This window comes from Mirounga leonina, unplaced genomic scaffold (assembly GCF_011800145.1).
Source record: "Mirounga leonina isolate KUSES-001 unplaced genomic scaffold, KU_Mleo_1.0 Mir_100873, whole genome shotgun sequence".
NCBI classification, from domain to species: Eukaryota; Metazoa; Chordata; class Mammalia; order Carnivora; family Phocidae; genus Mirounga; species Mirounga leonina.
In genome coordinates this window covers 482,966-555,054 of record NW_023270030.1, presented here as the reverse complement: position 1 = coordinate 555,054, position 72,089 = coordinate 482,966, and the positions used below count along the sequence as shown (strand labels likewise).

The 72,089-nt window shown below is 38.1% G+C and overlaps 1 protein-coding gene across 1 annotated transcript; it reads right to left on the bottom strand.

The window, feature by feature from the left end:
- Window positions 1-33,814: 33,814 nt before the first annotated feature.
- Window positions 33,815-35,320, bottom strand: LOC118007882 (germ cell-less protein-like 1). The gene has a single exon (XM_035001142.1). The coding sequence runs from the start codon at window positions 35,318-35,320 to the stop codon at window positions 33,815-33,817; it is 1,506 nt and encodes a 501-aa protein (XP_034857033.1).
- Window positions 35,321-72,089: the final 36,769 nt, after the last annotated feature.

Below are 72,089 nucleotides of genomic sequence, written 5' to 3'. Positions count from 1 at the left end.
ACATAAGGAATAGCATAGAGGACAGTAGGAGAAGGAAGGGAAAAATGAAGGCAGGGGGAATTGGAGGGAGAGATGAACCATGAGAGACTATGGACTCTGAGAAACAAACTGAGGGTTTTAGAGGGGAGGGGGGGGGATTGGTTAGCCCAGTGATGTGTATTAAGGAGGGCATGTACTGCATGGAGCCCTGGGTGTTATATGAAAACAATGGATCGTGGATCACCACATCAAAAACTAATGATGTATTGTATGGTGACTAACAAAAATAATAAAATTTTTAAAATTTAAAAAAATAGAAGAGGTATATACAGTGGAATATTATTCAGTCATAAAAAGAATAAAATTTTGCCATTTAAAATAATATGGATGAACCTATGAGGTATAATGCTAAACGAAATAATTCAGAGAAAGACAAATGCCATGTCATTTCACTCATATGTGGAAGTTAAGAAATAAAAGAAAGGAGAAAAGGGAAAAATAATAGAGAGGAAGAGAAAATTAAGAAATAGACTCTTAGTTATAGAGAACAACCTGTTGGCTACCACAGGGGAGGTGGTTGGGTGGATTGGTTAAATAAGTGATGTTGACTAAAGAGTGGCCCTGTTGAATGCAAACTGGTGGAGCCACTCTGGAAAACAGTATGGAGGTTCCTCAAAAAGTTGAAAATAGAGCTTCCCTATGACCCAGCAATTGCACTACTGGATATTTACCCCGAAGATATAAATGTAGTGATCCAAAGGGGTATGTACACCCAATGTTTATAGCAGCAATGTCCTCAATAACCAAACTATGGAAAACTATGGAAAAAAATAAGATGTCCATCAACACATGAATGGATAAAGAAGATGTCTTTATCTATATCTATATCTATATATATATACACACACACACACACACACACACACAATGGAATATTATGCAGCCATCAAAAAACAAAATCTTCCCAGTTGCAACAACGTGGGTGGACCTAGAGGGTATTATACTAAGCGAAATTATTCAATCAGAGAAAGACAAGTATCATATGATCTCACTGGTATGAGGAATTCTTAATCTGAGGAGACAAACTGAGGGATGCTAGATTGGTGGGGGTGGGAGGCATGGGGTGGCTGGGTGATGGACATTGGGGAGGGTATATGCTATGTTGAGGGGTGTGAATGGTGTAAGACTGATGAATCACAGACCTGTACCTATGAAACAAATAATACATTATATGTTAAAAAAAATAAAAGAAGGTAGTAGGAAGGGAAAAATCAAGAGGGGGAACTCAGAAGGGGAGACAACCATGAGAGACTATGGACACAAACAAAACGAAGGTTTTGAAGGGGAAGGGGAAGGGGGATGGGTTAATCCAGGTATGGGTACTAAGGAGGGCATGTATTCAATGGAGCACTGGGTGTTATACGCAAACAAGGAATCATGGAACAATACATCAAAAACTAATGATGTAATGTATGGTGACTAATGTAACATAATAAAATTAAATTTAAAAAAAAAAGTGTCCCTGTTGTGACTAGCATTAGGTGATGTATGGAATTGTTGAATCACTATAAACTAATACTGAAACTAATGTCACAGTGTATGTTAATTAACTGGAATTAAAATAAAAACTTTTTTTTAAATTTTATTTTATTTTACTATGTTATGTTAGTCACCATACAATACATCATTAGTTTTTGATGTAGTGATCCATGATTCATTGTTTTCATATAACACCCAGTACTCTATGCAGTATGTGTCCTCCTTAATGCCAATCACTGGGCAAACACATCCCCACAACCCCCTCCCCTATAAAATAATGTTTGATTCTCAGAGTCCACAGTCTCTCACGGTTCGTCTCCCCCTCTGATTTCCACCCCTTCCTTCTCCTGATGTCCTCCATGCTATTTTTTATGTTCCACAAATAAGTGAAGCCACATGATAATTGATTTTCTCTGCTTGACTTATTTCACATAGCATAATCTCCTCCAATCCCATCCATGTTGATGTAAAAGTTGGGCATTCATCCTTTCTGATGGCTGACTAATATCCCATTGTATATATGGACCACATCTTCATTTTCCATCCATCTGTGGAAGGGCATCTTGGTTCCTTCCACAGTTTGGCTATTGTGGACATTGCTGCTACGAACATTGGGGTGCATATGGCTCTTCTTTCCACTACATCTTTGTCATTGCAGTAAATACCCAGGAATGCAATTGCTGGGTCATAGGGTAGCTCTATTTTTAATTTTTTGAGGAAACTCCACACTGTTTTCCTAAGTGGCTGTACCAACTTGCATTCCCACCAATAGTGTAAGAGGGTTCCCCTTTCTCCACAACCTCTCCAACATTTGTTGTTTCTATCCCTGTCCATTTTTGCCATTCTAACTTGTATGAGGTGGTATCTCAATTTGGTTTTAATTTGAATTTCCCTGATGGCTAATGATGATGAACATTTTTCATGTGTCAGTTAGTCACTTGTATATCATCTTTGGAGAACTGTCCATGTCTTCTCATTTTTTTCCTTGATTATTTGTTTTTTGGGTGTTGAGTTTGAGAAGTTCTCTATAGATCTTGGAAATCAGCACTTGGTCTGTAGTGTCATATGCACAACTCTTCTCCCATTCTGTGGGTTGCCTCTTTGATTTGTTGACTGTTTCCTTTACTGTGCAGAAGCTTTTTATCTTGATGAAGTCCCAAAAGTTCATTTTTGCTTTTCTTTCACTAGGCTTTGGAGATATATCTTGAAAGAAGTTGTGTGGCCGATGTCAAAGAGGTTACTGCCTATGTTCTCCTCTAGGATTTTGATAGATTCCTGTCTCACACTGAGGTCTTTCATCCACTTTGAGTTTATCTTTGTGTATGGTGTTAGAGAACAGTCGAGTTTCATTCTTCTGCATGTTGCTGTCCAATTTTCCCAGCACCATTTATTGAAGAGCCTGTCTTTTTTTCCGTTACATGTTTTTTCCTGCTTTGTCGAATATTATTTGACCATAGAGTTGAGGGCCCATATCTGGGTTCTCTATTCTGTTCCTTTGGTCTATATGTCTGTTTTTGTGCCAATACCATGCTGTCTTGGTGATCACAGCTTTGTAATATAGCTTGAAATCAGTCAAAGTGATGCCTCCAGCTTTGTTTTTCTTTTTCAACATTTCCTTGGTGATTCAGGGTCTTTTCAGATTCCATAAAAATATTAGGATTGTTTGTTCCAGCACTTTGAAAAATATCATTGGAACTTTGATCGGGATAGCTTTGAAGGTATAGATTTAATCATGAAAGGATGCTGTATTTTGTCAAATGCTTATCTGTATCATTGAGAGGACAATATGGTTCTTCTCTCTCCTCTTATTAATGTGTTCTATCACATTTATTGATTTGTGAATGTTGAACCATTGGTGCCTCCCAGGGATAAATCCCACTTGGTAATAGCGGATGATCATTTTAATGTATTGTTGGATCCTATTAGCTAGGATTTTGTTGAGAATTTTGGAATCTGTATCCATCAGGAATATGCATCTGAAATTCTCCTTTTTGATGGGGTCTTTGCCTGGTTTGGGGATTAAGGAAATGGTGGTCTCACAGAATGATTCTGGAAGCATTCCTTCTGTTTCTATTTTTTGAAACAGTTTCAGAACAATAGGTATTATTTCTCCTTTGAATGTTTGGTAGAATTTCCCAGGGAATCCATCAGGCCCTGGACTCTTGTTCTTTGGGAGGTTTTGGATCAATGCTTCAATCTCATTTCTAGTTATTGGCCAATTCAGGTTGTCAATTTCTTCCTGTTTCAGTCTTGGCACTTTATAGGTTTCCAGGAAGGCATCTATGTCTTCCAGGTTGCTTAATTTATTGCCATATAATTGTTGATAATAATTTCTAATAATGGTTTCTATTTCCTTGGTGTTAGTCGTGATCTCTCCCCTTTCGTTCATAATTCTATTAATTTGGGTCCTTTCTCTTCTCTTGTGGATAATTCTAGCCAGTGGTTTATCGATCTTATTAGTTCTTTCAAAGAACCATCTTCTAGTTTTGTTGATCTGTTCTATTGTTTTTCTCATTTATAATTCATTGATCTCTGCTCAAATCTTAATTACATCTATTCTAACGCTTGGCTTGGACATCTTTTGTTGCTCTTTCTCTAGTTCCTTAAGGTGTAAAGATAGTTGGTGAATTTTGGATTTCTCTATTTTTTTTGAGTGAGGCTAGCATGGCTATGTATTTCTCCCTTAGGACTGCCTTTGCATTATCCAATAGGTTTTGGAGTGATGTGTTTTCATTCTCATTGATTTCCATGAATTTTTTAAGTTCTTCTTTGCTTTCCTGGTTTACCCAAAAATTCTTGAGCAGGATGGTCTTTAGCTTCCAAGTGTTTGAATTTCTTACAAATTTGTCTTGGGTCTTAGTTCCAGTTTTAAAGCATTATGGTCTGAGAGAATGTAGGGAATAATCTCAATCTTTTGGTACCAGCTGAAACCTGATATGAGACCCAGTATGTGTTCTATTCTGGAGAAAGTTCCATGTGCTTGGGAAGAATAAGTTTTCTTTTGTTTTAGGTCCATCTATGAGGACCATCTGGTTCAGTGTGTCATTCAAAGCTCTTGTTTCTATGTTGATTTTCTGCTTAGATGATCTGTCTGTTGCTGAGAGTGCAGTATTGAGGTCTCCTACAATTACAATTGTTACCAATATGACTCTTTATTTTGGTGAACAGTTGGATTAAGTAGATGGCTGCTCCCATGTTGGGGGCAGAGATATTAAAGGGTGTAGACCCTTTAAGAATGATAAATTGTCCTTCTGTGTCTCTAACTACAATCTTTAGCTTAAACTCTAATTTGTCTGATGTAAGAATTGCTACCCCAGCTTTCTTTTGAGATCCGTTGGCATGGAAGATGGATCTCCATCCCTTCACTTTCAGTCTGGATGTACTTTTAGGTTCAAAATGAGTCTACCCCGTGCCGTTTTATGGAAGCATTTAGGCCATTCACGTTGGGAGTGATTATTGAAAGATATGAATTAATTGTCATCATGTTGCCTGTGAAATCCTTGTTTCTATAGATTGTCCCTGTAAATTTCTGTTGTATATCCCTCTTGGGGTCTTTCTCCTTTTATAGAACCCCCCTTAATATTTCTTGCACACCCTGCTTAGTGGTCACATAATGTTTCATTTTCTGTGTTGCTTGGAAACTCTGCATCTCTCCATCCATTCTAAATGACAGCCTTGCCAGATAAAGTATTCTTCGCTGCATGTTCTTCTCATTGAATACCCTGAATATGTCCTGCCAGCCCTTTCTGGCTTGCCAGGTCTCTGTGGATAGGTCTGACATAATTCTGATGTTCCTCCTTCTGTACATAAGGAATGTCTTCTCCCTATGTGCCCTTAAGATGGTTTCCTTGGTTCTAAGATTTGCGAGTTTTGCTATTACATACTGGGGCATTGGCCTGTTTTCCTTGATCTTGGGAGGGGTCCTCCCTGCCTCTAGGACACGAATGTTTGTTTCATTCCCCAGATTAGGGAAGTTCTCAGCTATGATTTGTTCAAATATATCTTCTAGTCCTCTCTCTACCTCCACCCCCTCAGGGATCCCAATAATTCTGACATTGGAGCGCTTCATGGTGTCACTTATTTCTCTGACTCTGTTTTCATGGATTTTGTATTGTTTCTCCCTGACCTCATTTTTTTCCTTCTTTTCTATCAATTTGCTTCTAGATCACTAATTTGTTCTTCTTCCTCACATACCCTAGCTGTTAGATTATCTAGATTAGATTGAATCTCATCGATAGCATTTTTTTGAAACAGAAAATTTCTTTAATTTATCAGATAACCAAACACCTACAGAAAGCATTTTCTTAATTAAAAATAGTAGAGTCTATAGAGAAATGCCAATTAAAGCTGATGAACATTCCAAATATATTAATCACAAGGAAAACTTTGAAGATAATTGCAGACATTTTTATGAGAAAAAAAATAAGATCACATTGAAAAATAAATTCTGATAATATCAGAAAAATCTTTAGAAAAATACCAGGCACCTGGTAGAAAAGACAAGTACTATTAAGAAACTGATGAATATTTGGGCACCTTGCTGGATCAGTCAGTAGAGCATGCGACTCAATCTCAGGGTTGTGAGTTCAAACCCCACAGTGGGTTTGGAGCTACTATTACTACTACTACTACTACTACTACTACTACTACTACTACTACTAATAATAATAATAATAATAATAATAATGTTAGCATATACAAAGAATAATTTTAAAAATTTTGTTATAATGTACTTGAATATTTTTTAAAGAATTTTACTTTTGAGAATAAACATTAATTGAATGCTTTCTCATGTGTTATACAATAAAACCAAATTGAGCTGACAAACATTTTAAATTATACAACTCCAATGACTTTTATTACTTCCTTTTACTCTCAAAGTTTTCCTTTTTTAGAGAATGTATTATGTGGTCACCCTAGTGGGTGAGAACCAATGACGTTCATCAGCTCAGATAACATGGGACCTGAATTGACTACCCTTTCAGATACTTGACTTCCTCTTTCTTATCATTTCAGTATCTCTCTTTTTTTTATTTTATTATGTTATGTTAGTCACCATACAATACATCATTAGTTTTTGATGTTGTGATCCATGATCCATTATTTTCATATAACACCCAGGGCTCCATGCAGTACATGCACTCCTTAATACCCATCACCGGGCTAAACAATCCCCCTCCCCCTCCCCGCTAAAACCCTGTTTGTTTGTTTCTTTTTTTTTTTTTTTAAAGATTTTTAATTTATTTATTTGAGAGAGAGACAGAATAAGAGACAGAGAGCATGAGAGGGAGGAGGGTCAGAGGGAGAAGCAGACTCCTTGCCAAGCAGGGAGCCCGATGCGGGACTCGATCCCGGGACTCCAGGATCATGACCTGAGCCGAAGGCAGTCACTTAACCAACTGAGCCACCCAGGCGCCCACCCTGGGTTTGTTTCTGAGAGTCCATAGTATCTCATGGTTCATCTCTCCTTCCAATTACCCCCCCCCTTCATTTTTCCCTTCCTTCTCCTAATGTCCTCCATGCTATTCCTTATGTTCCACAAATAAGTGAAACCATATCATAATTGACTTTCTTTGCTTGACTTATTTCACTTAGAAAAATTTCCTCCAGTCCCTTCCATGTTGATGTAAAAGTTGGGTATTCATCCATTCTGATGGCTGAGTAATATTCCATTGTATATATGGACCACATCTTCTTTAACCATTCATCTGTTGAAGGGCATCTCGGCTCTTTCCACAGTTTGGCTATTGCAGACATGGCTGCTATGAACATTGGGGTGCATGTGGCCCTTCTTTTCACTACATCTGTGTCTTTGGGGTAAATACCCAGGAGTGCAATTGCTGGGTCATACGGTAGCTGTATTTTTTAATTTTTGAGGAACCTCCACACTGTTTTCCAAAGTGGCTGTACCAACTTGCATTACCACCAACAGTGTAAGAAGGTTTCCCTTTCTCCACATCCTCTCCAACATTTGTTGTTTCTTGCCCTGTCCATTTTTGCCATTCTAACTGGTGTAAGGTGGTATCTCAATGTGGTTTTCATTTGAAATTCCCTGATGGCTAATGATGATGCACATTTTTTTCATGTGTCTGTTAGCCATTTGTATGTCTTCTTTAGAGAAGTGTCTTTTCATATCTTCTGCCCACTTTTTGACTTGATTATTTGTTTTTTTTGGGCGTTGAGTTTGAGAAGTTCTTTATAGATCTTGGATACCAAACCTTGATCTGTAGTGTAATATGCATAACTCTTCTCCCATTCTGTGTGTTGCTTATTTGTTTTGTTGACTGTTGCCTTTGCTGTGCGGAAGTTTTGATCTTGATGAAGTCCCAAAAATTCATTTTTGCTTTTGTTTTGCTAGCTTTTGGAGATGTATCTTGAAAGAAGTTGCTATGGGTGATGTCCAAGAGGTTACTGCCTATGTTCTCCTCTAGGATTTGGATGGATTCCTGTCTCACATTGAGGTCTTTCATCCACTTTGTGTTTATCTTTGTGAATGGTGTTAGAGATTGGTCGAGTTTCATTCTTTTGCATGTGGCTGTCCAATTTTCCCAGCACCATTTATTGAAGAGACTGTCTTTTTTCCATTGCATGTTTTTTCCTGCTTTGTCAAAGATTATTTGACCATAGAGTTGAGGATCCATATCTGGGTTCTCTATTCTATTCCATTGGTCTATATGTCTGTTTTTGTGCCAGTACCATGCTGTCTTGTTGATCACACCTTTGTAATATAGCTTGAAATCGGGCAACGTGATGCCCCCAGCTCTGTTTTTCTTTTTCAACATTTCCTTGGCGATTTGGGGTCTTTTCTGATTCCATACAAATTTTAGGATTGTTTGTTCCTGCAATTAGAAAAATGTCATTGGAATTTTGTTCAGGATGGCATCGAAAGTATAGATTGCTCTGGGTAGCATAGACATTTTAACAATGTTTATTCTTCTGATCCATGAGCATGGAATATTTTTCCATCTTTTTGTGTCTTCTTCAATTTTTTCATGAGTGCTCTGTAGTTCCTAGAGTATAGATCCTTTACTTCTTTGGTTAGGTTGATTCCGAGGTATCTTATGTTTTATGCTGCTATTGTAAATGGAATCGTTTCTCTAATTTCTCTTTCTACAGCTGCGTTGTTACTGTAAAGAAAGCAACTGATTTCTGTGCACTGATTTTGTATCCTGCCACATTACTGAATTGCTGTATGAGTTCTAGTATTTTCGGGGTGCAGTCTTTTGGGTTTTCCACATAAAGTATCATGTCGTCTGTGAAAAGAGAATTTGACTTCTTCTTTGCCAATTTTAATCCCTTTTATTTTTTTGTTGTTGTTGTCTGATTGCTATTGCTAAGACTTCTAGTACTATGTTGAACAATAGTGGTGAGACTTGGCATCCTTGACGTGTTCCTGATCTTAAGGGAAAGGTTCTCAGTTTTTCCACATTGAGGATGATATTCATTGTGGGTTTCTCATAGATGGATTTTATGAACTTGGGGAATGTTCCCTCTATCCCTATACTCTGGAGAGTTTTAATCAGGAAAGGATGTTGTATTTTGTCAAATGCTTTTTCTGCATCAATTGAGAGGACCATATGGTTCTTCTCCCTCCTCTTCTTAATGTGTTCTATCACACTGATTGATTTGCAAATGTTAAACCACCCTTGCATCCCGGGGATAAACCCCACTTGGTTGTGGTGGATAATCCTTTTAATGTATTGTTGGATCCTATTAGCTAAGATTTTATTGAGGATTTTGGAATCCATATTCATCAGGGATATGGGTCTAAAATTCTCCTTTTTGATGGGGTCTTTGCCTGGTTTGGGGATGAAGGTAATGCTGGCCTCATAGAATGAGTTTGGAAGTTTTCCTTCTGTTCCTATTTTTTGAAACAGCTTCAGTAGAATAGGTATTATTTCTTCTTTGAATGTCTTGTAGAATTTCCCAGGGAATCCATCAGGCCCTGGACTCTTGTTTTTTGGGAGGTTTTTGATCACTGCTTCAATCTCCTTACTGGTTACTGGCCTATTCAGGTTGTCAATTTTTTCCTGTCAGTCTTGGCAGCTTATAGGTTTCCAGGAAGGCCTCTATTTCATCCAGATTGTTTAGTTTATTGGCATATAGTTGTTGATGACAATTTCTAATATCCTTTTTTCTATTTCCTTGTTGTTAGTCATGATCTCTCCCCTTTCATTCATAATTTTATTAATTTGGGTCCTTTCTCTCTTCTTTTGGATAAGTCTGGCCATTGGTTTTTCGATTTTATTAGTTCTTTCATAGAACCAACTTCTAGTTTTGTTGATCTGATCTACTGTGTTTCTGGTTTCTAATTCATTGGTCTCTGCTCTAATTTTACTTATTTCTCTTGTAATGCTTGGCTTAGGCATCGTTTGTTGCTTTCTCTCTAGTTCTTTAATGTGTAGAGTTTGTTGGTGAATTCGGGATTTTTCTCTTTTTTTGAGTGAAGCTTAGATAGCTGTGTATTTCCCCCTTAGGACCGGCTTTGCAGTATCCCATAGGTTTTGGACCAATGTGTTTTCATTCTCATTGATTTCCATGAATTGTTTAAGTTCTTCTTTCATTTCCTGTTTGACCCAAACATTCTTGAGCAGACTGGTCTTTAGCTTCCAAGTGTTTGAATTTCTGCCAAATTTTTTCTTGTGATTGAGTTCCAGTTTTAAAGCATTGTGGTCTGAGAATATGCTGGGAATAATCTCAGTCTTTTGGTATCAGTTGAGACCTGATTTGTGACCCAGTATGTGGTCTATTCTGGAGAAAGTTCCATGTGCACCGAGAAGAATGAGTATTGTGTTGTTTTAGGGTGGAATGTTCTGTACATATCTATGAGGTCCATCTGGTCTAGTGTATCATTCAAAGCTCTTGTTTCCTTGTTGATTTTCTGCTTAGATGATCTGTCCATTGCTGAGAGTGGAGTATTGAGGTCTCCTACAATTAACATATTGTTATCAATATGACTCTTTATTTTGGTGAACAGTTGGCTTCTGTAGAAGATTGCTCCCATGTTGGGGGCATAGATATTTACAATTTTTAGATCTTCTTGTTGGATAGACCCTTTAGGAATGATATAGTGTCCTTCTGTGTCTCTAATTACAGACTTTAGTTTAAAATCTAATTTGTCTGATATAAGAATGGCTACCCCAGCTTTCTTTTGAGGTCCGCTGCCATGGAAGATGGATCTCCATCCCTTCACTTTCAGTCTGGATGTATCTTTAGGTTCAAAATGAGTCTCTTGTAGACAGCATGTGGATGGGCCCTGTCTTTTTATCCAATCTGCAACCCTGTGCCATTTTATGGGAGCGTTTAGGCCATTCACGTTGAGAGTGATTATTGAAAGATATGAATTAATTGTCATCATGTTGCCTGTGAAGACATTGTTTTTATAGATTGTCCCTGTAAATTTCTATTGTATATCACTTTTGGGGTCTTTCTCCTCTTATAGAACCCTCCTTAATATTTCTTGCAGGGCTGGCTTAGTGGTCACATATTCTTTCAGTTTCTGCCGGTCGTGGAAGCTATGCATCTCTCCATCCATTCTAAATGACAGCCTTGCCAGATAAAGTATTCTTGGCTGCATGTTCTTTTTGTTTAGTACCCTGAATATGTCTTGCCAGGCCTTTCTGGCTTGCCAGGTCTCTGTGGATAGGTCTGACATTATTTGGTTGGTCCTCCTTCAGAACGTAAGGAATCTCTTCCCCCTAACTGCTCTTAAGATGGTTTCTTTTGTTCTAATATTTGCAAGTTTTACTATTACATGCCAAGGTTTTGGCCTGTTTTCCTTGATTGGGAGGGGTCCTCTCTGCCTGAAATACATGAATATTTGTTTTATTCTCCTGATTAGGGAAATTCTCAGCTACGATTTGCTCAAATACATCTTCTAGTCCTCTCTCTTTCTCCACTCCATCTGGGATTCCAATTATTCTGACATTGGAACACTTCATGGTGTCACTTACTTCTCTGATTTTATTTTCATGGATTCTAAGTTGTTTTCCCCTGCCTCTTCTTTTCCCTTTTTATCTATTAATTTGTCTTCCAGGTCGCTTATTCGTTTTTCTGCCTCAGTTACCCTAGCTATTAGATTATCTAGGTTGGATTTGATCTCATTAATAGCATTTTTAAGTTCTGTCAATTAAGCTTTTATTTCTGCCCTTAGAGACTCTATGTTGCCATTAATTGATTTCTCCATTCTAGCCATTGTCTTCACAACTGCTAGCCTGAATTCCATCTCCGACATCTTGGTTATATCTGCATCCATTTGTAACTCTGCTGCAAAAGTTGTAATCTCTGAGTCTTTTCTATTTTGGGGTTCCTTCTCCTAGTCATTCTGTGGATGGGTGTTTGAGGGAATGTATAGAGTCCAAATTATTGACCAGAACCCAAGCAAGATGCACCTGTTTTCTTGGGACCTTAGGGTTGCTGGCCTCTGGTTTTCCTAGCCTGTCTTCTGGGGGAGGGACCTGCCGTGCTGTTACTCAGGCAACCCTGTTTTGGCGGAGTTGCCCTGCCCCCCTGTAGCAGGGGATGGACTCAGTGAGAATCAGTTTTGGGGGTTTTTGTTCTCTGGTGGCTTTCCCTGGTGGCTTTCCGCATCTCTTCTGTGAATCAGAGCAGAAGAGAATTTCCAACCCTCTGCCTCAGAGCAGAGAGACCACAGTCTGTTCTTCAGTGAGCTCTCCAGGCCACACCGTCTCTGTTTCTGTCTGCAGTGCTATAAACTGCAGCATCCTAGGTTATGCGCCCCTCCACAGTGCTCCCAGTCCTGCCTCCAGATCAGGGCACGTCTCTGCCCTTTGTGCTTCTAAAACCGCCAGCCGCTCCCAGTTCGTACGCACAACCCCCCGCTCTGGGTTTCCGCCCCAGGGGCTGCCCTAAACTCCTTTCCTCACCACTACCAGTCTGCGAGTCTGTGCCCCGTCCCCAGTGTTTGAGGCTGTCGTTCACCAGCAGTGTAGGATCCCCACGGACCGGCTCCCCCTTGCTACCGTTTATCCTCCAATATCTGCCCCAGGAATCATGGCTCCCCGCTTCGTACCTCAAAACCAACTGCCTGCGATATTCTGTTTCTAAAGATCCAGATCTTCTTACATCTCAGGCTGGTTTCATGGGTGCTCAGAGTGGTCTGGTAGATAACCATCTCAATTCTGGGGACTGGTTGGTATAGGGTCCCCTACTCCTCCACCATCTTTTCCTCTTCCCGAATCAAAATAGAAACTTAAAAAAAATTTAAACTGTGCAGTAGGCATGAATAGACATATTTCCCAGGAAGGCATAGAGATACACTATAAAGAATGGGTAGTATCAAAGAGACAAGAAATAAAAGTGTTAGCAAGGATGTGAAGAAAAGGAACCCTCGTGCAGTGTTGGAGGGACTGGAAATTGGTTCTGTCACTATGGAAAACAATATAGAGTTTCCTCAAAAACTAAATATGAACTACCAGTTTGCATTCTGACCAACTGTGCAAGAGTGTTCCCTTTTCTCTACATCCTTAACACCTGTAGTTTTTTGTGTTTTTTAATCCATTCTGACAGCTGTGAGGTGATAACATATTGTAGTTTTGTTTTTTATTTTCCTGATGACTAATCATGTGCCTGTTGCCTATCTGGATGTCTTCTGGTTATTTTTTGATTGGATTATTCATTCTTGAAAGGTTTTGAGTTTTATAAGTTCTTTATATATTTTGGATACTGGCCCTTATTCAGATATGCCTCATGCAAATATCTTCTCCCATTGTGTGGGTTTCCTTTTAGATTTGTTGATTTTTTCTTCCCCTGTGCAGAAGCGTTTTCTTTTTCTTTTCTTTCTTTCTTTCTTTCTTTCTTTCTTTCTTTCTTTCTTTCTTTCTTTCTTTCTTTCTTTCTTTTTTTTTTTTTATAATGTTCTGTTTATTTTTGCTTTAGTATCCCTTGCCTCGGGAGACTTATGGAGTAAGATTTTGCTATAGCTGATGTCAAAGAGGTTAATGCCTGTGTTTTTCTCTAGGATTTTAATGGTTTTCTGTCTCACATTTAGATCTTTAATCCATTTTGTATTTATTTTTGTGTGTAATTTAAGAAAGTGGCCAGATTCATACTTTTTCATGTTGCTGTCCAATTTCCTCAAAACCATTTGTTGAAGAGGCTTCCTTGTGACCATTGGGTATCCATTCCTGTTTCTCAAAGATTAACTAAGCATACAGTTCATTTCTGGGTTTTGTATTCTATTACATTGGTCTATGTGTCTATTTTTATGTCAGTACAATACCATTTTGATGAGTTCAGATTTGTAATAAAACTTAAAGTCCAGAATTGTGATGAAAACTTGTGTAACCACTTGGGAAAACTGTATGGAGCTTCCCAAAAAGTGAAAAATAGAACTAACTTAAGATCCAGTAATTATACTACTAGGTATTTACCCAAACAATACAAAAATACTAATTTGAAGGAATACATGCATCTCGATGTTTATAGCAGCATTATCTACAATGTCCAAATTATGGAAGCAGTCTAAGTATCCATCAACCAATGAATGGAGGAAGGAGACATGATAAATATACAATGGAATATTATTCAGCCATAAAACAAAAGAAATCTTGCCATTTGCAACTACATAGATGTTGCTAGAGAGTATTATACTAAGCAAAATAAGTCAGTCAAAGACAAATACCATATGATTTCACTCATATGTGGAATTTAAGAAAGAAAACAATGAGCAAAGAGGAAAAAAGGGAGACAGAGACAACCAGGAAACAGACTCTTAACTATAGACAACAGATTAATGTTTACCAGAGGGGAGGTGGGTAGAAGAATGGGTAAAATAAGTGATGGTGATTAAGGAGTGCAGTTCTTATGACAAGCACTGGGTGTTGTATGTAAGTGTTGAATCAGTAAATTGTACATCTGAAACTGATATTATACTGAATGTTAACTAACTGGGATTTAAATAAAAACGTAAAAATAAAATTAAATAAATAAATAAAAGTAAAAATAAATGGATGAAGCTTATTTTATTTAGCTATACCTCAAACAAGTAATATTTTTTAAAATACAACACATACAAAATAAAAACAGGAGCTTTCAATAGAGGTACTGGAAAATAATCTTCAAGAGGTACCCAAACAATACAAAAATACTATTAGATACTGGTTATTAGAAATGTCTTATTAACAAATATTGTTTCTTTTTAATACATCTTCAAGGTTGTTGTTGTTTTTTTTTTTAAGTATAAAGGAGATTTAGGAGGAAAGATGACAGAAGAGTAGGGGACCTTGTTTCATCTGCTCCCTTGAATTTAGCTGGATAACTATCAAACCATTCTGAACACCCATGAATTCAACCTGAGATGTAAGGAAACATCTGGAACTCTACAAGTAAAAAAGTGCTTTTTGCAAGGTAGAAGGGGTGGAGTCATGAATCTGGAGGGAGATATTGGAAGATAAATGGAGGGGGAGGGAGCGTCCATAAGCTGGTTGATGGAAAGTGGTTTAACACCAGAGTGCAAAATCAGAAACCTTAGAAATCTGCTCCAGTGAGAGACATTCCTTTCTAAAAGGGGCTTAGGGGATGAAAAGGGAAGAATTCTAGGTGGGTCATTGGGGTCTCAGGATCCCAGGAGACACAGAACAATCAGAGGTGCCTGAACTGGTAGAGTGCCCAAGCAAGCAGTGGAGTGGGGAAACTGGTTATGGTCAGCAAGCCCAGGAAGGGACTCACAGCTTGTGTCACCATAAACCACAAGCTGGGCTGGTTGGGTGACGAATCTTTGCCTGAGTACCCTGAAAAGGACTGGAATATGTGGGTCATTTACCATTCCCTGGGAGGGGAGAAAAGTCGCTGTGCCCACCACCAAGAAACAGCTCTCAGGGCAGCAGTGGCCCCAAAAAAGGGCAACAGCGCAACACCAAGCCATGGCCTGGGAGCAGTAGAGCCGGGTACATGCAGGAGACCACAACCACCCACAATCCTAAGGCACAAAAAGGGCAGTGATTCTCACGGGTCCCTTGGACTCCCCCCAGGAGGATTACAGTGGGCACGCACCACAAGAGTCTGAGGAGCTTGGCACACACAAAAGTGAAAACCATTTGTCCCAGAGGGTATACTGAAGAGGGGCGACCATGATCTTTCAGCTCTGTGCCAGCGATATGGGAACAGCCATTTTTACTCTGATCCTCTAAAGAGGCACAGAAAGCCTCCAGAGAACAAAAGCCACACCGAGGACCAGCTGCCAATTAACCCAGGATGCTGGAAAGGGGTGGGACTACTCCGCCCAAGCAAAGACACTTGACAAGCAGCACAGAAAGCCACTCCCCCAGAAGACAGCCTGGAAGAAGAGGTGGACAACAAATTTATTGATACCACAAGACTGCAAAATTCTGGTGCAGGGGGAAAATAGTATACTGAGCTCTAGGTGTTTTCTTGTGATTCTTTTATCTTTCAGTCTAAAATTTACTTTTTTTTCTTTTACTTTTTTCCTGTTTCAACTAGATTCTTATTTTACTAACTTATGTTTTTAAGTCGCTTTTTAACTTTTATTTTTACATCTATGTTTTATACATGTATGTTTCATTTTCTTTTTTTCACTTTATTCAATTACACACACACACACACACACACACACACATATATATATATATATATATATATATATATATATATATATATATATAAATTTTTGCATTCTTTGCAATTTTGGTATGTAATGTCTTCTAACACACAGATCAAATTCAATCAGGAACAAATGGAGCACCCAGCTTTGTCCATTCTGTGAAGTTATAGTCACTTTAACCCCTCCTTTTTTTTTTTTCTGTTTGCTTTGTTTGGGTTTTGTTTGCTTTTCTGTTCTAGTTTCTGACCACTATGGATTTGTCTAGGGTATTTTGCTTGGGTCATGGTTGATATTTTGGACTCTCCTCTCTCGTTCACCCATCCTTCTCTGGGAAAAATGACTAGAAGGAGGAATTCACAAAATAAACAACCAGAATCAATATTCTCTGCCACAGAGATAATTGATATGGAGATAAGTAAGATGTCAGAGATAGAATTCAAGATAGCAATTATAAAGTTAATAGCTAGGCTATAAATGACAATATGGAATCTCTAAGGGTGGAAATGAGATCTAATCAGGATGAAATGAAAAATGTTATGAATGAAATACAGCCGAAATTGGATGCTCTAACAGCCGGGATAAATGAGGCAGAATAGAGAATAAGTGATCTAGAAGAGAGGAAGATGGAAAGGAAAAAAGTTGAGGAAAAAAGAAGAAGACAAATCAGAGCCCATGAGGAAAGACTTCGAGAATTTAATGATGCCCTAAAAAGAAAAAAGAAAAAAACATCAGAATTATTGGGATACCTCAGGGGCTTGGAGAGACAGAGAGTCCCTGAAAGTATATTTAAGCAAATCATAGCTGAGAACAATCTTAATCAGGGGAAGGAAATAAGTATTCATGTCAAAGGGGCAGAGAGGAACCCTCCCAAAATAAATAAAAATAAATCAACACCCCGACATATAATACTGAAGGTTGCAAATTTTAGAAAAAAAAAAAGATATCATGAGAGGAGCTTGAGAGAGGAGATTCCTTACATATAGAGGGTGGAACATCAGACTAACATCAGACCTATTGACAGAAACCTGGCAGGCCAGAAAGGGAGGGCATGATATATTCAGAGTAATAAATGAGAAGAACATGCAGCCAAGAATACTTTATCTAGCAAGGCTGTCATTCAGAATGGAAGGAGAGATAAAGAGATTCCAGGACAGAGAGAAACTGAAAGAATATGTGACCACCAAGCCAGCCCTGCAAGAAATATTAAGGGGAATACTGTAAACGAAGAGAGAGCCCAAAAGTAACAAAGAGGAGAAAGAAACAGAAACAATCTGCAGAAACAGGGACTTCACAAGCAATACAATGGCACTAAATGCATATCTTTCAAGTTACTCTGAATAGACATGGGCTGAATGAGTCAGTGAAAAGACACAGGGTATCAGATTTTATAAAAGAGCAAGAACCATCCATATGTTATCTATGAGACATTAATTTTAGAACTAATGACACCACCAGACTGAAAGAGAAGGACTGGAGAACTATATACCACACTAATGGACCTCAAAAGAAAGCTGGGGTAGCAATCCACATTTCTGATAAATTAGATTTTAAAACAAAGACTGTAGTAAAAGATGAATTAAAGCGTCTATCCAACAAGAAGTTCTAATAATTGTAAATATTTATGCCCCACATATGGGAGCAGCCAATTATGTAAACCAATTAATAATCAAAGTAAAGAAACACCTTGATAATAATACCTTAATAGTAGGGGACTTCAAAACTCCACTCACAACAATGAACAGATCATCTAAGCAGAAGATCAACAAAGAAACAAGGGATTTGAATGACACACTGGACCAGATGGAATGTGTAGATATATACAGAACATTCCACCCTAAAACAGAATACAGAATACACATTCTTCTCGAATGCACAAGGAACTTTCTCCCAAGTAGACCTCATATGAGTCACAAATCAGGTCTCAACTGATACCAAAAGATTGAGATTATTCCCTGCATTATATCAGACCACAATGCTTTGAAATTGGAACTCAATCACAAGAAAAAAAAAATTGGAAAGAATTAAAATACTTGGAAGTTAAAGAACACCCTGCTAAAGAATGAATGGATCAACCAGGAAATTAAAGAAGAACTTAAACAATTCATGGAACCTAATCAGAATGAAAAAAAATTCAGTCCAAAACTTATTCAGTCCAAACTTACAAAGGCAGGACTAAGAGGGAAATACATAACCATCCAAGCCTCTCACAGAAAAATTAGAAAAACCCTAAATGCAGAAGCTAACCTTATACCTCAAGGAGCAGGAGAAAGAACTGCAAATAAAACCTAACCAATCAGGAGAAGAGAAATAAAGTTTAGAGCAGAGATCAATGACATAGAAACCAGAAAAAACAGTAGCACAGATCACTGAACCAAGAAGCTCTTTCTTTGAAAGAATTAATAAGATCGAAAATCCACTGGCCAAATTTATCCAAAAGAAAATAGGAAGGACCCAAATTAATAAAATCATGAATGAAAAGGGAGAGATCACAACAAACATCAAGGAAATAGAAAAAATTATTAGAAATTATTACCAGCAACTATATGCCAACAAATTAAGCAACCTGGAAGAAATGGATGCCTTCCTGGAAACTTACAAACTACCAAGACTGAAATAGGAAAAAATAGATAATCTGAACAGACCAATAACCAATAACTAAATTGTAGCAGTAATAAAAAAACTCCCCCAAAACAGAAGTCCAGGGCCATATCGTTTCCCAGGGGAATGCTACCAAACATTTAAAGAGGAAATAATACCTATTCTCCTGAAGATGTTCCAAAAAACAGAAACAGAAGAAAAATTTTCAAACTCATTCTATGAGGCCAGCATTACCCTGATCCCGAAACCAGGCAAACACCCCATCAGAAAGAATTACAGAACAATATCCTTGATGAACATGGATGCCAAAATACTCAATAATATCCTAGCTAATAGCAACCAACAGTACATTAAAAGGATTATTCACAACGACCAAGGAGGTTTTATGCCTGGGCTTCAAGGGTGGTTCATCATTCTCAAATCAATTAACGTGATAGAGCACATCAATAAAAAAGGATAAGAACCAGATGATCTTCTCAATTGATGCAGAAAAAGCATTTGACAAAATACAACATCTGTTCCTGATTAAAACTCTTCAGAGTATAGGGATAGAGGGAACATTCCTCAATATCATAAAAACCATCTATGAAAAGCCCACAGTGAATATCATTCTCAATGCGGAAAAGATAAGAACTTTCCCCTTAAGGTCAGGAACACGACAGGGATGACCACGCTCACCACAGTTGTTCAACATAATGCTACAAGTCCTTGCCTCAGCAATCAGACCACAAGAAGAAATAAAAGGCATCCAAATTGGCAAAGAAGAAGTCAAACTTTCTCTCTTTGCAGATGACATGGTATTTTATGTGGAAAACCGAAAAGATTCCACCCCCAAATTAGTAGAACTCATACAGCAATTCAGTAATGTGGCAGGATACAAAATCAATGCACAGAAATTCGTTGTTTTTCTATATTCTAACAACGCAACTGTAGAAAGAGAAATTAAGGAAATGATTCCACTCACAATAGCACCAAAAACCATAAGATACCTCAGAATACACCTAACCAAAGAGGTAAAAGATCTATACTCTAGAAATTACAGAACACGTACAAAGGAAATTGAGGAAGACACAAAAGGATAGAAAAACATTCCATGCTCATGGATTGGAAGAATAAACATTGTTAAAATGTCTATGCTACCCAGAGCAATTTATACTTTCAATGCCATCCTTATTAAAATAACATTGTTTTTTTTCAAAGAGCTGGAACGAACAATCCTAAAGTTTGTATGGAATCAGAAAAGACCCCAAATCACCAAGGATATGTTGAAAAAGAAAAACAAAGCCGGGGGCATCACGTTGCCTGACTTCAAGCTATATCACAAAGCAGTGATCACCAAGACAGCATGGTACTGGCACAAAAACAGACATATAGACCAATGGAACAGAATACAGAACCTAGATATGGACCCTGAATTCTATGGTCAAATAATATTCGACAAAGCAGGAAGAAATATGCAATGAAAAAAAGACAGTCTCTTCAATAAATGGTGCTGGGAAAATTGGACAGCTATATACGTGGGAATGAAACTCGACCATTCTCTAACACCATACACAAAGATAAACTTAAAATGGATGAAAAACCTCAATGTGAGGCAGGAATCCATCAAAATCCTAGAGGAGAACATAGGCAATACCTCTTCAACATTGGCCACAACAACTTCTTTTAAGACACATTTCCAAAGGCAAGGGAAACAAAAGCAAAAATGAACTTTTGGAACTTCATCAAGATAAAAAGCTTCTGCACAGCAAAGGAAACAGTCAGCAAAACTAAGAAGCAGCCCATGGAATGGGAGAAGATATTTGCAAGTGACATTACAGATAAAGGACTGATATCCAAGATCGATAAAAATCTTCTCAGACTCTAAACATAAACTGAGTCAAAACATGGGCAGAAGACATGAACAACTAACTGAGTCAAAAAATGGGCAGAAGACATGAACAAAAACTTCTCCAAAGAAGACATACAGATGGCTAACATACACATGAAAAAGTGCTCCACATCACTAGCTATCAGGGAAATACAAATTAAAACCACAATGAGATACCACCTTACAACAGTCAGAATGGCAAAAATTAAGAAATCAGGAAACAACAAATGTTGGTGAAGATATGGAGAAAAGGGAACCCTCTTATACTGTTGGTGGGATTGCAAGCTTGTACAGCCAGTATGGAAAACAGTATGAAGTTTCCTCAGAAAGTTAAAAATAGAGCTACCCCACGACCCAGCAACTGCACTACTAGGTATTTACCCCATAGATACAAATGTAGTGATCTGAAGGGGCACATGCAATCCAATGTTTATAGCAGCAATGTCCACAATAACCAAACTATGGAAAGAGCCCAGATGTCCATTGACAGATAAATGGGTAAAGAAGAGGTGGTATGCATATACAATGGAATATTAGTCAGCCATCAGAAAGGATGAATATTTACCATTTACACTGATGTGGATAGAACTGGAGGGTATATACATAAGGGTATATATATAATATATATATTATAAGGGTATATATATAATAAGTCAATCAGAGAAATATAATTATATGGTTTTACTCATATGTGAAATTTAAGAAACAAAACAGAGGAGTGTAGAGGAAGGGAGGGAAAAATAAAATGAGACATAATCAAACAGGGAGACAAACCATAAGAAACTTAAGGATAAGAAACAAACTGAGAGTTGCTGGAGGGGGTGGAGTGGTGGGATGGGGTAACTGGCTGATAGGCATTAATGGCATGTGATGTAATGAGCACTGAGTGTTATATGCAACTGATGAATAGCTGAGCTCTACCTCTGAAACTAAGAATATGTTTATTAATGTTAATTATGTTATTTATTTATGTTATATGTTAATTAATTGAATTTAAATTTAAAAAAGAAAGAAAGCCATGATAGCAATACTTATCTTGGACAAACTAGATTTTAAGCAAAGACTGTAACAAAAGACAAAGAAAGTCACTATATTGTAAATAAAGTTGACAATCCAAAAGGAACATCTAACAATTGTAAATATTTATGTTCCCAAAATGGGAGCACCAAAATATGTAAAACAATTAATAACAAACATAAAGGAATTCATTGATAATAATACAATAATAGTAGGGGCTTTAACACCTTACTTCAATGGACAGATCAACAAGGAAACAGAAAATCAACAAGTAAACATGGCTTTGAATGACACCCTGGACCTGATGGACTTAATAGATATATTCAGAATATTCCATCGAAAAACAGCAAAATACGCATTCTTTTCAAGTACAAATGGAATATTCTCCAGAAAAGATCACATATTATGTGACAAAGCATATACAAATACAAAAATATTGAAATCATACCATGCAACTTTTCTGACCACAATGGTATGAACCTAGAAGTCAACTGCAAGAAAAAAATTTGGAAAGACCACAAATACATAGAGGTTAATCATCATGCTACTAAACAATGGATGGGTCAACCAGGTAATCAAAGAATTAAAAAAAAAAACCATACAAACAAATAAAGTGAAAGCACAATGGTCCAAAAAACATTTGGGATGAAGTAAAAGTGATCCTATGAGGGAAATGTATAGCAATACAGGCCTACCTAAAGAAGCAAGAAAAATCTCAAAGAACAACCTAACTTTACACTATAAAGGAGCTAAAAAAAGAACAAACGATGTAGCCTAAAGGCAGCAGAGGGAAGGAGATAATAAAGATTAGAGCACAGATAAATGATACAGAAACTACTACTGCTGCTGCTGCTGCTGCTAGAACAGATAAATGAAGTCAGCAGATAGTCCATTGAAAAAAATTAATAAAATTGATAAAACCCAGGGCGCCTGGGTGGCTCAGTTGGTTAAGCGTCTGACTTTGGCTTAGGTCATAGTCTCAGGGTCTTGTGATCAAGCCCCGCATTGGGCTCTGTGCTCAGCAGGGAGTCTGCTTCTTCCTCTTCCTCTCCCTCTGCTCCTCCCCCAACTCATGCTCTCTCTCTCTCTCTTTTTCTCTCAAAATAAATAAAATAAATCTTTAAAAGATTTAAAAAACCCTAGCCAAACTTAACAAAAACTAAAAAGAAAGGACCAAATAAATAAAATCATAAATGGGAGAGGAGAAATTGCAAACATCATCACAGAAATACAAACAAGTATAAAATAACATTTTGAAAGGCTATATGCCAACAAATTGGCTAACCTAAAAGAAATAGATAAATTCCTATAAACATAAATTAATGAAACTGAAACAGGAAGAAATAGAAAAATTGAGAGACCAAAAACCAGTAAACAAATTGAATCTGTATTTGAAAATTTCCCAATAAATAAAAGTCCAGGACCAGATGGCTTCACAGAGGCATTCTATCAAACATTTAAAGAAGAGTTAATACCTATACTTCTCAAACTATTCCAAAATTTTTTTTAAAAGTGACAACGTTCAAATTCATTCTATGATGCTACCAAAAGTAGATAAAGACACTACTAAAAAAGAGAATTACAAACCAATATGCCTGATGAGTAGAATAAAAATTTTCAATAAAATACCAGCAAAAAGAATCCAAAAATACCTTAAAAAATCATTCACTACAATCAGGAGAAATTTATTCCTGAATTGCAAAGGTGGTTCAATATTCACAGATCAATCAACATTATACACCACATTAAAAAAAGAAAAGATAAGAACCATATGATAATTTCAACAGATGGAGAAAAAGCATTTGAAAAAGCACACTATCCATTCATAATTAAAAAAAAAAACCCTCAACAAAGTATTTTTAGAGGGAATATAACTCAACATAATAAAGGTCATATATGAAAAACCCACAGCTAATATCATCCTCAGTGGAAAAAACCTGAGAGCTTTTTTCCCATGGTCAGGAACAAGAGAGAGATGTCCACTCTCACCAATGTTTTTTTAAGATAGGGTTAGAAGTCATAGCTACAGCAATCGTAAAACAAAAAGGAATAAAAGACATCAAAATTCATAAGAAATAAGTAAAACTGTAACTATTTGCAGATGGCATGATGTTATGCATAGAGAACTGAATGATTCCACCAAAAGAAAAAAACAACAACAACAACAACAACAAAAACCTGCTGGAAATGAGAAATGAATTCAGTAAAGTTGCAGGATAGAAAAATCAATGTACAGAAATCTGTGTCATTTCTATACACCAATAATGAAGCAGGAGAAAGAAAATCAAGGAATCAACCGCACTTACAATTGATACAAAAACAAGACACCTAGAAATAAACCTAAACAAAGAGGTAAAAGAACTAGATTTCAAAAAGCATAAGACACTGATGAAATAAATTTAAGATGACACAAAAATCCACCAAAATCCTAGAAGAGAACATAGGCAGTAACCTCTTCCACATAGGCCACAGCAACATCTTTCAACCTACATCTCCAAAGACTAGTGAAACAAAAGCAAAAATGAACTTTTGGGACTTCATCAAGATCAAAAGCTTCTGCATAGTAAAGGAAATAGTCAACAAAACAAAGAGGCAACCCACAGAATGGGAGAAGATATTTGCAAATAACACTACAGACAAAGTGCTGATTTCCAAGATCTATAAAGAACTTCTCAAACTCAACACCCAAAAAATAAATAATCAAGTCAAAAAATGGGCAGAAGACATGGACAGACACTTATGCAAAGAAGACATACAAATAGCTAACAGACACATGAAAAAATGTTCATCATCATTAGCCATCAGGAAAATTCAAATCAAAACCACATTGAGATACCACCTTACACCAGTTAGAATGGCGAAAACGGACAGGGAAAGAAACAACAAATGTTGGAGAGGTTGTGGAGAAGTGGGAACCCTCTTACACTGTTGGTGGGAATGCAAGTTGGTACAGCCACTTTGGAAAACAGTGTGGAGATTCCTCAAAAATTTAAAAATAGAGCTACCCTAGGACCCAGCAATTGCACTTCTGGGTATTTACCCCAACAATACCGATGTAGTGAAAAGAAGGGCCATATGAACCCCAAAGTTCATAGCAGCAAGGTCTGCAATAGCCAAACTGTAGAAAGAGCTGAGATGCCCTTCAACAGATGAACGGATAAAGAAGATGTGGTTCATATATACAATGGAATATTACTCAGCCATCAGAAAGGATGAATACCCAACTTTTACATCAGCATGGATGGGACTGGAGGAGATTATGATAATAGAAATTAGTCAAGCAGAGAAAGTCAATTATGATATGGTTTCACTTATTTGTGAACATAAGGAATAGCATGGAGGACATTAGGAGAAGGAAGGGAAAAATAAGGGGGGGGGGGGAGGGGGGGGGGAGGAACCATGAGAGACTATGGACTCTGAGAAACAGACTAAGGGTCTTCGAGGGGAGGGGGGTGGGGGGATGGTTTGGCCCAGTTGTGCATATTAAGGAGGGCATGTACTGCATGGAGCACTAGATGTTATATGAAAATGTATCATGGATCACTACATCAAAAACTAATGATGTATTGTATGATGACAAACATAACATAATAAAATAAAATAAAATTAAAAAAAAAAGAAAACCTGCATAAAAAAAACAAATATGGCTAAAATCATCTACTATTCAAAGCAATCTACAGATTTAATTCAATACCTATAAAAATACCACCAGCATTGTTCACAGAGCCAGAACAAACAATCCTAAAATTTGTTTGGAACCACAAAATACCACAAATAGCCAAAGCAATCTGGAAAAAGTAAAGCATAGCTGGAAGAATCACAACTCCAGACTTCAAGCTATGCTACAAAGCTCTAGTGATCAAAACAGTATGGTACTGGCACAAAAATAGACGCATAGATTGATAGAACAGAATAGAAAACCCAGAAAAGAACCCACAACTACATGGTCAATTAACCTTTGACAAAGCAGAAAGAATATCCAATGAGAAAAAGACAGTCTCTTCAACAAATGGTGTTGGGAAAACTGGACAGCAACATGGAAAAGAATAATGAAACTGTACCATTTTCTTACACCATACACAAAGCTAAATTCAAAATGGATGAAATAAAATAAGATGAAATCAGAGAGGGAAACAAACCATAAGAGACTCTTAACTATAGGAAACAAACTGAAGATTGCTGGAGGGGAACTGGGTGGGGGGGATGGGGTAACTGGGTGATGGGCATTAAGGAAGGCACTGGATGTAATGAGCACTGGGTGTTATATACAATTGATGAATCACTAAACTCTACCTCTGAAACTAATAACACACTACAAGTTAATTAATTCAATTTAAATATAAAATTTGATGAAAGACCTAAATGTTAAACAGAAAATCCTCAAAATCCTAGAGGAGAACACAGGCAGCAAACACTGACAATGTCCATATCAACTTCTTCCTAGATATGTCTCCTGAGACAAGGGAAAACAAAAATAAACTATTGGGACTTCATCAAGATAAAAAGCTTTACACAGGGAAGGAAACAATTGACAAAACTAAAAGGCAAGTTATAGAATGGGAGAAGATATTTGCAAATGACACATCTGATAAAGGGTTAGTATCCAAAATATATAAAGAACTTGTAGGACTCAAAACTAAAAACAGAATAATCCAATTTAAAAAATGGGCAGAAGACACAATGGACATTTCTCCAAGAATATGTCCAACAGACACATGAAAAGATGTTCAATATCACTCATCTTCATGGATAGACAAAATACCCAGTGCTCCAAGCAATACGTGCCCACCTTAATACCCACCATTGGGCTAACCCATTCCTCAACCCCCTCCACTCTAAAACCCTCAGTTTGTTTTCTGGAGTCCATAGTCTCTCATGGTTCATCTCCCCATCTGATCTCTCCCCTTCATTTTTCCCTTCCTTCTAATATCCTCCATGCTATTCCTTATATTCCACAAACAAGTGAAACCATATGATAATTGACTTTCTCTGCTTGACTTATTTCACTTAGCATAATCTCCTCCAGTCCCATCCATGTTGCTGCAAAAGTTGGGTATTTATCCTTTCTGATGGTTGAGTAATATTCCATTGTATATATGGACCACATCTTCTTTATCCACTCATCTGTTGAAAGTCATCTCAGCTCTTTCCACAGTTTGGCTATTGTGGACATTGCTACTATGAACATTGGGGTACATATGGCCCTTCTTTTCACTATATCTGTATTGTTGGGTTAAATACCCAGAAGTACAATTGCTGGGTCCTAGGGTAGTTCTATTTTTAATTTTTTGAGGAACCTCCACACTGTTTTCCAAAGTGGCTGTACCAACTTGCATTCAGTGTAAGAAGGATCCCCTTTCTCCATAACCTAAGATTTGTTCTTTCTTGCATTGTCAATTTTTGCCATTCTAACTACTATAAGGTGGTATCTCAATGTGTTTTTGATTTGAATTTCCCTGATGGTGAATGATGATGAACATTTTTTCATGTGTCTGTTAGCCATTTGTATGTCTTCTTTGGACAAGTGTCTGTTCATCTCTTTTACCCATTTTTTTTACTTATTTGTTTTCTGGGTGTTGAGTTTAAGAAGTCCTTTATAGATCTTGGACATCAGCCCTTTGTCTGTAGTGTCATTTGCAAATATCTTCTGCCATTCTTCCTGAACCAGGAAGAAATAGAAAACTGAACAGACCTATAACCACTAAGGAAATTGAATCAAAAATCTCCCAACAAACAAAAGCCCAGGGCCAGATGGCTTCCTAGGGGAATTCTACCGAACATTTAAAGAAGAATTAATACCTATTCTTCTGAAACTGTTCCAAAAAAAGAGAAATGGAAAGAAAACTTCCAAACTCGTTTTATGAGGCCATCATTACATTGGTCCCAAAATCAGACAAAGACCCCATCAAAAAGGAGAATTACAGACCAATATCCTTGATGAATACAGATGCAAAAATTTTCACCAAAATACTAGCCAATAGGATCCAACAGTACATTAAAAGGATTATTCACCATGACTAAGTGGGATTTATTCCTGGGCTGCAAGTTTGGTTCAACATCCACAAATCAATCAATGTGATACAATACATTAATAAAAGAAAGAGCAAGAACCATATGATCCTCTCAATAGATGCAGAAAAAGCATTTGACAAAGTACAGCATCCTTTCTTGATCAAAACTCTTCAGAGTATAGGCATAGAGGGTACATACCTCAATATCATAAAAGCCATCTATGAAAAACCCACAGCGAATATCATTCTCAATGGGGAAAAACTGAGAGCTTTCCCCCTAAGGTCAGGAACACGGCAGGGATGTCCACTATCACCACTGCTATTCAACATAGTATTAGAAGTCCTAGCCACAGCAATCAGACAACAAAAAGAAATAAATGCATCCGAATTGGCAAAAAAGAAGTCAAACTCTCACTCTTTGCAGATGATATGATACTTTATGTGGAAAACCCAAAAGACTCCACAACAAAACTGCTAGAACTCATACAGAAATTCAGTAAAGTGGCAGGATAGAAAATCAATGCACAGAAATCAGTGGCATTCCTATACACCAACAACAAGACAGAAGAAAGAGAACTTAAGGAGTTGATCCCATTTACAATTGCACCCAAAACCATAAGATACCTAGGAATAAATCTAACCAAAGAGGCAAAGATTCTGTACTCAGAAAACTATAAAATACTCATGAAAAAAATTGAGGAAGACACAAAGAAATGGAAAAACGTTCCATGCTCATGGATTGGAAGAACCAATATTGTGAAGATGTCAACGCTACCTAGAGCAATCTACACATTCAAAGCAATCCCCATCAAAATACCATCCACTTTTCTCAAAGAAGTGGAACAAATAATCTTAAAATTTGTATGGAAACAGAAAGGAGCCCGAACAGACAGAGGAATGTTGAAAAAGAAAAGCAAAGCTGGTGGCATCACAATTCCGGACTTCAAGCTCTATTACAAAGCTGTAATCATCAAGACAGTATGGTACTGGCACAAAAACAGACACATAGTTCAATGGAACAGAATAGAGAGCCCAGAAATGGACCCTCAGCTCTATGGTCAACTAATCTTCGACAAAGTAGGAAAGAATGTCCAATGGAAAAAAGCCAGTCTCTTCAACAAATGGTGTTGGGAAAATTGGACAGCTACACGCAGAAGAATGAAACTAGACCATTTCCTTACACCGCACACAAAAATAGACTCAAAATGGATGAAAGACCTAAATGTGAGACAGGAGTCCATCCTAAAGGAGAATATGGGCATCAACCTCTTCAACCTCAGCCGCAGAAACTTCTTCCTAGAAACATTGCCAAAAGCAAAGGAAGCAAGGGCAAAAATGAATTATTGGGACTTCATCAAGATAAAAAGTTTTTGCACAGCAAAAGAAACAGTCAACAAAACCAAAAGAGAACCAACAGAATGGGAGAAGACATTTGCAAATGACATATAAAATAAAGGGCTAATATCCAAAATCTATAAAGAACTTATCAAACTCAACACCCAAAGAACAAATGATCCAATCAAGAAATGGGCAGAAGACATGAACAGACATTTTTCCAAAGACATACAAACAGTCAACAGACACATGAAAAATTGTTCAACATCGCTCGACATCAGGGAAATCCAAAGCAAAACCTCAATGAGATACCACCTCAAACCAGTCAGAATGGCTAAAATTAACAAGTCAGGAAACAAGAGATGTTGGTGAGGATGCGGAGAAATGGGAACCCTTCTACACTGTTGGTGGGAATGCAAGCTGGTGCAGCCACGCTGGAAAACAGTATGGAGGTTCCTCAAAACGTTGAAAATAGAGCCACCATATGACCCAGCAATTGCCCTACTGGGTATTTACCCCAAAGATACAAATGTAAGGATCTGAAGGGATATGTGCACCCCAATTTTTGTAGCAGCAATGTCTACAATAGCCAAACTATGGAAAGAGCCAAGATGCCCATCGACAGATGAATGGATAAAGAAGATGTGGTATATATATATACAATGGAATATTATGCAGCCATCAGAAGGAATGAAATCTTGCCATTTGCAAAGACATGGATGGAACTGGAGGGTATTATGCTGAGTGAAATAAGTCAGTAAGAGAAAGACATGTATCATATGATCTCACTGATATGAGGAATTCTTAATCTCAGGAAACAAACAGGGTTGCTGGGGTGCTGGGGGTTGGGAGGGATGGGGTGGCTGGGTGATAGACATTGGGTAGAGTATGTGCTATGGGGAGCAGTGTGAATTGTGTAAGACTGTTGAATCACAGACCTGTACCTCTGAAACAAATAATACATTATATGTTTAAAAAAAACGAAGAAGATAGTAGGAAGGGAAAAATGAAGGGGGGGAAATCAGAGGGGGAGAGGAACCATGAGAGACTATGGATTCTGAGAAACAAACTGAGGGTTCTAGAGGGGAGGGGGTGGGGGGATGGATTAGCCTAGTGATGGGTATTAAAGAGGGCATGTACTCAATGGAGCACTGGGTGTTATACGCAAACAATTAATCATGGAACACTTCATCAAAAACTAATGATGTGGGTGCCTGGGTGGCTCAGTTGGTTAAGCAACTGCCTTCAGCTTGGGTCATCATCCTGGAGTCCCAGGATCGAGTCCCACATTGGGCTCCCTGCTCAGTGGGGAGTCTGCTTCTCCCTCTGACCCTCTCCCCTCTCATGCTCTCCCTCACTCTCAAATAAATAAATAAAATCTTTAAAAAAAACTAATGTAATGTATGGTGATAAACATAACATAATAAATTTTTTTTAAAAAGATCCAATTTTTTGTATTCAAAAAATGAAGTGTATATATGCCCAATATAATGATTGGCACATAGTAGGCACTCAGTAAATGTTGACTGGCTAAGGTCCAAATCAAAAACAAAAGGCTGGATATGTGTATATCAAATGTTAATGATGAATATCTATAGGTGGAGGGTGTTAGGTGATTTTTACCTTCTTCTCTGTTTATTTCTGTATAGTATGAAAGAATTTTTCAATAAATGGGTGTTATTTTCCTAATAAAAAAAAAGACAAAAAATATTATATTTCAAAATCTGGGCTTAGCCTCTGAAAATGGTATTATCAACAGGCTGATTTTATCCTTAATATTTTTTTTTAAGATTTTATTTATTTATTTGAGACAGAGAGAATGAGAGACAGAGAGCATGAGAGGGAGGAGGGTCAGAGGGAGAAGCAGACGCCCTGCTGAGCAGGGAGCCCAATGCAGGACTCGATCCCGGGACTCCAGGACCATGACCTGAGCCGAAGGCAGTCGCTTAACCAACTGAGCCACCCAGGCGCCCCATATCCTTAATATTTTTTTTAACGTAAAACTATTCTAGTACTTTGTTGTGTCAACTGCCTTTATTTAATACTAAATTGGATTACTAACTTGAATTTAAAATAAAGTGGCCAGTAGATGATGGGTATTAAAGAGGGCACCTTCTGCATGGAGCACTGGCTGTTATATGCAAACAATGAATCAGGGAACACTACATCAAAAACTAAAGATGTAATGTATGGTGATTAACATAATAATAAATAAATAAATAAATAAATAAATAAATAAATAAATAAATAAATAAAATAAAATAAAGTGGCCAGTCACATTAAGAAAACAGATTCACCGGGGTGCCTGGGTGGCTCAGTCATTAAGCGTCTGCCTTCGGCTCAGGTCATGATCCCAGGGTCCTGGCATTGAGCCCCGCATCAGGCTCCCTGGTCCGTGGGAAGCCTGCTTCTCCCTCTCCCACTCCCCATGCTTGTGTTCCCTCTCTCGCTGTGTCTCTCTGTGTCAAATAAATAAATAAATCTTTAAAAAAAAAAAAAGAAAAGAAAACAGATTCACCAAGTTTCTGGTATTTTCTAGTGTCTTTTGGTAGCTTCACTCATCACCAGAGTGGTAGGTTAGATCTTGAGCCACTGGAATGGAAAGTTGCATCCATGATCTTTACTTAAATTGCCTATGTCAGGGGCACCTGGGTGGCTCAGTCAGTTAAGCAACACACTCTTGATTTTGGTTCAGGTCGTGATCTCAGGGTTGTGAGATCAAGCCGCGCATTGGGCTCTATGCTAGGTGTGGAACCTGCTTAAGATTCTCTCCCTCTCCCTCTGTCCTTCCCCTACCCCTACCCTGTTCATATGTGCACTCTCTTTCTAAAAAAACAAAAACTAAATTAAAAAAATAAATTCTCTATCTTAAATGATGATCAAAGGACCAGGTGGAGACCAAGGGACTAAGACATAACCTAAATTATTTACAGGCTTGCTCATGTTTTGGAATTGGCAGAGTATGTGAAACAATGATCCTAAGTTATTTGGGGAAATATGGAGCATGCCAATCATATTTTTCTATTGCTATCATTACCCCTCTGCTTATGTGTAACACTGGTTGAGATACTTGAGGAAGATATGACAGTAATATCTGTTAAGCTACTAAGCAATCTTTTGGGGGCGTACCACAGATTTTTGAGATACCATGTGCAATTCTACTTTCCCCTACTGTTCTCTTTCAAATTTAGGATTTTTATTTTGTAAAAGTTCCAAGTTTTTAAAATTAGAAATTGAGAATTCATTCAGACTGCCTCAAGAGGGGATGGAATACCTGATGTATGTTATTGCAAGGTCCTTACAATTTGATAGAACATGAAGGCCATGCAAATAAAAATTGAAAAATGGCTGTGGTAAGCACATTAAAATAAGTTATTCTTGACTGCATGCTTGGTATACAAGGAATATGTGATATGATTATTATGTACATTCATAGAAAAAGACAATCATATTGAAACCAATATAAACAGCATTCAAGGTGCTATAAAAATTTTTGAAAGTTGCACCAGTCAGCTGGACAGACAGGGCTCTCTCTTCCTAGCTCATGAACTAGCAGACATATTTTTGAAAGTATAATATTTACCCAATTGGCTTTTATTTTGAAATAAATGTTACTTCAGGGCCCCCTGGGTGGCTCAGTCATTAAGCATCTGGCTTCAGCTCAGGTCATGATCCCAGGATCCTGGGATTGAGCCCCATGTTAGGCTCCCTGCTCAGCAGGGGGCCTGCTTCTCCCTCTCCCACTCCCCCTTGCCTGTGTTCCCTTTCTTGCTGTCTCTCTCTCTGTCAAATAAATAAAATCTTAAAATAAAAAGAAAGAAATGTTACTTCAAATACTGTATAGACAAAAAGAACAAACTCTGGCCAAAAAGAGTAAACAAGTACAAATAGAAAAAAATGAAGAGGATACTTTGAAATTATTCATATCTGGGTATCCATAAGAATGACTGGTATTTATGGAAACCCATTTTAGTCCATAGTGCTTATCCAACCATTTCAAAAATTGTATGTGTGTGCATATATATGAATTCATATATTATATAACTATATATTTATTTGTATATATTTACATATTATATATAAAATTATGTTATTATATGTTATATGCTATACAATTGTTATTATATACTTATGTTAATATATTGTGTATATATTAATATGATATATAATAATATATAATTATATAATATGTATATATAATTTATATGCATTACATATCCACTTTTTAATCTGTATTTTCACTCTTTAAGTGTGGAAAATACATATTTTCCAGATAAATAGTTAGCAATATGCATTCTTCAAACCACAGAGAAAATGGGACATGTGGCAAATTAATTGTAAAATATCAACAAATTATACCATATGTAAAGTTGTAAAATCTGACATTATTTGTCTGGCTATTTAAATCTGTACATTATTGAGTCCAAAGAAAATTCCTAATCATAGGTTTAACTTGATTGACTCTTTTGTAATATTGCTGCAATTAGAGTCACATTTGTGCAACAATTTTAGCAAGGAGGAATTTTTTTTATTCTCTCTCAATATTAGTTAAGGTAAAATTTATCTAACAAGTTAATTTATTTTTGGTTCCTATAGTCTCTTTTTGCCTTTTGGAACTTGCCTATTGATGGTAAGTGAAAAGTAAAAGATGTCAGCATCATTGACTATTTGGTTTCACAGATATATTTTCTTGGAATTAAACTTTTTCTTCATTGATATGCAGAAATAAAATGAAGATAAATAGTAGTCATTTATGATAGTTATATTTGAAAGATTATTTTCATTTCTGTTATTGGTCTTTATTGTCTTTAACAGTAGGACCACTAAATGAAATGAGACATCAAAAGTTTTCAAAATGCTAATATATACTAATTGACAAGATTGTCAATTTCCTGGATTTTCTAATGATATAAACAAGAAGTTACAGAATATATATAAAGGGAAGCTCAGAACGGTGCTATCCAACTTCATGACCACTTGCTCCTCATCCTTTTCAAAAGTAAGTATTTTATAACCAGTTGTTTTGCTGAAACTTACTTTTCCACCAGAATCAAAATATACCAAAGTTAATCTGAATGCAATATTTCTTAGAGGTTGTAGAGAAATGGAACTGTCACATGGCTGACTGAAAGTATTTTGCTTGAAAATTATATAATGGCTGGTGAAGATGACATGTAAGGGAAAGCCAAAGTTGTAACCTGACCACTTCCAGGAGTATTTTCCATCTTTGACAATCCTCTTACCGCATCTCATGGTATGTTCTTCAAGTTCTGTTTCATTGATGTTTTGAGGCCCAATTTCCCTATATTGTTGTGCTCTAAGCAAGGTAAACCATTGATGTTTATAAACAGATGATAACCACTTTGAAGGTATCAGAGTGTCTTGTTCAATAACTCTTGTGGAGGCCAGGTCAGAGATGATATGCTGAAATCTTAAGTTTTTAAACACTGGTTGGAAAGGTATGCCTTGTTTGGTTTCAAGAAAGGAAATGTTACCAACACATTCCTTGTGCCTAGAAAACCAGTTGTTTGCATTAACTAAAAGCTGTTTCATTGAGCCTTTCCAAGCTGGATTAAGGCGAAGGAACATCCACTCTTTAAGTGTGGTATATACATCTATTTCCTTCTCCATTACTAATAAATTAGAAGAAGAAATGAGAAGATTCATGAGATCTATACTGAGTTCTTTGTAAAGTTCAACACTTGGATGTGTCATCAAATTGTGGAGAAGCCATTCAAAGCACCCTGTCTTTACAGAATCTAACCCATAGGTCTCTGCTGCTGCATAATAGCCACATACAGTTTTTGCATTAATTGTTCTCTTCATGGTTTCATCACACTGCTGAATTAATTCTTCTACTTGAAACAGGCATGCTGTTGCCAAAATTCGTGGAATTTGAAGGGAATCCATTAAGATGTATTTATCCCTATACAATGAGCCTAGTACAAAGTGCAGGGAATCTACATCTATATTCTGGTCATTAATCTCCAGGTCAATAATATCTTTATGCAATTCTTCCCAAGAACCTCTAAACATAGTAGCAAAGTAGCTTGACTGACATAAAAACATTTTGTGTAAACACCATACTTTCCCAAGGGCACAAACTTTAACATCACTTGTTTCCCCACGCAAAAATAAAGTTTGGTAAGCATACTCAGATGCAATCTTAACTTTTTTACCCTGGCTTCTGCTGACTACATGCTGTAGATCCTCTTCCTGGTCTAAAGACCTTTGGCTGATCTCAGATTCCGGGCTCAAGCTGAGCCCATTGCTCTGCTTGCGTTTATGGCTGCCAGATATATAACTGGGGCCCGCCTGGGCTGCTGGCGGCTGCGAATTAACTGTGCCTGATTCCCTGCGTTGCAGTATCCGACTGCTCAGGGGCCCCATAAATGAAAGATCTCAGAGCCCCTAAATGAGACGGTTGTAAAAACTTCACTGCCATGGCATTGCTGTAGCCTGCCACCTCTGCCTAGGCCCTAGTCAAACACAGTCCCCAACGTCATAGAGGAGGCTCTGCATTCTTTATTGTCCACCTCGCCCCTCCCTCCCTGTGGTCCCGCCCCGTTTCCAGTCTTCCATTGAGTTTGGCCCCTTGCCAAGGCCCAACCCTCTAGGTTTTTCTTGAGAATGTTATTCTATAAGAGAAATGACATAGTCAAAGGTTTTTTAATCAGAGTGTTAAAGATTGTACACATTCAAGCTCCCACTGCTAATGTATGAGAACATTTTTTCTCAACTGTCAGTATTGAATATAATCATTTCCCTACAATTTTTAGCAATTTAAAAAGATGAACAGTGGTATCTCGTTATTTGCCTTTGATTATTAGGGAAGGCAAACACGTACATTTGTGTATGTGTGTATGCATTTTTATACACACATATATATACACTATATACACTATATATGTGTGTATATATATACACATAGACAATTTTGAAAATCTATATATATGCATATATATACACACATATATATACACTATATACACTATATATGTGTGTATATATATAGAGAGAGACAATTTTGAAATCTCTGTCCTTCATATATACCTAAAGAGGGAGACAGATTTCAAAACTCTCTATGTATGTGTTTATATATATATATATATATATATATATATATATATATATAAACACATACATATACCCACACACATATGTAGTGTTTAGAGTGCATATATATGTGTGTATATATTATTTCTGTATATGTTTATATTATTTTCTCGTTATTAATTGCTAAAATCTTATAATGTAAGACTAGTCATTGTCTGTTATATATACATTTTTATCTCTCTATATCTTTCTCTTACTAGTTTTTATTTACCATTTAAAATGTTTATGGGACTCATTATTATAAGGATGTTTTAATTCTTATTTTTAAGTTTTATTTATTTATTTATTTGAGAGAGAGTGTGTGAGGGGAGGGGCAGAGGGAGAAAATCTCAAGCAGACTCCCTGCTGAACATGGAGCCCATGGTGGGGCTTGATCCCAGGACCCATGAGATTATGACCTGAGCAAAACCAAGAGTCAGATGATTAACCAACTGAGCCACCCAGGCGCCCCAGGATGTTTTAATTCTTAAGAAGCCAAATTAGATCTTCCAAGTATGAGTTTTTGTATTTCTGTTTAGAAAAACTTTCCTTATCTGAAATTAGACAAAGATTCTTCTATATATCTTTGCTGAACTTTCATGGCATTATTTAACTTTTTAATATCTAAATATTAAAATTTTAATACATTTGGAAAATTTCATAATTTGAAGTGACAGAAGCATTATACAAAGGAGTACATATATTATAAGGCAACTTTTTACAAACAAAAAATACATCTATATTGACATGCATGCATACAGAATACTGAAAGTACTAGACAAGATTCTACCATAGTTTGTTGTTGGATAATGATATTATGGGTAGTATCAGAACTAAGCAAGGAGGCAGGTACAATGGGGCCTATATAATGAGTGGTTGCATGGCATTCTTTATCTTTCTTAGCTGCAGTTTCTGTGAGTCTTTTTTTTTTCTTCAGGGCAAGGTTCTTTCATTTATCACAAAGCAGGATAATCTCTCTCACTTCCAAATAGTAGTAGTAATGTGCATGGACAAAAACAATGAAATCCAAGATTATTTTTACAGAATGATTTTGTCTATTTCATTGACTATCAAAATTGCAGCAACTTAGAACAGTGTCTTCTAGGTGCTTGTTAAATATTTGTGGAATTGGTGAAAATATATTTTGCCCAAACTATTGAATGAATTTGATTGGTTTAGCTATATTTTCCATTCACAAACCTAAGACAGTTTTATACCTTTCTTATAGAAATAATAGTTCTTGATTTACAAAGCTATTAAAGCTCTTTTAGTTATAGAGCATCCTCAAAATTGTTTTTAAGAGGGTCCATTTCATCTTGGATATATTGCTTTTCTCACACTTGCATGCCAATTGCTTTTGTAAACTTATTAACTCTATATCTATATAGGAGTCCTCAGAGGCCAATTACTTAACTTTGTCTACAAATTTGCATTATTCACTCTCATGGTTGCTCCTGGCCATCACTATCTTCTGTCCCTCTGATTTTGGCTGCACCTATGTAGCCTTCCTTAGACTTAGGCCTGACTTTCTGATTCCTGAAGGTAGCTGAACAGGATAGTCTATGAGAAGAGCAAAGAATCCACTACAATCAATCTTATAAGGGCAATGTTTCTCGGTGTCAGTATTGCCATTAGTTCATATCAGCACCACAGGTTACTGCCTTATTACTCTGCTGGAGAGTCATCCGTTTCTGTAATGATTCTGGTCTCAGGGCTTTCTCATTCAGTCTGTACCCATAAAGGCTAAAATTGTGACAGTGTTTACTACATGCTAAAGAGAAGTTAAGAGAAAGGAGAAATATGTGAAAACTGGGGTAGTGACAGAAAACTTGAAAGGAGGTAGAACTTCAGTATATGCTTGAAAAGAGGGTCTGATTTTTATAGGAATTAGAGAGAAGGAGAGGGACACAATCAACTGAGCCACCAGGTGCCCTAACAACTCAGGCTTTCTTTAACGTCCATTTGCATGATAAATGTTTTTCCATCCCCTCACTTTAAATGTGCAGTTGTCTTTAGATCTAAGATGTATCTCTTATAGGGAGCATATAGATGGGTCTTTTTTTTAATTTTTTTATCCATTCTGACACCATATGTCTTTTGATTGGAACATTTAGTCTATTTGCAGAGTAATTACTGATACGAATTTATTGCCATTTTATTACTTGTTTTGTCATTGTTTCTGGAGATATTCTCTATTCCTTTCTAGTCTTTCTCACTTTTGATCTTTGCTTTCCACTCACAGATTCCCCTTTAATATTTCTCGCAGGGATGCTTTAGTGGTCATAAACTTCTTTAGTTTTTGTTTGTCTGGGAAACTGTTTATCTCTCCTTCCATTCTGAATGAAAGCCTTTCTGGATATTTTTGATGCATATTTTTCCCATTCAAGAGGTTGAATATAACATCCCACTCCTTTCTGATGTGGTAAGTTTCTGTGGAGAGACCTGATGCTATTCATCTGGGTCTTCCAAGGTAAGTTAAGCTCTTCCTTTATGTTTCTGCTTTTAAGGCATTTTCTGGGACTCCTGGATGGATCAGTCAATTAAGCGCCTGACTCTTGATTTTGGCTCAGGTCATAATCTCAGGGTCATGAGATAAAGCCTTGTATTAGGCTTTTCACAGGGTGAGGAGCTTGCTTAAGATCCTCTCTCTACCTCTACTTTTGCCCCACCCCCTGCTCATGTTCTCACTCTCTCTCAAAATAAAAAAGGAAGAAAAAAAAAAAGCCAGAGTAGCAATATTTATAACAAACTAGATTTTAGACCAAAGACTGTAACAAGAGATGAAGAAAGGCACTATATCATAATAAAAGGAACTATACAACAAGATGATCTAACAATCATAAATATTTATGACCCAAACATTTCAGAGCACCAAAATATATAAAATAATTAATAACAAACATAAGGCAACTGATTGATAATAATACAATAATACTAGGGAATTTTAACACCTCACTTACATTAATGGGTAGATCATCTAAACAGAAAATCAAGAAAGAAACAATCTCTTTGAATAAGACACCAGGTGGACTTAACAGATATATTCAGAACATTTCATCCTAAAGCAGCAGAATCCATGTTGTTTTCAAGTGCACATGGGACATTCTCCAGAAAAGAACACCTAGTAGGTCACAAATAAGGCCTCAACAAATATAAAAATGTTGACAATGCCATGCATATTTTCAGACAACAACACAATGAAACATGAAGTCAACCACAAGAAAAAAAAAAATTAAGATTTTATTTATTTATTTGAGACAGAGAGAATGAGAGACAGAGAGCATGAGAGGGAGGAGGGTCAGAGGGAGAAGCAGACTCCCTGCCGAGCAGGGAGCCTGATGCGGGACTCGATCCTGGGACTCCAGGATCATGACCTGAGCCGAAGGCAGACAAATACATGGGGGTTAAACATCATGGTACTCAATAATGAATGGGTCCACCAGGAAATCAAAGAAGAAAATTTTTAAAAAAAGGACATGGAAGTGAGGAAGGGGCAAGATGGCACCAGAGTGGATGACCTCGTTTTATCTGGTCCCTCAAATTTAGCTGGATATCTATCAACCCATTCTGAACACACACAAATTCAATCTGAGATGTTAGGTGCAGAAACTTGAATCTTTGGGGGAAATATCCAAAGATAAACAGGGGGCAGGAAGCCTCCATAAGCTGGCTACAAGAAAGTGATATAACACCAGAGCACAAAATTAGGACCCTTAGAAATCTGCTCCAGTAAGAGACATCCCTTTCTGGGTGCCTGGGGGGCTCAGATGGTTAAGCGTCTGCCTTCGGCTCAGGTCATGATCCCAGGGTCCTGGGATCGAGTCCCACATCGGGCTCCCTGCTCCTTGGGAGCCTGCTTCTCCCTCTGCCTCTCTCTCTCTTTGTCTCTCATGAATAAATAAATAAAATCTTAAAAAAAAAAAGAGAGAGAGACATCCCTTTCTGAAAAAGGCACAAGGGATGAATAGGTCAGAATTCTACATGGATCATTATGGTCTCAGGATCCCAGGAGACTCAGAAAGAACAGGGGAGCCTGAACAGATAGAGTGCCCAAGTAGTAGAGCAAGGAGATTGGTTATGGTCAGTGAGCCCAGAAGGGATTCCCAGCTCTGGTCACCATAAACTACAAGCAAGACCAGTAGGGAGACTACTTTCTCCTTGAGTAACCTGAAAAGGACTAGAATGTGTGGGCTGTTTACAATCCAAGAGGCTGCACCCATGACTGGGCACCAGCTCTCAAGGTGGCAGTGACCCCAGGAAAGACACTAGGGCAGCACCCAACCATGAGCTGAGAACAGCAGAACCAGGTGAGTGAGCGAGCCCACAACCACTCAAGGTCACAAAGACACAAAGCACAGAGATGCTCACAGGTCACTAGAACTCCTCCTGGGAGAGTGGCACCAGGTGCAAACCATGGGCAGTTTGGCACACACAAAGGTGGCACCTATGACTGGGCAACAGCTCTCAAGGTTGTGTGGCCCCTGAAAGGACACCGAGGTGGCACCCAGCCATGATCTGGGAGCCACGGAAGAAGGTGCACCTGCGAACCCACAGCTGCACACAATTGCAAAGGCACAAAGCACCGAGATGCTCCCAGGTCCCCAGAACTCCCCCGGGAGAGTTGCAGCGGGTGTGAATAGCACAAGTCTGTGGAGTTTAGTACACACAGAAGTGGAGACAGTTTGACCTGGAGGCTTTATTGAAGGAAGGGGACTGCGATCTTGCAGCTCTGGGCCAGAGATTCCTGCAGGGCCATATTTGCTCTGACCCTCTAAAGAGGTGTGGAAAGTTGCCAGGGAACAAAAGCCACACAGAGGATCAACTCATATAAAGCCCATCCCCCTGACAAGGGGTTGGGCAACTCCACACAGGCAGAGACACCTGAGAAGCAGCACAGCAAGCCCCTCCCCCAGAAAACAGACTGGAAGAACAGGTGGATGACAAGCTTATTTTCCACAGGACTGTAAAACTCCAGAGCCAGGGGAAAATAATATAGTGAGCTCCAGATTATCCCTCATGACTTGTTTATACTTCAGGCTAAAATTTTAAAGTTCTTTTTTGTTTCTTTTTTTTTTTTTACCCTGTTCCCATTTCAAATAGATTCTTATTTCCTAACTTATGTTTTTAAGTCGCTTCTTAACTTTTATTTATACACATCTACGTTTTATAAATTTATGACCATACTAGTCCGTTTTTCACTCTATTCAATTTTATCTTGATATTTTTTATCAAGTTATGACTCTGCAATTTGGGGATATAGTGTCTTCTAACACACAGACCAAAAATCAGTCAGGAACAGGCAGATCACCTTGCTTTGTCCAACCTGAGAGATTAGAGTCTCTCCTTCCACCTTTTTTTTTTTTCTTGTTTTGAATCATCTTGTCTTTGTTTGTGTTTCTGTGGTAGCTTCCAAACATTTGGGATTTTTCTAGGGTGCATTTTGCTTGGATTGTGGTGGATATTTTGGACTCTGTTCATTCCCTCACCTATCCTTTGCTGGGCAGAGTGACTAGGAAGAGGAACTCACAACATAGAAAAGAACAAGAGTCAGTGTCCTCTGCCATAGAACTAATGGATATGGATATAAACAAAATGTCAGAGATAGAATTCAGGATAGCAATTATAAAGCTGATGGCAATGCTTTAAAAAAGCATATGACAATACAGAATCTCTAAGGACAGAAATGAGATCTAATCAGGCCAAGCTTACAAATGATATGAAAGAGATGCACTCTAAATTGGTTGCTCTAACAGCTAGGGTAAAGGAAGCAGAAGACAGAATAAGTGATCTAGAAGACAGGCTGATGGAAAGGAATGAAATTGAAGAAAAGAAAGAAAAACAACTCATAGCACATGAAGAGAGACACAGAGAATTTAATGAAACATTGAAAAGAACCAATATCAGGATCATTGGAATCCAAGAAAGGGTGGAGCACATCATGACTGAGAACTTCCTTAATCTGAGAAAGGAGACAAGCATTCATGTCCAAGAGGACCCATCTCAAAATCAATTAAAAAAAAAAATCAACACACTGGCAAATAACACTAAAGCTTGCAAATCATAGAGTCAAAGAAGCTACCCTGAGAGCAGCTAGGGGGAAGAGGTTTCTCATGTACAGAGGGAGGAACATCAGAATAACATCAGACCTATCCACAGAAAGCTGGCAGTCCAAACAGGGCTGACAAGATAAATTCAGGGCACTAATCAGAAGAACAAGCAGACAAGAATATTTTATCCAGGGGGTTCAGGAAAAGATAGCAGAGGAGTAGGGAACCCTATTCCAACCAGTCCCTGGAATTGCACTGAATACCTCCCAGACCACTCTGAACACCCATGAAATCAACCTGAGATGTAAGAAGATAGATCTGGATCTCTACAAACAGCATATCACAGGCAGTTGGCTTCGAGGTATGAAGCAGGGAGCTGTAATTCCATGGGCACATATCAGAAGATAAACAGAAGGGGGTGGGAGCTACCATAAGCACTGGCCCTGGGAAGGTGAAATAACATAGGATCCCAAAAGCCTCCCATGCTGGGGATAGGGCACAAACTCGCAGAACAGTAGAGATGGGGAACGGACCTTAGGGCAACCCCCGGACTGAAACCTGGAACAGTGCGGCCATGCGTGTGAACTGCGGGTGGCTGGTGGTTTTAGAAACACAAAGGGCAGAGACATGCCCCAACTTGGAGGCAAGGACTGGGAGCACTGCTGAGGGGTGCACAAACAAGGATGCTGCAGTTTATAGCAGCAAAGACAGAAATAGATAATGGGGACTGGAGAACTCACTAAAGAACAGACTGTGATCTCTCTGTTCTCAGGCAGAGAGTTGGAAATGATCTCTTCTGCTCTGACTCTCAGAAGAGATACGGAAAGCCACCAGGGAAACCTACCAGAGAACAAAGCCCCAAAAAACCGGTTTTCCCTAAGCCCATCCCCTGCCACAGGGGGCTGAGCAACTCTGCCCAAACAGGGTTCCCTGAGTAACAGTACAGCACCCCCTCCCCAGAAGACAGGCTGGGAGAAAAAGAGACCGAACCCAAAGGTCTCTATAAAACAAGTGCATCATGCTTGGGTTATGGTCAATAATTTTGACTCTGTACATTCCCTCAACTACCCCTCAACAAAATGACTAGGAGGATGAACCCCCAAAATAGGAAAGACCCAGAGACTGTGACTTCTGCCACAGATTTATAAATGGTTACAGATATAACCAACATGTCAGAAATGGAATTCAGGGTAGCAATTGTGAAAATGGAGAAATCGCTTAAAGGCAACGTAGAGTCTCTAAGGGCAGAAATGAAAGCTGAACTGGCAGAACATAAAAAAGCTATCAATGAGATCCAATCTAATCTAGATAATCTAACAGCTAGGGTAAATGAGGCAAAGAACGAATTAGTGATCTAGAAGACCAATTGATAGAAAAGAAGGAATAAGAGGAGGCCAGGAAAAAACAACTCAAAAACCATGAAAATGGAATCAGAGATTTAAGAGACACCATGAAGTGTTCCAATGTCAGAATTATTGGGATACCTGAGGGGGTGGAGAGAGAGAGACAGAGGACTAGAAGATATATTTGAGCAAATTGTAGCTGAAAAATTCCCTAATCTGGGGAATGAAAAAAACTTTCATGTCCTAGAGGGAGAGAGGACCCCTCCCAAAATCAAGGAAAACAGGCCAACATCCCGACATGTAATAGTAAAACTCACAAATCTTAGAGCCAAGGAAACCATCTTAAGGGCAGTTAGGGGGAAGAGATTCCTTACATACAGAGAGAGGAACGTCAGAAGAACGCCAGACCTATCCACAGAGACCTGGCAAGCCAGAAAGAACGGCCAAGACATATTCAGGGTACTAAATGAGAAGACCAAGCACCCAAGAATACTTTACCCGACAAGGCTGTCACTTAGGATGGATGGAGTGATGCAGAGCTTCCAAAACCAGCAGAAACTGAAAAAATATGTGACTACTAAGCTGGCCCTGCAAGAAATATTGAGGGGGCTTCTATAAAAGGAGAAAGACCCCAAGACTGAAACAAAACAGAAATTTCCAGAGACAATCTATAGAAACAAGGTCTTCACAGGCAACATGATGACAATTAATTCATATCTTTCAATAATCACCCTCAATGTGAATGGCCTAAATGCTCCCATAAAATGGCACAAGATTTCAGGTTGGATAAAAAGACAGGACCCATCCATATGCTGTCTACAAGAGACTCATTTTGAACCTAAAGATACATCCAGACTGAAAGTGAAGGGATGGAAATACATCGTCCATGCCAACAGACCTCAAAAGAAAGCTGGGGTGGCAATTCTTATCAGATAAATTAGATTTTAAACTAAAGTCTGTAATTAGAGACACAGAAGGACACTATATCATTCCTAAAGGGTCTATCCAACAAGAAGATCTAAAAATTGTAAATATCTATGCCCCCAACATGGGAGCAATCTTCTACATAAGCCAACTGTTCACCAAAATAAAGAGTCATATTGAAAACAATACGTTAATTGTAGGAGACCTCAATGTTCCACTCTCAGCAATGGACAGATCATCTAAGCAGAAAATCAACAAAGGATCAAGAGCTTTGAATGACACATGGAACCAGATGGACATCATGGATAAATACAGAACATTTCACCTAAAATAACAGAATACTCATTCTTCTCGAGTGCGCATAAAACTTTCTCCAGAACAGACCACATACTGGCTCACAAATCAGGTCTCAACAGAAACAAAAGTTTGTTATTATTCCCTGCATATTCTCAGACCATAATGCTTTGAAACTGGAATTCAATCACAAGAAACAATTTGGAGGAATTCAAACACTATATAGGTCTCTATAAAACAGGTGCATCATGCTTGGGTTAAAGCTAAAGACCACTCTGCTCAAGAATGTTTGGGTCAACCAAGAAATCAAAGAAGAACCGAAACAGTTCAAGGAAACCAATGAGAATGAAAACACATTGGTCCAAACCTGTGGGATAATGCAAAGGCGGTCGTAAGGGGGAAATACATAGCCATCCAAGCCTCATGCAAAAAGAAAAAGAAAAAGAAAAAGAAAAAAGAAAGAAAGAGAGAAAGAAAGAAAAATTCTGAATTCACCAAGTACATTTACACCTTAAATAACTGGAGAAAAAGCAACAAACGATGCCTAAGCCACACATTAGAAGAGAAATAATTAAGATTAGAGCAGAGACCAATGAACTAGAAACCAGAAACACAGTAGATCAGACCAACAAAACTAGAAGCTGGTCCCTTGAAAGAATTAATAAGATCGATAAACCACTGGCCAGACTTATGCAAAAGAAAAGAGAAAGGACCCAAATTAATAAAATTATGAATGAAAGGGAAGAGATCACAGCTAACATCAAGGAAATAGAAAAAAATATTAGAAATTATTATCAACAACTATATGCCAATAAATTGAGTACGTGGATGAAATGGATGCCTTCCTGGAAACCTATAAACTACCCAGACTGAAACAGGAAGAAATTGACAACCTGAATAGGCCAATAATCAGTAATGAGATTGAAGCAGTGATCAACAACTTCCCAAAAAACAAGAGTCCAGGGCCTGATGGATTCCCTGGAGAATTCTACCAAACAATCAAAGAAATAATACCTATTCTACCGAAGCTGTTTCAAAAAATAGAAACAGAAGGAAAACTTCCAAACTCATTCTATGAGTCCAGCATTACCTTAATCCCCAAACCAGGCAAAGACCCCATCAAAAAGGAGAATTTCAGACCCATATCCCTGATGGATATGGATCCCAAAATCCGCAACAATATCCTAGCTAATAGAATCCAACAATACATTTAAAGGATCATCCACCACGACCAAGTGGGATTTATCCCCTGGATGCAAGGGTGGTTCAACATTCACAAATCAATCCATTGATAGAACACATTAAGAAGAGGAGGGAGAAGAACCATATGGCCCTCTCAATTGATGCAGAAAAAGCATTTGACAAAATAAGGGCATCCTTTACTGATTAAAACTCTTCAGAGTATAAGGACTGAGGGAACATTCCTCAGGTTTGTAAAATCCATCTATGGAAAACCCACAGCGAATATCATCCTCAATGGGGAAAAGCTGAGAGCCTTTCCCTTAAGATCAGGAACACGTCAAGGATGCCCACTCTCCCCACTAATGTTCAACATAGTACTAGAAGCCCTGGCAACAGGAATCAGACAACAAAAAGAAATAAAAGGTATTCAAATTGGCAAACAAGAAGTCAAACACTCTCTTTGCAGATGACATGATACTTTATGTCAAAAACCCAAAAGACTCCACCCCCAAATTACTAGAACTCACATAGCAATTCAGTAATGTGGCAGGATACAAGATCAATGCACAGAAATCAGTGGCATTTCTATACAAAAACAATGCAACTATAGAAAGAGAAATTAGAGAAAAGATTCCATTTACAATAGCACCAAAAACCATAAGATACTTTGGAATAAACCTAACCAAAGGGGTAAAGGATCTATACTCTAGGAACTACAGAACACTCATGAAAGAAATTGAAGATGACACAAAAACATAAAAAACATTCCATGCTCATAGATTGGAAGAATAAACATTGTTAAAATGTCTAAGCTACCCAGAGCAATCTGTATCTTCAATGCCATCCCGACCAAAGTTCCAATGATATTTTTCAAAGTGGTGGAACAAACAATCCTAAAATTAGTATGGAATCAGAAAAGACCCCGAATCGCCAAGGAAATGTTGAAAAAGAAAAACAAAGCTGGGGACATCCCGTTGCCTGATTTCAAGCTATATTACAAAGCTGTGATCACCAAGACAGCATGGTATACTGGCACAAAAACAGACATAGAGACCAATGGAACAGAATAGAGAGCTCAGATATGGATCCTCAATTCTACTGTCAACTACTCTTCAAAAAAGCAGGAAAAAATATGCAATGGAAAAAAGACAGTCTCTTCAATAAATGGTGCTGGGAAAATTGGACAGCCACATGCAGAAGAATGAAACTCAACCATTCTCTAACACCATACACAAAGATAAGCTCAAAATGGATGAAAGACCTCAATGTGAGACAGGAATCCATCAAAATCCCAGAGGAGAACATAAGCAGTAACCTCTTGGACATCGCCCACAGCAACTTCTTTCAAGATATATCTCCAAAGGCTTGTGAAACAAAAGCAAAAATGAACTTTTGAGACTTCATCAAGCTAAAAAACTTCTGCACAACAAAGGAAACGGTCAACAAAACAAAGAGGCAACCCACCGAATGGGAGATGATTTTTGCAAATGACTCTACAGATAAAGGGCTGAAATCCAAGATCTATAAAGAAGTTCTCAAACTCAACACCCAAAAAACAAACAATCAAATCAAAAAATGGGCAGAAGACATGAACAGGCACTTCTCTGAAGAAGACATACAAATGGCTAACAGACACATGAAAAAATGTTCATCATCATTAGCCATCAGGGAAATCCAAATCAAAACCACATTGAGATACCACCTTATGCCAGTTAGAATGGCAAATTTGACAAGGCAAGAAACAACAAATGTTGGAGACGTTGTGGAGAAATGTGAACTCTCTTACAGTGTTGGTGGGAATGCAATTTGGTAAAGCCACTTTGGAAAACAGTGTGGAGGTGACTCAAAATATTAAAAATAAAGCTACTCTATGACCTGGCAATTGTACTCCTGGGTATTTACCCCAAAGACACAGATGTAGTGAAAAGAAAGGCCATATGCCTCCCAATGTCCCTAGCAGCAATGTCCACAATAACTAAACTGTGGACAGAGCCAAGATGCCCTTCAACAGATGAATGGATAAGGAAGATGTGGTACATATATACAATGGAATATTACTCAGCCATCAGAAAGGATGAATACCCAACTTTTACATCAACATGGATGGGACTGGAGGAGATTATGTTAAGCGAAATAAGTCAAGCAGAGAAAATCAATTATCATGTCGTTTCACTTATTTGTGAAACGTGAGGAATAACTTGGAGTACATTAGAAGAATGAAGGGAAAAAGGAAGGGGGGAAATCAGAAGGGGAGATGAACCATGAGAGACTATGGACTCTGAGAAATAAACTGAGGGTTTTAGAGGGGAGGAGTTTGGGGGAATGGGTTAACCTGGTGATGGGTACTAAGGAGGGCACGTACTGCATGGAGCACTGGGTATTATACAAAAACAATGAATCGTGGATCACTACATCTAAAACGAATGATATATTGTATGGTGACTAACATAGCATAATAAAATAAAATAAAATTTAACAAAAAAAGAATATTTTATCCAGCAAGGCTATCATTCACGGGAGATAAAGAGTTTCTAGGACTGACCAAAACTGAAAGAATATGTGAACACCAAGGCAAGCATGCAAGAAATATTATGGGGGATACTGTAAGTGAAGAAAGACCTCAAGAATAACTTGGACCAGAAAGTAATGGAAACAATCTACAGAAACAGGGACTTTAGAAGCAATACAAAGGCACTAAGTTCATACCTTTCACTGCGTAGGCTAAATATAAATTGGCTGAATGCTCCAGTAAAAAGACACAGGGTTGCAGCTTGGATAAAAAAGCCAACCCATCCATATGCTTTCTACAAGCAATGCATTTTGAAACTAAAGACACCTCCAGACTGAAAGTGAAGGGATGGTAATCCATTTACCACACTAGTGGACCTCAAAAGAAAGCTGGCATAGCAAACATCATATCAAACAAATTAGATTTTAAACCAAAGATTGTAGTTAGAGATTTAGAGGGATACTATATCATATGTAAAAGCTCTATCCAACAAGAAGTCTTAACAACCGTAAATATCTATGTCCCAAATGTGGGAGCAGAAAATTATATAAACCAATTAATATTAATAACCAAAGTAAAAAAAAAAACATATCATTAATAATGCATTAATAGTAGGAGACTTCAATACTCCACTCACAGCCTTGGACAGATCATCTAAGGAGAAGATCAACAAAGAAACAAGAACTTTGAATGACACTTTGGACCAGATGGACTTCATTGATAAATGTAGAACTTTACATCCAAAAACAACAGAATACTCATTGTTCTCCAGCACACATGGAACTTTCTCCAGAATAGATCACATACTGGGTCACAAATCAGGTCTCAACTGACACCAAAAGACTGAGATGATTCCCTGCATATTTGAAGACCACAATGCTTTGAAACTGGCTTCAATCACATGAAGAAATTTAAAGGGAACTAAAACACTTGAAGGTTAAAAAAAGCATCCTGCTATAGAATGAATAGGTCCACCAAGAAATTAAAAAAGACCTTAAACAGTTCACTGAAACTAATGAGAATGAAAACACATTGGTTCAAAACCTACTGGGTACTGCAAAGTTGGTCCTAAGAGGGAAGTAATAGCCATCCAGGCCTCTCAAAAAAAAATTAGAAAAATCCCAAATGCACAGGCTAATCTTACACCTAAAGGACCTGGAGAAAAAACAGCAAATAAAGCCTAAACCAAGCAGGAGAAGATAAATAATAAAGATTAGAGCAGAAACCAATGAAATAAAAACCAAAAAACCAGTAGAACAGATAAACAATATTAGAAGCTGGTTTGTTGAAATAATTAAGATCAATAAACCACTGGCCAGACTTATCCAAAAGAAAAAAGAAAGGACCCAAATTAATAAAATCATGTTGAAAGGGGAAAGACCACGACTCATAAAAAGGAAATAGAAACAATGGTTAGAAATTATTATCAACAACTACATATCAAGAAATTAAGCAATCAGGAAGAAATGGATGCATTCCTGAAAACTTATAAACTACCAAGACTGAAACAGGAAGAAATAGACAATCTGAACAGACCAATAACCAGCAAGGAATTTGAAACACTAAACAAAAACCTCCCAAAAAACAAGAGTCCAGGGCCAGAAGGCTTCCCAGGGGAATTCTACCAAACATTTAAAGAAGAAATCAGACCTATTCTACTGAAGTTGTTTCAAAAAATAGAAACAGAAGGAAAACTTCCAAGCTCATTCTATGAGGCCAGCATTATCTTGATCCCAAAACCAAAGACCCCATCAAAAAGGAGAATTACAGACCAATGTACAGACCAATTCTGATGTATGTGGATGCCAAAATACTCACCAAGACAGTAGTCAATAGGATCCAACAGTATATTAAAAGGATTATCCATCACGACCAGGTGGGATTTATTCCAGGGATGCCAGGGTGGTTCAACATTCACAAATCAATCAATGTCATAGAGCACATTAATAAAAGAAAAGAGAAGAACCATATGGTACTCTCAATTGATGAAGAGAAAGCTTTTGATAAAATACACCATCCTTTCTTGATTAAAACTCTTCAAATACAGGGATAGAGGGAACACACTTCAACATCATAAAAGCCCTCTTGAAAAGTCCACAGTGAATATAATTCTCAATAGGGAAAAACTGAGAGCTTTTCCCTTAAGGTTGGGAGCACGATAGGGATGCCCACACTGACCACTATTGTTCAGCATAGTATTAGAAGTCCTAGCCTCAGCAATCAGACAACAAAAAGAAATAAAAGGCATTCAAATTGGCAAAGAAGAAATCAAATTCTCTCTTTGCAGTTGACATGATACTTTATGTGGAAAACCCAAAAGAATCCACCCCAAAATTGCTAGAACTCATACAACAATTCAGCAATGGGGCAAGATACAAAATTAATACACAGAAATCAGATGTATTTCTATACACTAACAATGTAACTGTAGAAAGAGAAATTAAGGAATCAATTCCATTTACAAGTGCACCAAAAACCATATGACACCTAGGGATAAACCTAACCAAAGAGATAAGGGACCTATACTCTAGAAACTATAGAATATATATGAAAGAAATTGAGGAAAACACAAGGAGATGGAAAAACATTCCATGCTCATGAATTGGAAGAATAAATATTGTTAAAATGTCTCTGCTGCCCAGAGCAATCTTCACATTCAATGCAATTCCTATCAAAATAATATCGACATTTTTCACAGAGCTGGAACAAACAATCCTAAAATTTGTATGGAATCAGAAAAGACCCCAAATTGCCAGGGGAATGTTGAAAAAGAAAACCACAGCTGGGGCATCACAATGACTGATTTCAAGCTATATTACAAAGGTCTCATCATCAAGACAGCATGGTACTGCCACAAAAACAGACACATAGATCAATGGAACACAATACAGAACCCAGAAATAGAGCCTCATCTCTATGGTCAACTAATTTTTGACAAAGCAGGAAGGAATATTCTATGGAAAAAAGAGTCTCTTCAATAAATGGTGCTGCGAAAATTGGACAGCCACATGCAGAAGAATGAAACAACCATTTTCTTATACCATACCCCAAGACAAACTCAAAATGGATGAAAGATATAAATGTGAGATAGGAATCCATTAAAATCCTAGAGAACACCAGCAGTAACCTCTTCGGCCTTGGACAAAACAACTTCTTGCAAGACACATCTCTAAAGGCAAGGGAAACAAAAGCAAAAATGAACTCTGGACTTCATCAAGATAAAAAGCTTCTGAATGGCAAAGGAGAGTCAACAAAACTAAAAGACAACCTGCAGAATGGGAGAAGATATTTGTAAATGATATTACAGATAAAGGGCTGGTATCCAATATCATAAAGAACTTCTCAAACTCAAAACCCCCCAAAAAACAAATAATCAAGTCAAGAAATTGTCAGAAGACATGAATAGACACTTCTCCAAAGAAGACATACAAAAGGCCAACAGACACATGAAAAAGTTCATATCACTTGCCATCAGGGAAATACAAATAAAAAATACAATAAGATACCACCTTAAGCCAGTTAGAATGGCTAAAATTAACAAGACAGGGAACAACAAATGTTGGTGAGAATGTGAAGAAAGGGGAATCCTCTAACACTGTTGGTGGGAATGCTAGTTAGTACAGCCACTTTGGGAAACTGTATGGAGGTTCCTCAAGAAATTAAAAATAGAGCTACCCTATGACCCAGCAATTGTACCACTAGGTATTTATCCCAAAGATACAGATGTAGTGTTCATAGCAGTAATGTCCACAATAGCCAAACTGTGGAAGGAGCCGAGATGTCCTTCAACAGATGAATGGATAAAGAAGATGTGGTTCATATATTCAATGGAATATTACTCAGCCATCAGAAGTGATGAATACCCACCATTTGCATTGACATGGATGGAACTGGAGGGTATTATGTTAAGTGAAATAAGTCATGCAGAGAAACACAATTATCATACGCTTTCACTCATATGTTGGATATAAGGAATAATGCAGAGGATCATAGGGGAAGGGACTGAAAACTGAATGGGAAGAAATCAGAGATGGAGACAAACCATGAGAGACTCTTGACTCTGGGAAACAAACTGAGGGTTGCAGATAGGGAGGTGGGTGGGGAGATGAGGTAACTGGGTGATGGGCATTAAGGAGAGCATGTGATGTGATGAGCACTGGGTGTTATACACAACTAATGAGTCATTGAACATTATATCAAAAACCAATGATATGTTGGCCAATTTAATTTAAATAAAAAAACTAATGATATACTATAAGTTGGCTAATTGAATTTCAATTAAAAAAAAGAAAATAATCCCATTTACATTTGCACCAAAAGAAAAAAAATAATAAGATACCTAGAAATAGACTTTGCCAAACAGGTGAAAGACCTGTACTCTGAAAACTATAAAACACTGATGGAAGAAATTAAAGATGACAAAGGAATGGAAAAACTTTCCATGCTCATGGATTGGAAGAACAAATATTGTTAAAATGTCTATACTACCTATAGCAATCTACACTTATAATGCAATCCCTATCAAAATATAAACACTATTTTTCACGGAACTTGAATAAACAATCCTAAAATTTGTGTGAAACCTCAAAAGCCCCCGAAAAGCCCAACTGACCTTGAAAAGGAAAAACAAAGCTGGAGGCATCACAATCCAGGCATGAGCTATATTACAAACCTATAGTAATCAAAAGAATATGGCATTGGAAAAAAAAAATCATCACATAGATCAATAGAAGAGAACAGGAATCCCAGAACTAAATCCACAAATATATGGTCAATTAATCTTCAACAAGGCAGGAAAGAATATCCGATGGGAAAATGACAGTCTCCACAACACATGGTGTTGGGAAAGCTGGATAGCAACTTTCAAAAGAAAGAAATTGGACCACTTACTGCATACACAAAAATAAATTCAAAATGCACTAAGGACCTATGTGTGAGACCTGAAACCATAAAAATCCTAGAGAAGAACACAGTCAATAACCTCTTTGGTGCCACCCAAGGGAATTTTTTTTTTAAGTTTTTATTTAAATTCCAGTTAGTTAACTTACAATGTAATATTAGTTTCACTTATAAAATATAGGGATTCAACACTTCCATGCAATACCCAGTGCAAATAAAAATTAAAATAAAAAAAAAGTGCACTCCTTAATCCTCATCACCTATTTAAACCATGTCCCCAACCACCTCCCTTCTGGTAACAATCAGTTTAAAAACTTTTTTCTAGATATGCCTCTCTCTCTTTTTTTAATTTGCCAGAGAGAGAGTGTGTGTAAGCACAAACAGGGGGAGCAGCAGGCAGAGGGAGAAGCAGGCTCCCCGCTGAGCAGGGAGCCCAACGTGGGGATAAATCCCAGGACTCTGGGATCACGACCTGAGCTGACAGCAGATGCTTAACTGACTGAGCCACCCAGGCATCCCTCTAGATATGTCTCTTGATGCAAGGGAAACAAAAGCAAAAATAAAGTATTAACATTACCTCAAAATAAAAAGCTTCTGCACAGCAAAGGATACAGTCAACAAAACTAAAAGGCCACTTACAGAATGGGATAAGATATTTGCAGATGACATATCTGATAACGGATTAGTATCCAAAATATATAATGAACTTATGAAACTCAACACCCAAAAAGCAAATAATTAATTTAAAAATGGGCAGAAGAAATGAACAGAAATTTCTCCAAGGAAGACATCCAGATTGCCAACAGACACATGAAAAGATGTTCATCATCACATACCATCAGGGAAATACAAATGAAAACTACAAGGAGATATCCCCTCACTCCTGTTAGATTGGCTAAATTCAAGAACAGAAGAAACAACAGGAGTTGGCCAGGATGTGGAGAAAGGGGAGTCCCCTTACACAGTTGGGAATGCAAACTGGGGCAGCCACTCTGGAAAACAGTATGGAGTTTCTTCAAAAAGGTAAAAATAGAACTACCCTATGATCCAGCAATTGGACAACTGAGTATTTACACAAATAATACAAAAATACTAATTCAAAGGGATACATACAACCTTATTTTTATAGTAACATTATTTACAGTAGCCAAGTAATGGAAGCAGCCCAAGTTTCTCTCAGTCTATCAATTGATGAATGGACAAAGAAAAATATGAATATATATATTCATATATATTCATATATATATATAATATTATTCAGCCATAAAAAAGAATGAAATCTTGGCATTTGCAATGACATGTATGGAGCTAGAGAGTATAATGCTAAGTGAAATAAGTCAGTAAGAGAAAGACAAAAACTATATGATTTCACTCATATGTAGAATTTAAGAAACAACACAAAGATGCAAAGAGAATAAAATAAGAGAGACAAATCAAGAATCAGACTCTTCAGGGAGAGGAGTTAAGATGGCAGAGTAGTAGGGAGACCCTGAGTTTGTTTTCTCTCTCAAACACATCTCACTTAACATCCAACTATTTTGAACACCTAGGAATATGATCTGAGGATTAAGAAAACAATCTGCACAGTTACAGGGAGAGAACATGGAAGATGCGAGGTCTGGAGCCCTAATTTAGGGGACAGGAAAGCTGAAGGGCTGCAAGGGGGAGGGAAACCCTTTTTTGTGGAGTAAAGTCAGGGAGAAGGAGAGAGCAGGAGAGAGTCCAGCGGTTAGGGATTGTACAAAAGGCTGTGGTGAGGGGATACCCTGGGTAGCACTGGGCAAGATCAATCCCCTTCCCAGAGTACATTTGGAAGAGTGTATTTTGCCTCTCCAAGGACAAAAGGCCAGATGGGAGCCATTGAGCTGCACTCAACAACAGGAACAGAGGTCTGCACACAGGGCAGATATCCTTGTAGCAGCATTTCCCTATGAGCCACAGTAGACTTAAACCATGGTGTGCACAAAGAGTGGCTGCTTTTCTGGGACAGAACTGAGCAGAGAACAGAGACACAGGCAGATTGCAGATAATTTGGCTGCTACTTTTTGCTGTCTGCCACAATAGATTCAAGCCTCTATGCAACTGCTTTTCTAGGACAGAATGGAGTAGGGGACTGAGTTGTGTGTGGTCAGCAGATAACCTGGTTTCATCTTGCCACTGTGTATCACAATAAACTCTAGCCTCCATGCACACACTGTGTCACTGCTTTTCTGAGACAGGACAGTTCTGGGTGTACTGTTTGGCTCTCCTCTGGGGGAGGGGAGTGGGTCCACACCTTGCCAGGCCCTTTAAAACTTGGAGTTTTGAATCCCAGCTGCCAGCCAGAGAAAAAATACAGGGCACACTGATGGCAGAGGAACAGACAGGTTAAGGGGGGGGGGGGGGATTGACAAAAGCCCAGGACACAGGAGATTGTTCACTTATCTAAGAGGGACTCCTGAACACTGGTGGCCAGGAATTCCCCTTGCCAGGAACAAGAGGGCGGGGTGATGCCATATTCCTCCACCACCATCCCTCCCTCCCACCATCCACTAACACAGGTGGACATCAGAGAGAAACACAGCACCTCCAGTGGAGGCTGGAGTCCCCTACACTAAGTCCTGACCCCTGTGCCGGGCAGGGGCATCTCTACAAGGGCAAGTTGGCTTGTGAGATAGCCCAGCAAGCTTCCACCTCAGAAGACCAACATAAGCCCCCCACATGTACCAAGTCTACTGATTAAAGAGTGTTCTAAAACATCAGCTTCTGGTGGAAGTAGGATGAGGCTTGCTTATTTTTTTTTCTTAATTTTTTTTTAATTTTTAAAATTTTTATTTTTCTATTTCTTATTTTTCATTTTTTTAATCTTTTTGTTTCTCTTTATCTTTCTTTTTTTGCACCAGGCTTATAATTTTTTGTTCATTTGTTGGTTTGCTTGTTTTATTCCTTCTCTTATTTTTCAGATTAGGATTCTTATTTTTTTCCTCTCCTTCTCAACTTTGTCTTCTTTCCTTCTTTCTTATTAACTGGAATTGGGTTTACAGGTTTTTGTGGGGGGTTTTTTGGTCTATTTGTTTGCATTTTGTTCCTTTTCCTTTTCTCTTGTCATGGATCAGGCTTTTTCTTCTTCTTTCCAGGCTTATCATAACAAACCAAAGCACACCTAGTTAAAGGTCCAAATACTCCACACTACAAGCACTCTCTAGAGGATGGAAAAGTGAGAAAGAGCAGTCAAAACACAACAGAGTGTACATGGCACACACCAGAAACACTTCCTGAACTTTTTGCTGTTATTATTGTTTTTCTATTTCTTTCTTTTTTTGAACTGTTTAATTCTCTAAACTACTTTTCTTTTTTATTGTATTTAAATTCAATTGGACAACATATAGTACATCCTTAGTTTCAGATATAGTGTTCAATGATTCATTAGTTGACTCCTGGGATCCTGAGACCACACTGACCCACCTAGAATTCTGCCCTTTTCATCCCTTGAGACCCTTTCAGATAGGGATGTCTCTCACTGGAGCAGATTTCTAAGGATTCTGATTTTGCCCTCCAGGGCTAGCCAGCTTATGGAGGCTCTTTCCTGCCTCCATTTCTCTTCCAGTATCTCCCCTCAGGTTCATGTCCCCACACCTCCTACCTTGCAAAAAGTAGTCGCTTTTCTACTTGTAGAGTTCCAGATATATTTTCTTACATATCAGGCTGAATTCATGGGTGTTCAGAATGGTTTGATAGTTATCCAGCTAAATTCAAGGGACCAGATAAAATGAGGTCCCCTACTCTTCTGCCATCTTGCCTTCTCTCTTTTTCTTATTTTTCTTTTCTGGACAAAATGACAAGATGGAGAAACTCACCCCAAAAGAAAGAATAGGAGGTACTACTCACAGTCAGGGATTTAATCAATACAGATATAAATAAGAGGTCTGAACTGGAATTTAAAACAATGATTATAAAGATACTAAATGGGCTGAAAAAAAGCGTAGAAGACACTAGAGAATCCCTTACTGGAGAATAAAAGAACTAAAATCTAGTCAGGGCAAAATTCAAATGCTATAACTGAGATGAAGTCCCAAGTGGAGGCCATAAAAACGAGGATGAAAGAGGGAGAAGAGCAAATGAGTGATATAGAAGATAAAATTATGGAACATAATGAAGCTAAAAAGAAGAGGGAAAGAAACCTATCAAATTACAAAGGTAGACTTAGAGAACTCAGTGATTCCATAAAATGAAATAATATCCATATCATAGGAGTCCCAGAAGAAGGTGGTAAAATAGGCCAAAGGTTTATTTGAACAAATTATAGCTGAGATCTTCCCCAATCTGGGGAAGGAAATAAGCATTCAAGTCAAAGAGGCACAGAGAACTCCCCTCAAAAACAATAAAAAAAAATATGTCAACAACTCAACATATTATACTGAAACTTGCAAATTACAAGGATAAAGAGAATATCATGAGAGCAGCTCAGGACAAGAGGTCCTTAACCTACAAGGGTAGACACATAACACTGGCAATAGACCTGCCCACAGAGACCTGGAAGGACAGAAAGGACTGGCATGATATAGTCAATGTGCTAAATGGGAAGAAAAAAATATGCAGCCAAGAATAGTTTATCCACCAAAGCTCTCATTCAGAATAGAAGGAGAGGTAAAGAGTTTCCAGGACAAACAAAAACTAAGGGAATTCATGAACAACAAACCAGCCCTGAAAGAAATGTTAAAGGGGAACTTTTGAGTGGAGAGAGAGAAGAAAAGGAACAAAGACCAGGAAGGAACAGAGATAATCTACAGAAACAGTGACTTAACAAGTAATACAATGGAATTAAATTCATATTGTTCAATAATTTCTCTGAATGTAAATGGCCTAACTGCTCCAATCAAAAGACCTAGGGTATCAGATTGGATAATAAAAAAAAATGACCCATTGATATGCTGCTGACAAGAGGCTCATCTCAGATCCAAAGGCACCTCCAGAATGAAAGTGAGGTTTCATCATGTTAATGGATATCAAAACAAAGCTGGAATAGCCATCTTTCTATCAGACAAACTAGACTTTAAACCAAAGAATGTAATAGAGATGAATAAGAACAATATATAAAAATGAAGGGGCTTATTGCATAAGAAAATCTAACCATTGTAAATGTTTTGGACCCTAACATGGGAGCAGCCAAATATATAAATTAATTAATTTTAAAAAATTAAAAAAACAATTGGTAATGATACAATAATAGTAGACTTTAACACCCCACTCACAGCAATGGACAGATCATCTAAACAGAAGATGAACAAGGAAACGAGCTTTCAATGACACACTGGACCAGATGGACTTCGGAGATATATACAGAACATTCCATCCTAAAACAACAGAATATTCATTCTTCTCGAGTGCACATGGGACTTTCTCCAGAATAGATCAATATGGGGTCACGAATCAGGTCTCAACTGGAACAAAAAGACTCAGAGATCATACCACACATGTTTTCAGACCACAGTGCTATGAAACTTGAAGTCAACCACAAGAAAAAAATTTGGAAGGACCACAAATTCATGAAGGTGAACAAACATCCTACCAAGAATTAATGGGTCAACTATGAAATGTAAGAAGAGTTTTTAAAAAAATACATGAAAGCAAATAAAAATGAAAACACAACAGTTCAAAACAGTTTGGATACAACAAAGACAGTCCTAAAAGGGAAGCATATAGCAATACAGGCTTTCCTCAAGAAGCAAAAAAAGTCTCAAATACACAACCTAAGCTTACACCTAAAAGAGATGGAAAAAGAACAACCAATAAAGCCTAAATCCAGCAGGAGAAGAGAAATAATAAAGGTTAGAGCAGAAATCAATAATATAGAAATGAAGGGGGGGAAACAGTAGAATAGGTCCACCAAACTAAGAGTTAGTTCTCTGAAACAATTAACAAGATTGATAAAACCCTAGTCAGACTTCTCAAGAAGAAAAGAGAAAGGACCAAAAAAATAAAATCATGAATGAAAATGGAGAGATCACAAAAAAAACCAAAAAAATACAAGTAATTATAAAAGAATATTATGAGCAATTATATGCCAACTAATTAGGCAATCTGGAAGAAATGAATAAATTCCTAGAAACATATGAACTACCAAAACTGAAACAGGAAGAAATACAAAACCTGAACAGACCCATAACCAGCAAGGACACTGAAACTGTAATCAAATATCTCCCAACAAACAAGAGTCCAGGGCTCGATGGCCTCCCAGGAGAATTCTACCAAATATTTTAAAGAAGAATTGATATCTATTCTTCTGAAGCTGTTTCAAAAAATAGAAATGGCATGAAAACTTCCAAACTCATTTTATGAGGCCAACATTAACTTGATCCTAACACCAAAGACCCCACTCAAAAGGAGAAATACAGATCAATATCCTTGATGAACATGGAAGCAAAAATTCACACCAAGATACTAGCTAATAGGATCCACCAGGACATTAAAAGAATCATGCACTTTGACCAAATGGGATTTATTCCTGAGCTGCAGGAGTGGTTCACCATCCACAAATCAACCAGATTCAACACATTAGTAAAATAAAGGAGAAGAACCATAGGATCTTCTCAATAGATGCAGAAAAGGCATTTGGCCAACACAGCATCCTTTCTTGATTAAAACAAAAACAAAAACAAAAACAAAAACCTCCACAACTAGGGAGGGAACATACATCAACATCATAAAAGCCATATACAAAAGACCCACTGTGAATATCATCATCAAGGGGGAAAACCTGAGAGCTGTTCCCCTAAGGTCAGGAACACAGCAGGGATGTCCATTCTCACCACTGTTGTTCAACATAGTACTGGAACTCCTAGCCTCAGTAGTCAATGAAAGAAATACAGGGCATCCAAATCGGCAAAGAAGAACTCAAAATTTTACTCTTTGCAGATGACATGATACTATATGTTGAAAATCCAAAAGACTCCACCCCAAAATTACTAGAGTAATACAGGAATTCAGTAAAGTCACAGAATATAAAATCATTGCATGAAATCTGGTGCCTTTCTATACATTAACAATGAAGCAGCAGAAAGAGAAATTAAGGAATCAATTCCATTCAAAATTGCACCAAATACCATAAGATATTTGGAATAAACCTAACCAGAGAGGTAAATATCTGTACTCTGAAAACTATAGAACATTTATGAAAGAAATTGAAGAAGACACAAAGAAATGGAAAAATATTCCATGTTCATGGATTGGAAGAACAAATATTGTTAAAATAAATATTGTTAAAATGTCTGCACTACCCAAAGACAGGTACACATTCAATGAAATCCCTATCAAAATACCAGCAGCATTTTCCACAGAGATGGAACAAACAATCCTAAAATTTGCTTGGAACCACAAAAGACCCCAAATAGCCAAAGGAATGTTGAGAAAGAAAACCAAAGCCAGAGGTATCACAATTCCAGACTTCAAGTTGTATTACAAAGGGGCAATTGTCAAGACAGTATGGTACTGGCACAAAAACAGACACATAGATCAATAGAACAGAATAAAGACCCCAGAACTCAAACCTCAACTCTACGGTCAACTAATTTTTGACAAAGCAGGAAAGAATATCCAATGGAAAAAAGAGAATCTCTTCAACAAATGGTGTTGGGAAAAATGGACAGCAAAATGCAGAAGAATGAAACTGGACCACTTTCTTACAACATACACAAAAATAAATTCAAAATGGATGAAAGACATAAATGTGAGACAGGAAACTGTCAAAATCTTAGAGAACACAGGTAGCAACGTCTTCAAACTCAGCCTCGAAACTTTTTTTTTTTTGTATGTCTAGGTTTCTTTTTTTTTTTTTTTTTCAATTTTATTATGTACTATTAGTCACCATACAAAACATACCTGGTTTTTGATATGGTGATCCACGATCAATTGTTTTCGTATAACACCCATTGCTCCATGCAGTACATGCCTTCCTTAATACCCATCACCGGGCTACCCAATCCCCCCACTCCTCTAAAACCCTGTTTGTTTCTCAGAGTCCATAGTCTCTCATTGTTCATCTCTCCCTCCAATTCCCACCTCCCCATTTTCCCCTTCCTTCTCCTAATGTCCTCCATGCCATTCCTTACGTTCCACAAATAAGTGAAACCATATGATAATTGACTCTCTCTGCTTGACTTATTTCACTTAGCAAAATCTCCTCCAGTCCCATCCATGTTGATGTAAAAGTTGGGTATTCATCTTTTCTGATGGCTGAGTAATATTCCATTGTATATATGGACCACATCTTCTTTATCCCTTCATCTGTTGAAGGGCATGGCGGCTCTTTCCACAGTTTGGCTACTGTGGACATTGCTGCTATGAACATTGGGGTACATAAGTCACTTCTTTTCACTACATCTGTGTCTTTGAGGTAAATACCAAGTAGTGCAATTTCTGGGTCATAGGGTAGCTCTATCTTTAAATTTTTGAGGCACCTCCACACTGTTTTCCAAAGTAGCTATACCAACTTGCATTCCCACCAACAGTGTAAGAGGGTTCCCCTTTCTCCACAAACTCTCCAACATATGTTGTTTATTTCCCTGTCCATTTCCGCCATTCTAACTGGTGTAAGGTGGTATCTCAATGTGGCTTTGATTTGGATTTCCCTGATGGCTAATGATGATGTACATTTTTTCATGTGTCTGTTAGCGATCCAATTTGAGTTTATCTTTGTGAATGGTGTTAGAGAATGGTCGAGTTTCATTCTTCTGCATGTGGCTGTCCAATTTTCCCAGCACCATTTATTGAAGAGACTGTCTTTTTTCCATTGCATATTTTTTCCTGCTTTGTTGAAGATTATTTGGCCATAGGGTTGAGAGTCCATATCTGGGCTCTCTATTCTGTTCCACTGGTCTATATGTCTGTTTTTGTGCCAGTACCATGCTGTCTTGGTGATCACTGCTTTGTAATATAGCTTGAAATCGGGCAACGTGATGCCCCCAGCTTTGTTTTTCTTTTTCAACATTTCCTTGGCGATTCGGGGTCTTTTCTGATTCCATACTAATTTTAGGATTGTTTGTTCCACCACTTTGAAAAATATCATTGGAACTTTGATCAGGATGGCATTGAAGGTATAGATTGCACTGGGTAGCATAGACATTTTAACAATGTTTATTCTTCCGATCCATGAGCATGGAATATTTTTCCATATTCTTGTGTCATCTTCCATTTCTTTCATGAGTGTTCTGTAGTTCCTAGAGTATAGATCCATTACCTCTTTGGTTAAGTTTATTCCGAGCTATCTTGTGGTTTTTGGTGCTATTGTAAACGGAATCGTTTCTCTAATTTCTCTTTCTACAGTTGTGTTGTTAGTGTATAAGAAAGCAACTGATTTCTGTGCATTGATTTTGTAGCCTGCCACATTACTGAATTGCCATATGACTTCTAGTAATTTGGGGGTGGAGTCTTTTGGGTTTTCCACATAAAGTATCATGTCGTCTGCGAAAAGAGAGAGTTTCACTTCTTCTTTGCCAATTTGAATACCTTTTATTTCTTTTTGTTGTCTGATTGCTGTTGCTAGGACTTCTAGCACTATTTTGAACGATAGGGGTGAGAGTGGGTATCCTTGACGTGTTCATGATCTTAAAGGAAAGGTTCTCAGCTTTTCCCCATTGAGGATGATACTCGCTGTGGGTTTTTCATAGACGGATTTTATGAACTTGAGGAATGTTCCCTCTACCCCTATACTCTGAAGAGTTTAAATCAGGAAAGGATGTTGTATTTTGTCAAATGCTTTTTCTGCATCAATTGAGAGGGCCATATAGTTCTTCTCCCTCCTCTTATTAATGTGTTTTATCACATTGATTGATTTGCGAATGTTGAACCACACTTGCATCCCGGAGATATATCCCAATTGGTCGTGGTGGATGATCCTTTTAAGGTATTATTGGATCCTATTAGCTAGGATTTTGTTGAGGGTTTTGGAATCCATAATCATCAGGGATATGGGTCTGAAATTCTCCTTTTTGATGGGGTCTTTGCCTGGTTTGGGGATTAAGGCAATGCTGGCCTCATAGAATGAGTTTGGAAATTTTCCTTCTGTGTCTATTTCTTGAAACAGCTTTGGTAGAATAGGTATTATTTCATCTTTGAATGTTTGGTAGCATTCCCCAGGGAATCCAACAGGCCCTGGACTCTTGTTTTGGGGGAGGTTTTTGATCACTGCTTCAATCTCCTTACTGGTTATTGGCCTATTCAGGTTGTCAATTTCTTCCTGTTTCAGTCTTAGCAGCTTATAGGTTTCCAGGAAGGCCTCCCTTTCACCAGATTGCTCAGTTTCGTGGCATATAGTTGTTGATAATAATTTCTAATAATTGTTTCTATTTCCTTGGTGTTAGTCGTGATCTCTCCCCTTTCATTCATCATTTTATTAATTTAGGTCCTTTCTCTTTTCTTTCGGATAAGTCTGGCCAGTGGTTTTTTGATCTTATTAATTCTTTCAAAGAACCAACTTCTAGTTTCGTTGATCTGATCTACTGTGTTTCTGGTTTCTAATTCATTGATTTCTTTTTTTTTAAGATTTTATTTATTTATTTGAGAGAGAATGAGAGAGAGAGAGCACATGAGAGGGGGGAGGGTCAGAGGGAGAAGCAGACCCCCTGCTGAGCAAGGAGCCCGATATGGGACTCGATCCCGGGACTCCAGGATCATGACCTGAGCCGAAGGCAGTCGCTTAACCAACTGAGCCACCCAGGCGCCCTCTAATTCATTGATTTCTGCCCTAATTTTAATTATTTCTCTTCTAATGCATGGCTTAGGCATTGTTTGTTGCTTTTTCTCTAGTTCTTTAAGCTGTAGAGTTAACTGGTGAATTTGGGATTTTTCTATTTTTTTTGAGTGAGGCTTGGATGGCTATGTATTTCCCCATTAGGACCGCCTTTGCAGTATCCCATAGGTTTTGGACTGATGTGTTTTTGTTCTCATTAATTTCCATGAATTGTTTAAGTTCTTGCTTGATTTCCTGGTTGACCCAAACATGCTTGAGCAGAGTGGTCTAGAGCTTCCAAGTGTTTGAATTTCTGCCATTTTTTTCTTGTGATTGAGTTCCAGTTTTAGAGCATTGTGGTCTGAGAATATGCAGAGAATAATCTCAATCTTTTGGTATCGGTTGAGACCTGATTTGTGACCCAGTATGTGGTCTGTTCTGCAGAAAGTTCCATGTGCGCTTGAGAAGAATGAGTATTCTGTTGTTTTAGGGTGGAATGTTCTGTAAATATCTATGAGGTCCATCTGGTCCAGTGTATCATTCAAAGCTGTGTTTCCTTCTTGATTTTCTGCTTAGATGATCTGTCCATTGCTGAGAGTGGAGTATTGAGGTCTCCTACAATTAACGTATTGTTTTCAATATGACTCTTTATTTTGGTTAACAGTTGGCTTATGTAGATGGCTGCTCCCATGTTGGGGGCATAGATATTTACAATTTTTAGATCTTCTTGTTGGATAGACCCTTTAAGAATGATATAGTGTCCTTCTGTGTCTCTTATTACAGATTTTAGTTTAAAATCTAATTTGTCTGATATAAGAATTGCTGCCCCAGCTTTCTTTTGAGGTCCGCTGGCATGGAAGATGGATCTCCATCCCTTCACTTTCAGTCTCGATGTATCTTTAGGTTCAAAATGAGTCTCTTGTAGGCAGCATATGGATGGGTCCTGTCTTTTTATCCAATCTGCAACCCTGTGCCATTTATGGGAGCATTTAGGCCATTCAAGTTGAGAGTGATTATTGAAAGATATGAATTAATTGTCATCATGTTGCTTGTGAAGACGTTGTTTTTATAGATTGTCCCTGTAAATTTCTGTTGTAGATCACTCTTGGGGTCTTTCTCCTTTTATAGGACCCCCCTTAATATTTCTTGCAGGGCTGGCTTTGTGGTCACATATTCTTTCAGTTTCTGCTGGTCGTGGAAGCTCTGCATCTCTCCATCCATTCTAAATGACAGCCTTGCCGGATAAAGTATTCTTGGCTGCATGTTCTTCTCATTTAGTACCCTGAATATGTCTTGCCAGGCCTTTCTGGCTTGCCAGGTCTCTGTGGATAGGTCTGACGTTATTCTGATGTTCCTCCCTCTGTACGTAAAGAATTTCTTCCCCCTAACTGCCCTTAAGATGGTTTCCTTCGTTCTAAGATTTGCAAGTTTACTATTACATGCTGGGGTGTTGGCCTGTTTTCCTTAATCGTAGGAGGGGTCCTCTCTGTTTGTAGGACTTGAATGTTTGTTTCATTCCCCAGATTAGGGAAGTTCTCAGCTATGATTTGCTCAAATACATCTTCTAGTCCTCTCTCTCTCCACTCCCTCCGGGATTCCAATTATTCTGACATTGGAATGCTTCATGGTGTCACTTATTTCTCTGATTCTATTTTCATGGATTTTGAGTTGTTTTTCCCTGGCCTCCTCTTTTCCCTTTTTATCTATTATATTGTCTTCCAGGTCTCTTTTTCACTCTTCTGCCTCACTTACCCTAGCTGTTAGATTATCTAGATTGGATTGGATCTCATTGATAGCATTTTTAAGTTCTGCCAATTCAGCTTTCATTTTTGCCCTTAGAGACTCTATGTTGCCATTAATTGATTTCTCCATTCTAGCCATTGTCTTCACAATTGCTAGCCGGAATTCCATCTCTGATATCTTGGTTATATCTGCATCCATTTGTAAATCTGCAGCATAAGTCATAATCTCTGAGTCTTTTCTATTTTGGGGACTCCTCCTCCCAGTCATTCTGTGGATGGGTGTTTGCAGGAATGTATAGAGTCCCAATTATTGACCAGAACCCAAGCAAGATGCACCTGTTTTCTTGGGACCTTAGGGTTGCTGGCCTCTGGTTTTCCCAGCCTGTCTTCTGCGGGAGGGGCCTGCTGCACTGTTACTCAGGCCACCCTGTTTGAGCGGAGTTGTCCTGCCCCCCTGTGGTGGGGGATGGGCTCAGCAAGAATCAGTCTTTGGGGCTTTTGTTTTCTGGCGGCTTTCCCTGGCGATTTTCAGCGTCTCTTCCACAACTCAGAGCAGAGGAGACCGTTTCCAACCCTCTGCCTTAGAGCAGAGAGACCACAGTCTGTTCTTCAGTGAGCTCTACAGGCCACACGGTCTCCATTTCTGTCCGCACTGCTATAAACTGCAGCGTCCTGGGTTGTGCGCCCCTCCGGAGCACTCCCAGTCCTGCCTCTAAGTCAGGGCACCTCTCTGCCCGTTGTGCTTCTAAAACCGCCAGCCACTCCCAGTTCGCATGTGTGCGCATGACCCTGCTGCTCCGGGTTTCCGTCCCAGGGGCTGCAGTTCGCAAGCATGACCCCGCCCCTCCGGGTTTCCACCCCAGGGGCTGCCCTAAAGTCCTTTCCCTGCTGCTACCGGTCTGAGAGTCTGTGCCCCATCCACAGCATGCAAGGCTGTCACTCACCAGTGGTGTAGGATCCCCATGACCAGGCACGCTCCCACTGCCGTTTATCCTCTGATATCTGCCCCAGGAATCATGACTCCCTGTTTTGTACCTCAAAACCAACTGCCTGCAATATTCTGTTTGTAGAGATACAGATCTTCTTACATCTCAGACTGGTTTCATGGGTGCTCAGAGTCGACTGGTAGATACCCAGCTCAATTCCAGGGACCAGTTGAAATAGGGTCCCCTACTCCTCCGCCATCTTTCCCCTTCTCCTCAAGTGCCCTCCTTAATGGCCATCCCCCAATTACCCAATTCCACCACCCACCACTCCTCCAGCAAACCTCAGTTTGTTTCCTCTAGGTAAAAGTCTGTTAAGGTTTACTTCTCAGCTTTTATCTTATTTTATTTTTCCTCCTCTTCCCCAATTTTCATCTGTTTTGTTTCTTAAATTCCATATATGAGTGAAATTATATATTTGTCTTTCTCTGACTGACTTATTTTACTTGCATTATACCCTCTAGAACAATCCACGTCATTGCAAAAGGCAAGAGTTCATTCTTTTGATGACTGAGTAATATTCCATATATATATATGGAATATTTATCCTCATCTTTATCCATTCATCTGTCAACAGACATCTGGGCTCTATCTATATTTTGGCTGTTGTGGACATTGCTGCTATAAACGTTGGGGTGCATGTGCCCCTTTGAATCACTATGCTTGTATCCTTTGGAAAAATACCTTCTAGTGCCATTGCTGGGTCATAGAGTAACTCTATTTCTAACTATTTGAGAAAACTCCATACTGTTTTCCAGAGTGGCTGCACCAGGTTGCATTCCCACCAACAGTACAAGAGGGCTCCCCTTTATCCACATCCTTGCCAACATCTGTTGTTTCCTGAGTTGTTAGTTTAGCCATTCTGAATGGTGAGAGGTGGTATCTTGTTGTGGTTTTGATTTGTATTTCCCTGATGCCGAGTGATGTTGAGTATTTTTTCATGTGTCTGTTAGCCATTTGTATGTCCTCTTTGGAGAAATATCTGTTCATGTTCTCTGCCCATTTCTTGATTTTTTCTTTTTGGGTGAGGGATTTGATAAGTTCTTTATAGATATTGGATACAAGCCCTTTATCTGATATGTCATTTGTGAATATCTTCTTCCATTCTGTAGGTTGCCTTTTAGTTTTGTTGATTGTTTCCTTTGCTGTGTAAAACCTTTTTATCCTGATGAATTCCCAACAGTTCATTTTTGCTACTGTTCCCTTGCCTCTGGAAATGTGTCTAGCAAGAAGTTTCGGGGGGGGGGGAGATGGTGGAGGAGTAGGGGACCCTACTTCAACTGGTCCTCGGAATTGAGCTGGATATCTACCAGACCACTCTGAGCACCCACGAAACCAGCCTGAGATGTAAGAAGATCTGGATCTCTACAAACAGAATATTGCAGGCGGTTGATTTTGAGGTACAAAGCAGGGAGCCATGATTCCTGGGGCAGATATCAGAGGATATACAACAGCGGGAGGCTGCCTGGCCATGGGGATCCTACATTGCCGGTGAGTAACAGCCTCGCACGCTGTGGACGGGGCATAGACTCGCAGACCAGTAGCAGCAGGGAAAGGACTTTAGGGCAGCCCCCAGAGTGGAAACCCGGAGCAGCGGGGTCATGCGCGCATGCCCAAACTGGGAATTTAATTAGCACTGGGTGTCATATGTGACTGATGTCACTGATGTCATATGTGACTAAATTCTACCCCTGAAACTAATAATACTCCTTACATTAACTACATTTAATTTAAATTAAAAATTTTTTAAAAGAACTAGAAATGCCAAATTGAAAAAGAAAATAGAATCAGATCCCTAAATATAGAGAACAAACTGATGATTACCAGCGGGGAGGTCTGTGGGAAGATAGTTTAAATTCAGATTAGGGATTAAAAGGTATACTTGTAATGAGCACCAGATGATGTATGGAGGTGCTGAATCACCATATTGTTCATCTGAAACTAATATAGTCCTGCATGTTAACTAACTGGAATTAAAATTAATACTTTAAATTTTAATAATAATAAACAAAAAATAAAAATTAATAAATAAAGGTGCAGGAGAAAAATGACTTCACTGGTGCATTCTTCTAAATATTTAAGGAAGAAATAAATCCAATAGTTCTAAAACTCTTCCCACAAAATTGAAGACCACACTTCCAGACCCATTTTATGAATCCAGCATTATCCTGATATCATTTCAAGACAAAAACTGTATACACAAAGAAAACTGCAGACCAACATGCCTGATAAATACTGATGCAAAATCCTCAACATTACACTTCATACTGAATTTAAAATAGTTATACACTGGCCACGTGGGACTTTTCTTGGGATCAAGGATGTTTCAAAATACAAAAAAAAAACCCAAAAAACAAAAAACAAAAAAACAATTAAAGTTATATACCACATTAACAAAATAAAAGATAAAAATCACATGTTAAGTGACTAGGAAAATGACCACTTAAGACACCTTTCACTTATATCCCCTCTCAACAACAATTGGCATCCACTCATGGACAACATTGCTTGTGTGAGTGCTGTGGCATTTAGCACCATATTCCAATGACCAGAAAGATTCTTGCTCACTTGTGCATTATACAATAGGCATACAGAGCTTGGTCCTAACTGTGGACGTCAGTGGCTGTGACCACGTCCAGCTCCTTTCACCCATGGTGCAATATCCCCTGTAGAACACTGTATTAAGCAATTACCCACACAAGAAAGCCCTTATAGGAAACCCTACTTCTAATAGAAAAGTTCCAAGACATCATTAGAGCAAAACAATACAAGTGTGGAACTTTGGAGGGAGTGAAGGGAACGGTTTGATTTTACCAGTGTCATCTTTTCTCTAAGAGACAGAGTTCAGGCCAAGATAGAAATTCTTATTCTTTAACTTCTCCCACAAGGGAAAGTGAGAGCACATAAGTCAGTGCCTGGCTTCTGCAGCTATGCAGGACACTGCCAAAGAGGCCCATTCTTCTCTCACAACATCCAGAGAACAGAATAGTGAGTTGTAGGACTTGGGCAGGGGAAGAGGCTGTTAAGGTGGCAGATAGGACACTTGAATGGCAAAAGGGACATTGATTCTACTAACTGCATCACAGACACTATTAAGAAGCCAGCCCATGAGCCTCTGGGGAGACCCAACCTAATGTATCATGCCAACTGGCCCAAAGGTACCCTTAGTACTTCAAGCACCTCACCCACATCCCTGCCCTTTAGCTAACCTACCTATGCACGTTTTCAGCAGTGGAAAGAGCAAGCTTTGGCAGATAAATACTGAGCACTGCAGAACACTGCAGTGAATTTGCAGGCATGAGAGACCACAAAATTGAACTTTAGCTTCACCATTGTTAAAGAAAAAGGGAGGCTAGCTAGCACACAGCCTGGTGCAGTGCGGGATTGTGAGAGGGCATACAAATTTAAGAATTCTGCCACAAGAGTGAGCAAGAAGCATGGAGTAGCCACATTCATAGAAAGTCTAAGAAACATTCAGAACCCTTAGCAAGATATGATAAAAGGCATTATAAGGATGCCTGGGTGGCTCAGTTGATTAAGCAGCTGCCTTCCACTCAGGTCATGATCCCAGGGTCCTGGGATCAAGTCCTGCACCAGGATCCTTGCTCAGTGGGGAGTCTGCTTCTCCGTCTGCCTGCTGTTCCCCCTGCTTGTGGGTGCTCTCAATCTCTCCCTCTCTCTGAGAAATAAATAAATAAAACCTCTAAAAAAAGACATTATAATAAAAATGTCATAAATCAAAGGCAAATGTTAAAAGCAGTAACAGAAAGGAAGCTTTTAACTTATAAGGGAGCCCCATTAAGCTATCAGTAAATTTCTCACTAAAAATCTTACAAGCCAGGAGAGAGATGAATGATATATTTAAGTTCTAAATGAAAAACACTGACAATGAAAATGGTTACATCTGGCAAAGTTGTCCTTCAGAAATGAAGGAGAGAGAGAGTTTTCCAGGCAACCAAAGCTGAGGGGAGGTCATCAGCACTAGACCTGCCTTACAAGAAATATCAATAGGAGATCTTCAAGGTGAAATGTAAATATGCTAATTAGTAACATGAAAAAAATGAAAATATAAAAACTCACTGGTAAAGGTAACTATATATTCAAATTTATAATATTCTCATGCTGTCATATGGTAGTATATTACCATTACCTCTAGTATAAAGTTTAAAAGACAAAAGTATTAAAAATAACTATAGGTACAATAATATGTTAGTAAATAAAAAATATAATAGTAGATAATTTGTAACTTCACAAACATAAAGAGGGAGTAAAAGGGTAGATTTTTTTGTATGTGATCAAAATTAACTTGCTATCAGCATAAAATAAACTATAATATCTATAAAATGTTTTTATTTAAGCCACAGGGTAAGCACAAAGCAAAAACCAACAGTACATATAAGAGATAAAGAGAAAAGAATCAAACATACTTCTTCTATGGAAAAATATAAAATGACAAATGAAGAAGCATGAGACAAAGAACAAATAACCAGAGCAGAAAACAAAAATATGTGATTAGTAAGTTATTAAGTAGCAATAATTACTCCACATGTAAACTGATTAAATTCTCCAAACAAAGGTATTGAGTGACTGGAAGAACTACAAAGCAAGACTCAAATATATGGTGCCACCTTGAGACTCGTATCTGTTTTTTGTTTTGTTTTGTTTTGTTTTTAATTTGAGTATAGTTGACATACAATGGAGACTCACATCAATTTTAAGGACCCAGATGAGCTCCAGAGATGACATGGGAAAAAGTATTCTTAGCAAGTGAAAACCAAAAGAGAGACAAAAAAGGGTACCTATACTTACATCAGACAAAATAAGCTTTAAGCTAAAAACCGTCTACCATTTACATCGACATGGATGGAACTGGAGGGCAAGTGGAGGCTAAGTGAAATAAGTCAATCAGAGAAACACAATTATCATATGGTTTCACTCATATGTGGAACATAAGGAATAGTGCAGAGGACAATAGGGGTAGGGGGGAAACTGAATGGGAAGAAATCTGAGTGGGAGACAAACCATAAGAGACTCTTGACTCGGTGAAACAAACTGAAGGTTGTGGAAAGGGAGGTGGGTGGGGGAATGGGGTAACTGGGTGATGGGCATTAAGAAGGGCATGTGATGTGATGAGCACTAGGTGTTATACAGAACTAATGAGTCATTGAACATTATATCAAAAACCAATGATGTACTAAAAAAATTAAAAAGAATGTCAATATATATTGATGAAGGAATTAATTCATCAAGAAGATATAACACTCATAAATATATTTGTTCCCCACATTGTACCCCTATAATAGTAGGGATGTTAAATACCCCGCTTTCAACAATGGATAGATTATCCTGACAAAAAATCAGTAAGGAAGCACTGGACTGGATCTATACTTTAAACCAAATGAACCTAATAGACATATACTGAACATTCCATCCAAC

Coding starts and splice junctions, on each gene's coding strand:
- LOC118007882 (XM_035001142.1), bottom strand. CDS start 35,320: ATGGGGCCCCTGAGCAGTCGGATACTGCAACGCAGGGAATCAGGCACA.